Below are 70,432 nucleotides of genomic sequence, written 5' to 3' on the forward strand. Positions count from 1 at the left end.
ATGCACCCCTTCTGCTAAGGCATGGTCTTGAGCATCAGGTGGGCTGAGTGACCCTCACCTTGGCAATTACAGCAGAATGAAGTGCTATTGGCCCAAACAGAGGGAGTCCAGAGGCCAAAATTTAGGAAGCTGGGGTCACTGCACAAGTGGGCAGGAAACCTCTGGGGGCCCTCACAGCTTGCCTGTTGTATGTGAACTGCCTGCACTGAAAGACAGTGGCAGAGTCACAGGTGCTGGATTACATCACAAAGTGTGACATGCCTGCAAGGGCATGGACAGGGAAGAGTATCAGAAGTGAGGGAGGCCCCTGACCAGGGCCTAGGCACAAACTGAGCACTAGAGAGCCAGGAGAACCACAGGCTGGGGCGTGGGCCATAGCCAAAGGCAAAAGGAGGAGGGGGCAGTCACTGGGTACAGCCAGCTGGAGAACACCTAGAGAGTTGGAGCCAGGAAACCTTGGAGCAGCAACATTTTTCACGGTCACATCTTACAGGCCTGAGGTGCAAAAACAGGAGTGGGGGGGTGAAGTGCACAAGGTAGTTGCTGGCATACCTGGGCCTAAGTGTTCTCCATGAACTGCAGACCACACCTGGGGTATAGAGGGCAGAAGGCTGGTGGCAGGGACTATTTAACTGGCTTCTTGTAGGTTTATTTCCTTGGAGACAGGGATAGCCCTAAAGAGTGAACATAATGGCTCTTTCTTGAATGCAGCTGGGCTGATGCTATTGTAAGATCTTTGAATCTTTGGTGGCAGCAGAAATTGCACCCCACCTGCAGCTCCAGCCCTGAGAGGACGAGGAGGCTCACCTGTGTCCCTGGACGGAGGGACCATGACCAGTTCCTGGGAGTTCTGCTTCCTACTGATCACCATTTTGGTGGCCCTGGTGGCCAGCACAGATCCAGACAAGAATAAAGTCAAAGTGTTGAGGGAATTAAAAGTTATCAATGCCTCAAATGCCAACGTGAAGCAATGTCTGTGGTTTGCCATGCAAGAATACAACAAAGAGAGTGAGGATAAGTACATCTTCCAGGTGATCAAGACAGTACAAGCCCAGTTGCAGGTAAAGGTGTTCTCTCCCAATATGCATATTTGGTATGGTGGCACAGACTGAAGCCATACTGAAAGAATGGGGTTGCAAGAAAAACAATGATACATGAAAGTTCTAAATATGTGAGTGTTCAAGTACATACTCACTTGCATGTCGCTATAACATCACTGCACTTTCTATATATGCTTATAGTGTTGTTCTAAGTACTTTATGTGTATTTATTCATTTAGACTCTAAACTGCAAATCAAATGTCCATGATTTGCATTTGCTAGTATTGGGAGACAAATTGAGTGCCATGAATATTTTGCAATAATGCTGCTGAAGGCAACATTTCAATCTAAACACATAGCGTGCATTGTGGGGTTGAAAAGAGACATGTGGCACTATTCAATATGTAAGTAATAAAGTCCTTCCTCCTATATTCTATAATTATTTGAATCCAACATTCATTTAGTGGAAGTACAGACATTCTGATTTAGTGTTCAGAAAAATGTATCCCTCCTCACATGACTATGCATGGTCCAAATGCTAGGAAGCATTGCTTACTTGGATTCCATTGAGGGTGACTTGAAACACATGGCCTTGGGGCACCTGGGTGGCTCAGTCAGTTGAGCGTCCAGCTTCAGTTCAGGTCATGATCTCATGGTTTGTGAGTTCGAGCCCTGCGTCGGGCTCTGTGCTGACAGCTCAGAGCCTGGAGCCTACTTCCAATTCTGTGTCTCCCTCTCTCTCTGCTCCTACCCCGCTCGTGCTCTGTCTCTCTCTCTCTCAAAAATAAACATTAAAAAAAAGAAACACATGGCCTTGCCTGCCATGGTTGAGAAAAATCCCCCAAAGCTGGAATTCATCTGACTGTACCATCCTCAGTCTGTGGGTTGATGCTGTGGCTTGTAATTCCACCGTGAAACTTTTGGAAATGAATTGTAAAGATACTTACCAGAGACGTCATTGTTGGCTGAGTTTACTTCATTTTTTATATTCTCCATATGCCATGTTCACTTGCAGGAACTGAGCCAGTTTCTCTGTTGGTACTTCTGACCCTGTCTCTTTGGGACCATGTGAGCCACCAGCCTATATCTCCAGTACACTATGCTGATAGCACTCTGTTTATTGACTGGGTACACTGCATAATTCACCAGGGCACTCCTGCAGACCTTTGAAATAAAGAATGGATTCTGACTCTTGTAGCTTCCCCAGGCCCCTTAACAGTTGTCTTTCTTTGATATCCATGTAGCACATGCATTCAGCAAGTTTCTCTCAGCCACTTCTATGCTAACTGCTATAGATGGGGAGGTGAGATGGACAGAAATAATCACATTCCCAGGGAGCCAGCATTCCAGTCAGAAAGAAATAGCACTAAACCTGGAATGAAAGCTGGGGCATCTGACCTGGTGGCGTGGTACCTAGGGGTCTGGGGTCAGGGGAAGGCTTCCTTGAACAGACTCTCACCTGAGGAGCTTGTAAATATCTTACTGTACCTGCTGCATCATCACCAATTTAATGAAGATCCATGTGTGAGACCTAGGTCTCAATAGGTATTAAAACCTTCCAAGTAATCCCAATACACAGTCAAGGCTGAGAACCACCTCCCTAGGGTGTGTTTTTGAAGCTAAACCTGAGGGCAGACTAGGAGGGAATCAGGTGAAGGATGCTGGTGGGAAGTGTTTCTGTTTGGGTTTGCCACAGCAGATGCTAGTGCTAGAAGTCAAGTGCAAGTGGTTTATTTGGGAGGCCATCCTGGGAAGCACCAGGAGGTTGGAGGGGAAAGGAGGTGGGGGAAGTGGTCAGTACAGACAGAGTTACTATGCAGGTGACCACTATTGGCCTCTGGACTTGGTCTTCCTGGGGTTTCAGGAGAGGGTGCATAGCCTGCCTTGGAGCTGAGCCACACTATAAGATAGGAGCTTGGTTGCTTACGTATCAATTCCTGTCTGTCATTGGCTAAGAACTACTCTTGGCTTCTCCTGCTGGTCAGGAAGCCTCCAGGCAGGGAACCCTGGGAAGTGACAGTGTGTTTTGGGAACATCAAGGCAAGGGCCATGGGCACCACTCACAGCATCTGCTGCAGGACAGGAGCAGGGGGGGATGGTGGGAAGGTGCACAGGGGTTGGGAAGATCAATCAGGCATAGAAGGCTGCCATTGGGAAGGAGCATGGCCCACTTCAGCAACTCAAAGGAGCCAGTGTGACTGGTAGGGACCAGACCATGCAGGGTCTTGAAAGCCATGGGCAAAATCTTTTATTCTATCTTAGGAATGCTGAGATGCCAAATAAACATTAGGTCAGGGAGTTCCAGGGATCCATGTGATTAGACTGTTTTTTTTTTAAGTTTATTTATTTATTTTGAGAGAGAGTGTGTGCACAACTTGCAAGAGTGGGGGAGAGGCAGAGAGAGAGAGAGAGAGAGAGAGAGAGAGAGAGAATCCCAAGCAGGCTCTACCCTGACAGCATGGTGATTATCTTGCCTGATAATTGGATGGTCACTTAGTTCCTCTGCTTAGTTTCCTTCCCTGAAAACAATGGTAGTGACAGCCTCACTGTAGGGGGTTAGTGTGTGGGCATGTGCCAAGCCCCAAGAACAGTGTTATGCAGGGAGCAAGCACTCCGTGAGCGTTAGAAAGTGTTAGGACTTGATAAGAAGTGCTGTGGGTGTTTGGGTTTGCCTCCATGGTATTTTTGAGGTTCCCTAAGGACCAACTTCATTCTCAAACCATCAGCTCTTGATGTTATCTAACCAGCTTCTCCCATGCAGGCTAAAGTCACCTTGTTAATTCTTTGAAATGTAACTAAAATTTAATACCACCTTATTAAAGGCTGCAGATAGCAATGAAGAAAGACACTCCTTTTTTCCTCCTACTATAATCTTTTAAAACCAGATGAAAGTTGATTTAAATGGGCATGATGAGTAGCTTTAACCAGAGTCAGTCATTAATGAGTTCAGTAACTACTGATGCCTTGCTGTAGACCTACTGTTTGTCTGCTTACTAAACACTCAACAGAGAACAATATGACAAACTCCAACAAGCATGACACTTTTAAGGGTTGCTTCCTTAGATGGGGGGAAGCCCTCCAAAGCAGGAGATGTCACCAGAAAACAGACTATGAAGGGAGGTGTGGGAAAGGAATCAGGGAGGGGCATCCAGTGTGGCCACAGGGCCTGTCCTCCTATCTGTTCAGTGTAAACCTGTAACATTTTGGGCTCAAGAGAGCTGATGGTTCTGGTGACTCATCCTTCTCCCCCATCTCATGAAGCATGCCCTGGACTTTGGGACAGAAATGGAATTAGAAAGTCTTGCCTTCAAGGAGGCCCTACACTGAAAAGGAGACTTTTCCCTGAGCATACAGCTCCAGGTAGTGGTTTCCAATGTCTAACTGGTATCAGCATGCAAAGGAATCTAGGCAGTGGATGTCATAGACCTTCCTCTAAAGATATATTTGAGAGAGAAGGGGTAAGGAGTAGGAGATAGGGAGAGAGGATGAGGGGGAGAGCATTTTTTTAAAGATTTTTTTTTGGCTAAAACTTTAACAAAGTAAAATAAAAGTTTTTTTGAATAAAATTGCACAATTGCTAATTGACAGGTCACAGATCGTTTGGAATACTTTATTGATGTTGAAATTGCCCGCAGCAATTGCAGAAAGCTTTCAAATGGTACTGAAAACTGTGTCATTCAAGAGAACACCAAACTGGAAAAGGTAGGTGACTAACATTCTGTGATGGTCTTGGCTGCTCTGAGCCCTAGTAAGAAGAACTTGGGGTGCACACACCCTCTCTCTAAGGTCTGGATCACTCCCCAAGTTTTTGTCTAGAGATGGGCAACCTTGTGACTTTTAGAGCAGAGGCAACAGAGTGATGGAATGTGGTGGATCCCTCTAAGTCTTTCCCCACCCCTCATCCTAGGGACAGAATGCTGTCAGGGTCATTCTTATTGTGAAAGTTTCATCAACTCTGGCCTCCTGGTGCAGAAAAACTTTCCAACACACGTTCACTGAAAGTCTATCCTCTTTGACCAAGATGAGCAACCTAACCATTGGTGGCCCCACAGTTGCTCATCCTTGTGAAGGCACAAAAGGAAACTTGTTCATTCACTTAGCTACTCACCAAAGCTTACTTTGCACCAGGTGCTATTTTGGGTGCTGAAGATTAAGCAGTGACTAGGCCAGACAGTGTTCCCATCCTTCCAGACTTACAGTTGATTCTTGCCAGGGTCAGCCATGATTTCCAGGAAGGTCATAGAAGAGCCCAAAGATCCCCACCAACAGGCTGACCTGACTCAGGAGCTTTTAGCATTAAGCCTGTATTTCTGATCTCAGAGGTGGGGAGAGCCCCAGATTCATGCAAGAGATTGGTGAAGGCCCCAGACCTTCTGCAGGTTTGACCAAGAGGTGTGTCTTTGCCTTTGTTTACACCAGTGGTTCTTTAAGTGAGCAGGCACCAGAATCACCTGGAAGCCTCGATAAACCCAGAAGATTGGGTCTTACTTGCAGAGTTTTGGATTCAGTATGTCTTCAGTAGGTTTGGAGTGGGATCCCAACATTTACATTCTTAAGTTTCCAGCCGCTGCTGCTGCTGCTGGCTGTGGGACCATACTTGGAGAACCACTATTTCATGTAGCCATGGAACAGGAAATTGCAAGGGCCCATTAACAAAGTGTACTTCTGCTATGTCTCACTAAAGCTGACACTGTATGCTCAAACTGAACAAATCCAATCATTTCCAGTTAATAGTAGACACCTATCAGGGCAAACATTTAAACAGGGAGTATGTGGGGCGCCTGGGTGGCGCAGTCGGTTAAGCGTCCGACTTCAGCCAGGTCACGATCTCGCGGTCTGTGAGTTCGAGCCCCGCGTCGGGCTCTGGGCTGATGGCTCGGAGCCTGGAGCCTGTTTCTGATTCTGTGTCTCCCTCTCTCTCTGCCCCTCCCCCGTTCATGCTCTGTCTCTCTCTGTCCCAAAAATAAATAAAAAACGTTGAAAAAAAAAAATTTAAACAGGGAGTATGTCTTCATGCCATCTGGCTTTTATGTTGCTTTTCTTTATCTTTTACTCTTAGTAGAAGTATGGGTGATTCAAATTTATATTCTCTACAGAGCCCATTAGGATTATAGAAAAGTTGTTCCTTTTTTACCTATTTATAGAAAATCTTAGAATTAAGGAGAATTGTCCTCAAGGAGCTCACTTATTTTATCTAAAGCTTCCATGGACCATCCCAAATTTTAAGGTGCATGCTTTTAAGCACACACATTTGTCAATAATGAAAACTATTTTTTTTCTTTCCAAGTCTTTGGAATAACACTGAAGAATAGTAATGCTGGGAAGTTTTTCTTATTCCTGGCTTTGATTATGGTGCTTTCAGTATTTATATCTTATTTTAAATATTATATCAAGTGCTGATTTCTGGAATTCTTCCAATTCCTTCTGCCAAGAGTTATTTTTTTTTTAATTAAGAATGTTTCATCTATCAATTATTCTTTCAGTGTCTACCAAGTATATTGAATAATTGTTCTTCTTTGATCCATTAGTGTAATAAAATAATGAATTCACTAATAGTCATTCTTACATGTCTAGAATATGGCCTTTTTTGAAGGGGACTTTATAGCTTGGATTGTCAGTGGTTTTTTCTCCTCCATGTTGACTGACTGCAGGTTGTTCAAAGTGGTGACAATTACATAGGTAACTGATATATAAGCTTGTTCAGGGAATCTCTATCTTCATTATGTCTTCTGGACAATTGCACATGAATATGGCATGGCACACTCCTTATTCCTTTGACCCAGACAGCTTTGCTGAGCTTGGTGTCAATATGCACATTCATCTCTTTCACGTCAAATTTGTAGCTCTCTCTGAATTTTCTGGGGGCACACTTCTTGAAGGTCACTCCGTAGATGTTCTATGAACATGGATGGTGTATTCTCTGGTCACATCATTGATGCCAGAACAGTCTTTCTTCTTGCTGCCTTTCTTTGTGGGAGCTATTCTGTTAGGCCCAGTTTGGAAATGAAGAGCATGATGGATTGTCTGCCTTTGTCTTTTAGAACATGGTGGGATTTGGGGGTGGGGGGAGGAGTTAAGATGGTGAAGTAAGGGGACTGGGATTTTCCTTGTCCCTCAAACATAGCTGTATTGAGATCACATCACCTGGAACACCCAGGAAATAAATCTGCAGAGTGGCAGAAGGATCTCCACAGTTGGACAGCTTGGCAGGGTCAAGTTGTGTGTGTATGTGAGTTGGGGGAGATAAAATGGAAAACTTATGAAGGAGAGGGAACCCTTTCTGTGGAGACACAAAAGGGAGAGAGAGAGGGGTTGTGAAAGTGTGGCATTGAGTTAGCACAAGAGGAAAACCTCTTTGGGCCATAGACCAGGGAGCAAGAAGTACCGAGTGTACTAGTTCTTTTTTGCAAACAGCCTTTAGAACTGTTTCAAAACTCCAAGGTTTTGAAAGTGTGTGACTTTTTCCAGAGTGGATCCATGGCACGTGCTCCTGGGGAAGAGGGAGCTAGCCCTGGAGTACATAGTGTGGATTAACAGTCTCGGGGTGCACGGGAGAGAACAGTCTCCTTCCTGGAGTGCTTTGGCAAGAGGGTTTATTGTCTCCCTAAGGACAGAACCCCTGCAGATGCCAGCCAAAGGCCTTTCATCAGCAGGGTGGAAAGCATCTACTCCAGAGGAGGGGCGCAGGTCTGCACTATGCCAGGTCCTTTAAGACTTCAGGTTTTGAATCCCAGCTGAATGCCAAGGACAAGCTACAGGAGAATTGTGGCACAGGGCAAGCTCACTGCCCTCGCTATGTTGTGAAGGCTACCTGAACAGCAGGATTGAGACACCTGGTCTGGGAAGGAGAGATTGGGATGATGCCATTTTCCCCCCAACACCAGCAGGGTGGGACTTCGTAGAGCAGCACAGTGGCCCCCGGTGGAGGCAAGACACCAAACACTGCTTCTCTGTGTCTGGCAAATGCTGATTTATTGGGTCAAGACTGAACCAAAGCAGCTGGCCTCTCCTCCAGACCAGCAGAGCCACCAGCCCCAGGTACCAACAGGCAACTCTTTCTTTTCTCCCTTTCTTTCCTCCATCTTCTTTTTTTCTCTTGGAATCAGGCTCATAGTTTCTGATTTTTTTGTCATTTCTTATTTTATATATAAGAAAAATTTTAATATATTGTATATATAATTTTATATATTATATATAGGCTATATATAATATATATAAAATATATTATATATAAATTATATATAATACATATACATAGTACATATAATACATATATAATATTATATATAATATATATAATACATATATATGTATATATACATATATAATATTATATATATATATATATATATCTCAGTCTTTTCTATTCTTTTCCATCTTTTCTATTTTCTTCTGTCTTTTTTCTTCCCTTCTCTTTCCTTGAAATCAGTCATAGCTTTTTGATTCTCTGTTTGGTTTTCTTTTCTCCTCTTTCCTTTTTCTGTTTTTATGGGATCAGCCTCACTCTTATTATCCAGAGTTACTTCAACAAATCAAAGCACACACCCTAAAGGTCCAAACACTCCACCACTGCAAGCAAGGAGGAACTGTCCAGAGGACTGACCAGTGGGATACAGTAGCCAAAACACAACAGCAGAGTGCACACAGTATACACCAGAAACACTTCTGGAGTGCCAGGCCCTGAACAGAGTATGACCCCTTTTTCATACAGTAGTACTTTCAGGTGCAGGACACATAACAAGCTTTTAAAAAGTGCCAAAGACAGAAACTTAGCCCAAATGGCAAGACAGAGGAATTATCCCTCAAAGAAAAGTCAAGAAGAAATAACAGCCAAATTATTGCTCATATAACTGAATAAGAATTTAAAACAACAGTCATAAAACAACATATTGGCTTGAAAAAAGCATTGAACGCACCAGAGAAACCCTTGCTGCAGAGATCAGAGACCTAAGAACTAGGCAGGATGAATTAAAAAAAATGCTTTAACTTCAGATGAAAAATAAACTAGATACAGTGACAGTGAGGACTGAAGAAGAAGAAGAGAGAATAGATGAAATAGAAAATATGGAAAATAATGAAGCTGAAAAAAAGAGGGAAAGGAAATTACTAGATCATGAGGGGAGAATTAGAGAACTAAGTGATTCCATGAAGCAAAACAACATCTATATCATAGGAGTCCCAGAAGAAGAGGGAGAAAAAGAGACAAAAGGTTTGTTTGAACAAATTGTAGCTGAGAACCTCCCTAATCTGGGGAAGAAAACAGGCACCAAGTCCAAGAGACATAGAGAACTCCCTTCAAAATCAATAGAATATGGTGAGATTCAACATGCTACTTTTTTTATTTAGGAATTTTGATTATATATACATTAAGTACTCTTAAACTTCCCTAATGTTAAAAAATCAGGGGTGCTTGGCTGGCTTAATTGGTAGAGTGTGTGACTCTCGATCTTGGGTTGTGGATTTGAGGCCCTCATTGGGTGTAGAGATTACTTAAAAAAAAAAAAAGAATCATTTGCAGCATGTGGTGAACACACACACACACACACACACATTCCATGACCTCATCCCAAACCTACTGAATCAGAATTTTCAGATACAGACACTCCACATATTTCATATCACTGGGAATGTCTGAGAAACAGTGCATCAGGGACATTAAATATTTAATATGTAACTGCCTTTAATTTGCTAGTATTTTGTTTTAAGATTTTTGTTTTAGATACATTTGAGCTTTTTAGCGTTTATTTTTGAGACAGAGAGCATGAGTGAGGGAGGAGCAGAGAGAGAGAGGGAGACACAGAATCTGAAGTAGGCTCTAGGCTCTGAGCTGTCAGCACAGAGCCCACAAACCATGAGATCATGACCTGAGCTGAAGTCGGATGCCCAATTGACTGAGCCACCCAGACACCCCTCCATTATATATTTTTTAATTAAAAATTTTTTTAAATTTAAATTCAAGTTAACATACTAACTGTAGTCTTGGCTTCAGGAGTAGAACCCAGTGATTCATCTCTTACATATGACACCCAGTGTTCATTCTGAAAAGGTACCTTCCTTAAGGCCCATCACCCATTTAACCCATCTTCCCACCCAACACCCCTCCAGCAACCCTCAGCTTTTTCTCTTTATTTAAGAGCTATATTTTAGTTTCAGGATTTTTCTGGTCTGGAATAATAAGAATGAGGGCTCTCCATCTTTTGTGTGTGTGTTCTGATCAATTTAGAGATCATGGGAGCTTTTGGTTCCCAAGATTTGGTATAATTTGTCTATAAAGCCATCTTGGTTTGGTATTTTTTGTCTGGGTTTCTGGGGGAAAAGGCCTCTTTAGTCCTTCTTTGCATGTGTCCAATATTCAGCAGATACCAAGCTTCCCTTCTCTGACTCCTAACAGCTCATTGGGAGTACCTCAATGCTTCCAGGTATTTAGGATGCTCTTTGCTGTTTTTCCAGTATTTCTATATATGTATGATCTCTATCTATCATCTATCTATCTATCTATCTATCTATCATCTATCTATCTATCTTCTATCTATCATCTGTAATCTGTCTATATATCTACTTATCTATCCATCCACCCATTGATCTATCACACACACATAGAATATTCATTTGTTATTTCAATAGTATTTTGAAATGGAGAGAAGAGGGGCACCTGGGTGGCTCAGTCGGTTAAGCGTCTGACTCCGGCTCAGGTCATGATCTCATGGTTTGTGAGTTCGAGCCCCGCGTCAGGCTCTGTGCTGGCACCTCAGAGCCTGGATTCTGTTTCAGATTCTGTGTCTCCCTCTCTCTCTGGCCCTTCCTCTCTCTCTCTCTCTCTCTCAAAAGTAAATAAACATTAAAAAAATTTGAAATGGAGAGAAGAGCTCTTTGGAATAAAAGATGGTAGGTGCTAGAAACCCTTTAAACTGGTCTTGTTATTAGACAAAAGGCTTGTTATTAGAACAAAAGACATTATTTAATTAAGATAATATATGTTAGTTTATATCTGACATAAAATTGCTTTATTTACATTGTGGAAAATATTAAAGGGAATTAAAATCAATTTTATATCTTATCTCCCAGAAAAACACCATGATTGTTAGTATTTGCTGTGTATCCATGGTTGGTTTGGGAACAGAGACCCTTCTAGGTATCTGCTGTTGGTTAGAAACATCTAGCAGATTCCTGGGAGCATTCCTTGATGGCTGGTGACCTATCCTCTAGCATATTCCTAAGCTAACACCTAGCAACAGGACACTTTTTTTTCTTTTTGGCATTACTGATTTTGTTGTGGTTGTGGTCTTTTTCAGAAAGTAATGTGTAGTTTTTTGGTCGGAGCACTCCCCTGGAATGGTGAATTCACGGTGATGAAGAAGCAGTGTGTGGATGCTTAGGGGGTTCTGGAACTCGCCCCTACCACCATCTCTACCTTTCTCTGTAAAGAGAAAAATGGCATGCACTGGTATTACCATTGTGGTTTCCTCATGCATGCCTCTATGCTTGTTTTGTTTCCTAGTTTCCTAGTTTCTTATTAGGTGATGACAAAAGAGGGATATGTCCAATTCTTTTTTTTTTTTTTTTTTTTTTTTTTGCCTCAAGAGAGGCCCCTTGACTTTGGCCAGCTTGGTGGCTCACCACCTGGAATAAGTTTGTCCCTGACTACAAAGTTTGGAGTGAAGCATGATTCCATTCTCACTGCAAATCTGAGGAGGGTCCCTTTTTGATTAGGTAACAACTCCTTCCAGAGGTCTTAAGCCAGTGGGTGTTAACTCAGCAGATTCCTTCTGGATACCTCCTTTAACCTGAGGCTCCTTTCTCCTGAGGGTCCTGAGCCCACAGGTCACCTGGGTTGGGAGAAACCCTTTGGAGGAACAGTCTTTCCCTTCAGGGTCTCTGTGAAGTAGGGAATGTGTGTTTTTTCTCATGTAAATGTCAACAGTGGTCATACAGAGAGAGGGGGAGGGCAATAATGCCTTCATAATAAGCTGCATTGTTGTTGTTGTTGTTGTTGTTGTGTGTGTGTAGAGATAGAGACTGAGAAAGAGGGAGGGAGGGAAAGAGAGAGAGAGAGATGATTGGGAATGTGGAGAAGGAAATAGGAAAACAGGGATGATAGCAGGAGATGAAATTCTCTTGAAGAAAATCATCATTAAAAATAAGTCTGTCTAGGGGTTCATGGGTAGGCTCAGTTGGTTAAGCATCTAACTCTTGATTTCAGCTCAGGGTATGATCTCACAATTGTGAGATTGAACTCTGCATCAGGCTCTGTGCTGCGCATGGAGCCTGCTTGGGATTCTCTCTCTCCCTCTGCTCCTCACCTGCTTGTGCTCCCTTTCTCAGAATAAATAAATAAACTTAAACAAGTCTGTCCAGTGGGGAATTATTTAATGGGTACTGAGCTTTGCAAGATGGAAGGGTTGTGGAGATTAGTTACAGAATAGGGTGAATATACTTAATACTACTGAACTGCACATTTAAAAAGGGTTAAGATGGTTGGGGCACCTGGGTGGCTGCTCAGTTGGTTAAGCATCTGACTCTTGATTTCTGCTCAGTCTATGATCTCAGAGTTCATGAGATTGAAAGCCCCACATGCAGCCCCACATAGGGTTCTGCGCTGATAGCACTGAGCCTGTTTGAGATTCTCTCTCTTCCTCTCTGCCCCTCCTCTGCTTGTGCTCTCTCTCTCAACTCTCTTTCTCTCAAAACAAATAAACTTTAAAAAAATGGTTAATATGGTAGATTTTATGTGTACTTACCATGATTAAAATTTTTAAAAAATAAGTGTATATGGATGTTTTAACTGTGGTGTTGGGTGTGATTCCAGAGGCCAACTAAATTTCAAATGTGCACATGCACCGGCCAGGCTTCACATCACAGGGCCTGGCAGGTGGTAGGGATTGCAGTATTTCTGCCCCAGAGTGAAAGAGGCCATGAAACTCAAAGCCCATTCCTTTTGTCTCTAGTCCCTGTGTTTTACCTAATGGATGTTTCATATGTGACAAAACATACCATTTGGAGTGGCAGGGGACTCACCTTGCAAAGACCTTGCTCTTCCTCTGGCTGTCTCGGCTCTTCCCTCATCAGCCCCCCATGGTTCTCTTCCAGGCACACCCACCTCCATGCCCACTTTTCTGTGAGGAAGTGCTGCCCTGCTTTCTCTTCCCCTTCTCAATATCCTTATTAGGGTTTGGATCTTAAACATATTTTTACATTACTTGGATTTACTTATTACAGGACCTACTTATTATAGGACCGTACTTATCCTGATTAAAAAGGGTTCTTTCCTTTAGGCCAGGAGATCTCTATCAAAAATCCCTCCCACCCCCACCCCTCCACCTTGGATACACTGATGGAACAACCCATATGAGAGCAGCAGACCCAGCACCCAGTTTTAGGGGGCTTGCAGGACGGGTCAGCTTACAGCTTTGTGGGTCTCTGCTGTTTGTGGAACAGTGTAAGTACATGTAAGTATCTTAGGAAAGACAGTTTTTGGAACAACATTGTGGAATTGTCTTTTCTTATGGGCAGGTGGGCGAGAAGCACAGGGAATCAGACATCTGGAGTAGGCAGGACCAGAGACGTGCTTTGTGTGCACATGTGCTTATGTGCAGGGGTCTATTTCTAAGTATATTTTAACTAACATTAAAGTTTTATTTAATTTAACCTCATCTCTTTTCAACCTATCTCTCCAAATCTCTTTTATTTCCTCTCTTTGAACATTAAATAAAATGCAAGGCTTTCCTTTGCTGGATTTCGTGTCCTTTTTGCTAAGATGTTATTATTGTGCTCTCTCTCTCTCTCTCCAACACACACACACACACACACGTTCACTTCCCCTGTGGAGGAGAAGAGGAGTCCCCCAAGCTAGTGCCTGAAGTCTCCACTAGGTTCTACTAAAACTCCACCTGTGGGGCCTGGACCCCAAGCTCTGTCTGTCTGGGTCTGGGACACAGGAGCACTAGGGCCATGCGAGGCCATGGACATCTGGGAAATGGGGCTTAACCAGAAAAGCCACATGGCCTTGGATGCTGCCCAGGCTCAGCACTGATTTTGGCAGTGGGGGGGGGTGTCCCATGCCCATTCTTGCAGGGTGACCAGTCATGGGCATTCTGTGTGTGAGAGCAAGGAATGAATGCATTTAGTCCAATCCTGGGCTGGGTGATTGACACCCCACAAGCTAGTGGGAAATGAGGTCAGAGGCAGGGGCCTGCCAGGACCAGAAGTGAGTGCTCTGGGGACACATGGACAGCAGTGGAAGGGAGCTCAGGGCCTCAGACCTAGGAAAAGGCCAAGTGGGCCATGTGGAGAGTGCAGCCTGGTCTTGCTCTCCATCTCAGAAGATGTGAGCGTTGTCCCAGATCTGTCACTTTCTATTGTAGTACCTTTACCACTGAACCTACTCTTGGTCTGTACACCATGATCTGGGAGAGCATCTGGACTGCCTGGCTCCCAAGGCCTGCTGGAATGGAAGCAAAGTCATTTGCCATGTGAGCCTTCTATGCAGTTGGTACATCTAGATACAGTAGATGTATTTCTAGTGTCTCCAGAGGAGTCAGGGACAGTTGATCAAGACCCAGGGACAGATGGCAGCTGGTGAGAGTGTGGGAAGTGTGGAGGGGCAACATCTCCATTTCCATGCTCTGTGGTGGGGGCTTCATGGGGGTGGGCCTCCTGGCCAAGCTCTGGAAATGGACCCAAGGCTCAGAGAAGAGGCTGGACCTCTTCCCCTCCCCCAGTGCCATGTTCTTTACTCCTTGCTCTTCTCTCGTTCTCTGTTAAAAAAAAAATTACCTGAAACTTAGAATAAGCTACAGAGAAGTCAGCACGTGCTTTCCATGCCATTTTAAACATTGTTCGGTGGGTCTAATGGGGATTATTGAGTTATCCAGGGAATGTAACTCTGTTTTATGTTCTGTTCATTATTGAGTAAAGACCAGACTCTGAAGTTATATGTTTACTTGTGGGTCTTTTTGTCCCTGAGAGGTGCAAATGATTACTGTCTAATAGAAAAGTTCACCCCACTGGTTATGGTTTTATTGCTCTCTGAGAAATAAGCTCATTTTGTAACTAACCTAGGAATTCCCCCTTGACATTCTATATTTGTGAGTAAGTGGATCAGGTTTGTAATCTTCTGAAAATTATGTTTTGACACTTCCATGTGACCCTCCCAAAGTTCTCCACATGCCAGACATTGGGTATGTCCCATAGCATTCAGGACCTGCTGCCCTCCCTCTTTGAGTTCCATCCCTCACCAGGTTGACTCAGGGAGACTCTGAAATAGGCCTCCTCACACACCTACCACTTGCCATGGAGGGGAGTAGTGGTCAAGACCACAGTGATAAATAAAAATATTAGTGAGTCAAAAACTGTCCTGATGGATGTAAACACTGGCCCCTTGTTCAGTGGCTTAGAAGCTGTCAGCTGGGAGTTCAGAGAAAATGACACCAAGAATGTCATATTTGACCCTTGCTAAATACCTCCTCCTATCCAGGTAGTTAGGTAAGGTTTCACATTGCCTTTATTGCCCCCCCCCCCCCCATTGCAGATAGGGACTTTTGGTTTATGAACTTAGGATGCCAGGAGGCAAGAAAATGAGCAGCCTGCTCTTGGAGCAATAGACTTTCCTGTTTTCCGGTTCCAAACTTTTCAGAGTTTTTGTTTGTTTGTTTGTTTCTAACACACATCTGGATTCCCCAGAAACAGAGACATTATGAGTGAACACCAGAGAGCACTGACTGCAAGTCCCATTGGCCTGAAGAGCCATATTTCTTCCCTGCTAACCTGATTCCTAGGGATTTGTCACCTGCACCAACGGTGTAGCTAGACTACCCAGGTGCAGCTGGCAAAACCCCAAATATGACAAAGACTCAGGAACTAGGCCTTGTGCCAGAGATAGGGTGACAAAAACCTCAGGGCCCCATAAAAGCCATTTCTTATTGTCAAATTAGCCACTGACTTTGATTTTGAAAGAGAACCACACTAGTGTATCCCTGTAAGCTGCTGGAAAGCCAGCATTTGCTGAAGCATGGGTCCAGAAAACCACATGTCCAGAGTAGAGATCTGACCAGAGCATGTACATTGAAAATTGCCTTCACACACACATCATTTTAAAAATAGAATTAAATAAAACAGAAAGGATGGTGCAGGGATGTTCTAGTAAACTAGTAAGTGTCGTTGAGGTAGTTTTCATGAGGGAGAATTTAATGACCCAGAATCTGGCTCCCACTGCAAAAAGAACACATTGCCTTCTTAAAAAGAAGATGAAAAAAGATTAATTAGCTTTTGTGGAAAAAAAAGAAGGGAGAAAAACAAGTTTCCTATGGCAAATGTCAAACTTGTAAAAAAGTGTTTTTTGTTTTTTTTTTTTTGGGAAGATACTGATCTATGCACTGAAAACAAATCAGGGTAAATACATAGTTTATAAGTTTTAGCAGTAAGTCTTAGCAGAATAGAAAAATAGGTAGCATTTACAAACCCATAAGTGGGAAATCCAGAGGAATGCCAACAATACACCCAAACCAAACCCAGGAGATAAAGCATAATAAAGAGGAGCACCAAACTAAGAAAATCAAAATGTGGTTGGAATTTGTAAATTGATAAAATGGAGACTTGAATTTTGTAAGAGTATGTTAAAAACAAGAAAACAGGCCCTTATATAACTATAGTTATATAGCCCTTAACTATGGTTTGGGCTCTCCCAGAAATGGAATCTTAAAATGGTCATCAGAAATCTTCTGATCAGCACTAGTAATGCAATCTGACTGCCATCCTCTAATAGAAAGTGGTCTGGTGATAACCAGCCTGTTTGTTTTTGCCCACTGTAACCTCCTTGTTCCTGCTCCTCCCTGCCTATAAAAGTCTTTCATTTTGTACAGTTCCTCTGAGTTCTTTTCTATCTGCTGGATTGGATGCTGCTCGACTCATGAATCACTGAATAAAGCCAATAAGATGTTTAAACTTTACTCAGCTGAATTTTATTTTCTAACAACTGTCACACCTGTAGGATATTCATAAGAGACACATCTACCACAAACTAATCCCAGCATGTTGAAGATTTGTTGATGGGCAAAGAAACCAAAAGAACTAGTAATTAAAGAACAAAGGAGAGAAAATATTAATATCAGGGATAGTAAAATTTAGGCAAAGAGCATTAAGTGGGATGAAGAAGAATTCTTCCCCTGTAAAATTTATTCTAAGATACCAAGAAAATACAAATACACTGTCACTGATGGACACCCAAGTCGAATAGTACAGAAATAATGAAATCACAAATAGAATAGAAGATTGAGAAATCTCTTTCAATATGTTAGCACATCAAGTAGGGGGAAAATATGAAAAAACTAGATGATATAAATAAAATAATGAGGCCCTTTTGTTTCTGAGGGACATAAAAATTTGGACTTTGCTCTACTCTCTGAGGGAAGAGGAAGGAGAGAGAGAGAAGCCCAGGACTGTGGGGCTTGAGAAAATGGCCAGGAGACCCCAGATGGCACCCGTTCAGGTTGAGGGATAGAAAAGATGGCTCTACTGCTGACTGTGGGTGTTTTGTTCTCCCTGTCGGTTGTCCTTGGAAAATAGCACTTCCATCAAGTGTGCCCAAGGCTCCTGATTTCATGGCAGGGCCTGAAGGTGGCATGTTCCCAGCAACTCCCAGTCTCCCTCTCCATCACCTCCTAGCTCAGCCAGTGCCAATATGTGACTGTTATCATGACACCAACCCCTACCCTTGAGTATTCAAAGGGCCATCAAGGGCACTTGTGCATAACTGGGACCATTTCTCTTCTTATTTAATGCATTTTCTTCACTTTCAAGAGTAGATAATTAGATATTGATTTCTGTAGAGCAAAGGGACATGACAAAAGTCCTCTTTTGCCCTGTTTGCCAGCCTTCCAATGGATGTGCTGGGGGTGGGTCACCTCACTGCCATCAACCTCATCCAGGCCAGTGAGAGGGGCCCTTCAGTCCTCCCCAAGGAATCAGACATCTCCTATGGGCCTATCGGTATGGCTCATCAGGAAGGAGAGGACACTTTCAGTGCCTGGATGGCCCCTCTGTGGGCCTGGTGACATTATTGGTGGTGGGGATAGGACAGCCCCCGCTTTTGTACTTCCAATCCTGCCCAGAGCCATTTTATTCTCTCCCAGGAGGCCCTGCTCACTCCACACCATGACCCAGGAAGTGTTCCCACCCTGGGGTTGGTACCCCCTTGGCAGGGACTTTTCACACACCTTTGTTTTTACTCTTGACCAGGGCTGTTCCCCAGTGACTGACAGCCTTCCAGATCACTGGCTGCATCCCTGGGGGCCTGGCCTGGGCCATAGAGGGATGAGAGCCTAGGAGCCACAGGAGTTGGAAAACAGAGGCAACTGGGAAATGGGGCATGAAAAGAGGACTTGGTGGTCTGGGTTACTACCCTTGGCTGTGGAACCAGGCTTGGTGGTAGGAGGTGGAGGGTGGGTGGAGGCTGCTCCTTTCCCCACAAATGTTTTACCATCTGTGCAGGCAGGCAGTGCCTGGCTACATGGTGACTAGTGCTAGCCAATAGTCTTCTTTCTCAGACATGAGGATATGTGAGCACAAGGAAAATGAGTTTTCAAAGTCATAGCCAGGCCACAGGAGCCTCACTGGTCATGGAAACGAGGTCAAAAATAGGGTTGGCTTTGTTGTCCCCTCATGGATACCAGCATCTCTGAGCCCCAGGCTGCTGAAACCCATAGGGGCAGGGGTACAGTAAGGAGCCAGCTCAGAAGACAGGAGTTCTTGTCCCAAGTTGTCCATTTTAAGGCCTTCACCACATAAGTTGGTCTCAGTTGGCTCACCTTCAACTTGGGAGAATGATATGCCTGCCTGTCTCAGCAGGGTGGTTGACAACTAGGAGAGGGAGTGGGAATGCAGGTACTAGGTCAGCTTCAGTGCACTTCACGTGGTGGCAGGGCTGAGCGTCCCCTGTCTGGCTGTGGGTCTGTTAGGACATTTACATTTGTGGGTCATCAGTAGTCACCACTCAGATCAGGGCAGTGGCCTTGGGGACAGATGATAGAAGTGGCAAGATCTGAGTCCTTGCCTCTGTTGCCTCCTCCCGCTTACTCTAGGCTTTGTCCCACCAAAGAGTTGAAAAATGTTAGTTCTATGCTCTCCTTTATTCCTGAGCTGACATAGAGCTTGATTGTCGCAACTTCGAAGTAGGCCAGGGACAAAAGAGAGACTGCAATGCTCTTGGCCAAAGAACAGAGAGTCCTTGGATTGGCAATAGGGAGGGCTTGAGTTTGGGAGGTTTCCAGCTTTTGTTTAGATACAAGGGCACATCTGTAGTATGCACCCTCTTATCCATGTGAATGGGGATATGAATTTGTGAGCCACTCTTAGAAAAAGAATTGCCAGAGGGTAATGATCTCATTCCCCGCCCCGCACAGCCTCCCATCTTGGAGACTGTAGTGATGGCCCCCCAGAGCTTCCTGACACAGTGGGCTTACCCCAAGGCATGCGCATGCGTTCAGGTGCCCAGTTTGCTCTGATCTGTTCTGTTGGGAACTCATGGCCTACACCTGACCCCTTTTGCAGTGTGCATACAAAAGAAACTCCTTCAGCGCTCACTCACTCAGCCTCTCCTTTCCACTGGAAAAAGAGAAGGGATGTAGGACTGTTCTCATTGCCAAGATGGGGAGCTTGACCTATGGTGGAACTAGCTTCAATTTGCTTCGTGTTACAGCAAGTTTCACCAATACTAGAAGGCCCTGAGCCAGGCTACAGGTGAGAGAATTGTTCTAAAGTCCCTGGACTTCCTCCTGCCAAAAAGAGATTTTATTTGAAATGAGGGTGATTTCTGCAGAATCCTTCCCAATTCAGGCACCCTTGTAACAAAGCTTAAAGGCACTGCTATAAGAAGAATCAAGTCAGACTATCATAGCTGGAATTATAAGACATAGCTAGAATTATAAGTCAGCTGCTCCAAAGAGAGAGCAGAATGCCAGGAAGGATAGGCAACTTTTCCAAAATGGGATGAGATCCCAGGTGTCCTGACTCCAGGGCTGGTATGTCCTGTGTTTTGCTGGATTGGCAACATCCCTGGCTATTACTGCTTCAGTAGCTCAGCATCTGCCTTGGCAAATGGCCAGTAAACAATGGACAACCTGAAGGAATGGATGATAGGACCACTTTACTTCCCAGGCTCATTTGCTTCTCAAAGTCATTAATCCAAATGTAACAGGGCTCCCTTGAGGCAGAATTTGAAGGCTTAGTTACACAACCTGTTACAAGGGGTCTCTCTCTGGGAAATGGCTAGCATCCATGCCCCTGGGAAGATCCTCAGTTGTACAGGTGAAGAAGACTTAAGGGTGGTCAAAGCAGAGGGAAAGAGGCCTGGAGAGAGAGAGAGACAGAGAGAGAGAGAGAGAGAGAGAGAGACAGAGAGAGAGAAATAAACAACAAAATTCAGTAATGTTACCTGGTCCTATAGCCTGGGTGGTTCCAGAATTTCTGCAAAGAATGGGTTCACCCATAGCAATCTGGGTGGAAGAGGAGTTGGAGGACTTGTCTAGATCTGCTTTCCCACAGTTTATGTAGGAATGAGAAAGGTACAATTGTTCATATCAAGTGGAGAAAATACTGATCGATATAACCATGGAAAAAGGGGCACCAAGACCCTTGGCTTCCACCATAGCCCACCATACTTCTTACTGGACATTTTATAAATGAAAAATATAATAGATGAAATTAAAAAGAAAAAAAAACACTGAATGTATGGGCTCACTATAAGAATGGAGGGCACGGAGAAAATTATACTAAGCTTTAAATAGAATAATAGAGGGGTGCCTAGGTGGCTCAGTCGGTTAAGCTTCAGACTTCAGTTCAGGTCATGATCTCTTGGTTTGTGAGTTTGAGCTCCATGTCAGGCTCTGTGCTGACAGCTCAGAGCCTGGAGTCTGCTTGGGATTCTGTCTGTCTGTCTGTCTCTCTTTGCCTGCTCATCCTCTGTCTCTCTATGTCTCAAAAATAAATAAAAAACATTAAAAAAAAAAGAATAATAGATACCTGAACAACAGAGAGAATATAGGCAAAAAAAAAAAAAAAAAAAGAACAGAGCTCAGGGACCTGTATGACCACAAAAAGGTCTCAAATTTGTTTCATCAGAGTCTTAGAAAGGGGGAAAGAGGGCATAAATGAAAAAAAACTTTAAAATAAAATGGCTGAAAATTTCCTAAATTTAGCTAGAGGCATAACTGTACAAATTCTAGAAACTGAGCAAATCACAAACAGAATAACTCCAACAAAATCTACACAAAAATTGTAACTTAAACTTCTAAAAACTACAGATAAATAAAACAAATCTTTAAACCAGTCAGAGAAAAATGACATTCTAACTATAGAGGAAAACCAATTTGAGGGGCAGCTTATTTCTCATTGGAAACCTTGGAGCAAGAAAGAACTGGTATAAATTTTTTCCATCAAAGCATGTAAACCCAGTATCCTATATACGGTAAAAGAAAATACTTTAGGAATGAAGGGGTAATCAAGGCATTCTCAGATGAATGAAAACAAAGAAAATTTGTTGCCAGGAGACATACACTAAAATTATCACTGAAGAAAGTTCTCTAAACAGAAAAGAAACAGAAGAAGAGAAACCCTTAGGACATCACAAAAGAAAAAAGAACACAGGAAACAAAAATGTAGGTAAATAAATAGGCTTTTCTTCTACTCTTGAGTTTTCTAATTATATTTGATGGTTGAAGTGAAATCATAACATTGTCTGAAGTGGTTCTAAATATATGTAGAGGAGATACTTAAGATAACATATTAAGTGGGAAGTTAATAAGATATAGAGAAATGTAAAGGTTCCTATACTTCACTTGAACTGGTAAAATGATGGAGCCAGCAACAGTGATAATTATGTGTGTGTGTGTGTGTGTGTGTGTGTGTGTGTGTGTGTATAATTACTTCCAGTAACCACTAAAGAAACTGTCACTTCTTTCGAGATATCACCCCAAAACAAGGCAAATACAAATGAGATTTGAAAACATTTGTCAAGTAATTCATAGGAAGGAAGAATCAATGAAACGGAAAAGAGAGAGAGAGAGGGAGAGAAAGGACAACAGAAAATAAAATAACAGACCTAAGTTTTAACATACTAATAATTACATTAAATTAAATTTAAATAGTCTAAATACACAAATTAAAAGATGGAGACTGGCAGAGTGGATTTCAAAGCATCACTCCAAATGACCTATCAGACAAAGGGTTAGTATCCAAAATCTATCAAGAACTTATCAAACTCAACACCCCAAAAACAAATGATCCAGTGAAGAAATGAGCAAAAGACGTGAATAGACACTTCTCCAAAGAAGACATCCAGATGGCCAGCCGACACATGAAAAAATGCTCAACATCACTCATCATCAGGGAAATACAAATCAAAGCCACAATGAAATATCATCCCACACCTTTCAGAATGGCTAACATTATTCAGACAACAGATGTTGGTGAGGATGCAGAGAGAGAAGATCTCTTTTGGACTGCTGGTGGGAATGTAAACTGGTGCAGCCACTCTGGAAAACAGAATGGAGGTTCCTCAAAAAACTAAAAATAGAACTACCCTACGACCCAGCAATTGCACTACTAGGTATTTATCGAAGGGGTACAGGTATGCTGTTTCAAAGGGGCACATGCATCCCAATGTTTATAGCAGCACTATCAACAATAGCCAAAGTATGGAAAGAGGCCAAATGTCCACAAATGGTTGAATAGATAAAGAAGATGTGGTATATATACACAATGGGGTATTACTCAGCAATCAAAAAGAATGAAATCTTGCCATTTGCAACTATGTGGATGGAACTAGAGGGTATTATGCTAAGCGAAATTAGTCAGTTAGAGAAAGACAAATATCATAAGACTTCACTCATATGAGGACTTTAAGACACAGAACAGATGAACATAAGGGAAGGGAAGCAAAAATAATATGAAAACAGGGAGGGGGACAAAACATAAGAGAGTCTTAAATATGGAGAACAGAGGGTTACTGGAAGGGTTGTGGGAGGGGACATGGACTAAATGGGTAAGGGACATACTCCTGAAATCATTGTTGCACTGTATGTTAACTTACTTGGATGTAAATTAAAAAAAAGAAATTAAATTTAAAAAAAGAAAAAAAAGTAAAAACATCACTCAACTATATGCTGTCCAAAAGAAACTCACTTTGAGTCTAATCATGTAGGAAAGTTGAAAGTAAAGGATGGATAAAATATGTGAGGCAAACATTAAGCAAAGGAAAACAGGACTGGCTATATAAATATCAGAGAAAGTAGACTTCTGAGAAAAAAAAATTAAAAGAGACAGAGAGGGACATAATGTAATGATAAAAAAGTCAAGAAGGTATAACAATCCTAAATGTGCATGCACCACACAACAGAGGTTCAAAATATGTGAAACAAAACTAATAGAACTGAGTAAGAGAAATACCTAATTCCATAATTACAGTTAAAGACTTCAGTTGTCTTTAACTTTGTCAACAATAGATGGAACAAATGATAGAAAAACTATACATAAAATCAGCAAGGATACAGAAGAAACTGACAATTTCCCTGACCAACAGGAATAATCAACATTCATAAACAGCTGACTACACATTCTTTTCAAGTGTCCACAGAACATGTACTGAGATGGACCACATTATGGGCCATAACACACACTTTATAAATTAAAAAAAAAAACACAACAACTTATAAAAAAATCTTATGGGGCACCTGGGTGGCTCATTCGGTTAAATGCCTGACTCTTAATTTCACCTCAGGTCCTCAGATCTCACCGTTTGTGAGTTCGATCCCCACATCAGGCTCTGTGTTGACAGTGCCAAGACTGCTCCAGATTCTGTCTTCCTCTCTCTCTGCCTTTCCTCCACTTGGTCTCTATCTCTCTCTCAAAAACAAATTAACAAAAAAGTCTTAAAATCAAACAGAATATGTTTTCTGATCACATGGAATCAAACTAAAAATCAATAACAGGAAGATCACAGGAAAATCTCCAAACACTTGGAGACTAAACAGCACAGTTCCAAATAATTCATGGTCCAAAGAAGAAGTTTCAATGGAAATAAAAAATACATTGAACTGAATTAAAATGAAAATACAACATATTTAAATTGTGAGACACAGCAAAAACTGCTGAGAGGGAAAATTATAGCACTAAATGCATGTATTAGAAAAAAAGAAAACTCACCAATCAATAATGAAAATTCTCACCTAAAGAACCTAGAAAAAGAAGAGCAAAATAAATCCAATACAAGCAAAAGGGAGGGAATAATGAAAAAAATCAATGAAATTAAAAACAAAACAAAACAAAAAACCAATGAAACAGAGTTGCTTGTTTGAAAAGATCAATAAAATTGACTAACTTCTAGCAAGACTGTCTAAAAAGTGAGAAAAGTCACAAATTACTGATAACACAGGGGAAGACAGTATCACTACAGACCCAGTTATAAAAAGAATAAGGGAATGAACAACTTTATTTACATACATTTGACAACTTAGATGAAATGAACCAATTCCTCAAAAAACACAAACTACCAGAACTCAACCAAAAGATATATAGATGGCAAATAAGGTCATGCAATGTGTTCAACATTACTAGCCATTAGGGAAATTGTAATTAAAGTTCAATGAGATACCACTATACATTATCAGAATGGCTGGAGAAAAAAGAGTGACACTGCCAAATACTGCTGAGAAGGCAAAGCCCCTCTGGAAAACTGTTTAGCAGTTTCTTTAAAAATTGTGGGGCACCTGGGTGGCTCAGTCGGTTGAGCATTTGACTCTTGATTTCTGCTCAGATAATGATTCCAAGGTGGTGGGACCCATATTCCAGGGTGGTGGGACTCGAGATGTATTGGGCTTCACGCTGAGTGTAGAGCCTGCTTAAGGTTCTCTGTTCATCTGCCCACCCCCTTCTCCCTCTGTCTCTAAAATCATAACAAAAAAATTAGATATGCAATTACCATAAGACCCAACAATTTCACTCCTGGCATTTACCCCAGAAAATGAACTTGTATCCACACAAAGATCTGAATATGAATGTTTATGGCAACTTTATTCATAATAGCCCCAAACTGGAAACCATTCAGACACTTTTCAGTGAATGGCACACCCTTACTATGAATACTGAAGAATAAAAAGGAATAAACTATTGACACAGGTAACCACCTAGAGGAATTTCCAGAGAATTATGATGAGTGAAAAAAATCCCAAAGATTGTATATTGCCTGTTTCCATCATATAATATTCTTAAAGTGACAAAATTACAGAAATAAGGAACAGATTAATGGTTTCCAGGGATTGAGGTGGGGATGGAAGCATGATGAAGTGGTGAAGCTATACAGGCGTCCTTGTGGTGATGGAAATGTTCTGTATTTTGACTGCCTCACTGTCAATATCCTGGTTGTGATGTTGGAGTATAGTTTTGTAAGATGCTACCATTGGAGGAAACTGGGTAAAGGATACACAGAATCTGTGATTATTTCTTACAACTGCAAGTGAACTGGAGTTATCTCAAAATAAATAAGTTTAAGTTTTAAGAAGTTTTTTAAAAAAGTCCTGAGAACTTGGTATTCACTTCTCTCTCCTAACAAAGAACAAGCTCAATAGATTGACAAACCAACAACCCTTCATGGATTCAGAAGAGATTGGAAGATACAGGACAAACTGCTGCCCCCAATATTGGAGAGACCCAGAGGCAAGTACAGGGGGTTATGGTTTACCAGAACAGACACTAGCAGAAACTGCTGCTGGAGCCAGTGTCAGAGAAGGCAAGCTTAAACTTCAGTTGACAAACTGCTAGAGGCTCAGTGAGCACAGCTCTGAGAAAAACTCCAGGGAAGCCCAGGCATTGCAGTTATGAGACGGGTGTCCACACAATATTGTGAGATTGACCACTGGCAATTCAACCTGATTCCCACAGTAAATAGAGAAAATCCCCCTCCTGTTTGAGGCAGGAGGAAGGAAAAGGAACCATTTGAAATACCCCAGAGTCCTCAGTTCTTTTTTTTTTAATAAAAAATAAATTGTAAGTAGTTAATATACAATGCAATATTATTTTCAGAAGTAGAATTCAACGATTCATCACTTACATAAAACACTCAGTGCTCATCACAAGGGCCCTCATTAATACCCATCACCCATCTAGCCCATCTCCCACACACCTCCCTCCACCAACCTTCAGTTTATTCTCTATTGTTAAGAGTATCTTGTAGTGTGTTTCCCTATCTTCTCTTCCTCCCCTTCCCATCTGTTCATCTGTTTTGTTTCTTAAATTTCACATATGAGTGAAATCATATATTTGTCTTTCTCTGATTGACTTACTTCACTTACATAATACATTCTAATTCATCCACATCATGGCAAATGGCAAGATTTCATTTTATTTGATGGCTGAGTAATATTCCATTGTGTATATATATCTATATCTATATCTATATCTATATCTATATCTATATCTATATCTATCTATATCTATCTATCTATCTATCTATCTATATCTATATATCTATATATCTATATATCTATATATCTATATATCTATATATCTATATATCTATATATATCACATCTTTATCCACTCAGTCAATGGACACCTGGGCTCTCTTCATAGTTTGGCTATTGTTGATAATGCTGCTACAAACGTTGGAGTGCATGTATCCCTTCAAATCTGTATTTGGGAATCCTTTGGGTAAATACCTAATAGTACAATTGTCAGATCATAGGATAGTGCTATTTTTAGTTTTTTGAAGAACACCCATAATGTTTTCCAGAGTGGCTGCACGAGTTTGCATTTCCACCAGCAGTGCAAGAGGTTTCCCCTTTCTCAGCATCCTCACTAACACCTGTGGTTTCTTTTGTTGTTAATTTTATTTATTTTTATTTAAAATTTTAATGATTTTTTAAAACCTTATTTATTGTGCAAAATATCATGGTAAATAATGCAAAAGTATGGCTCAGTGAACAAATTTTTACAAATCCAGCACCTGTGTAACCAACACCTATGGTTAGAAATAGAATATTGCTACCTAATTGCCTAGTGGTTTTGAATTTCACATAAATAGAATTATTCACTATATAGTTTTTTTTTAAATATCTGGCTTCTTTTGTTTATTTTGTCTGTACATTCATTCATGTTATAATGTATGGCATGTTTCAGTACTATTCCATTGTTTCCATATACCCACTGTACTTTTCCACTTTCCTTTTGGTGGAAATTTGGATTGATTCCAGCTTTTGGCTCTTTTTTTTTTTTTTTTTTTACATTTTAAAAAATCTGCATTTAATTTTTATTTTAATTTACATCCAAGTTAGTTAGCATATAGTGCAACAATGATTTCAGTAGATTTCTTAATGCTCTTTACCCATTTAGCCCACCCCCGCCCCGCACAACCCCTCCAGCAACCCTCTGTTTTTTCTCCATATTTAAGAGTCTTTTGTGTTTTGTCCCCCTCCCTGTTTTTATATTATTTTTGCTTCCCTTCTCTTATGTTCATCTGTTTTGTATCTTAAATTCCACATATTAGTGAAGTCATATGATATTTGTCTTTCTCTAACTGACTAATTTCGCTTAGCATAATACCCTCTAGTTCCATCCACATAGTTGTAAATGGCAAGATTTCATTCTTTTTGATTGCCGAGTAATACTCTATTGTATGTATATGTGTATATATACATATATATGTGTATATATATGTATACACACACACACACACATATATATCACATCTTCTTTATCTGTTCATTATTGATGGACATTTGGCCTCTTTCCATACTTTGGCTATTGTTGATAGTGCTGCTATAAACATTGGGATGCATGTGCCCCTTTGAAACAGCATACCTGTACCCCTTCGATAAATACCTAGTAGTGCAATTGCTGGGTCATAGGGTAGTTCTATTTTTAGTTTTTTGAGGAACCTCCATTCTGTTTTCCAGAGTGGCTGCACCAGTTTACATTCCCACCAGCAGTCCAAAAGAGATCTTCTCTCTCTGCATCCTCACCAACATCTGTTGTTGTCTGAGTAGTTAATGTTAGCCATTCTGACAGGTGTGAGATGGTATTTCATTGTGGTTTTGATTTGTATTTCCCTGATGATGAGTGATGTTGAGCATTTTTTCATGTGTCGGCTGGCCATCTGGATGTCTTCTTTGGAGAAGTGTCTATTCATGTCTTTTGCTCATTTCTTCACTGGATCATTTGTTTTTGGGGTGTTGAGTTTGATAAGTTCTTGATAGATTTTGGATACTAACCCTTTATCTGATGTGTTGTTTGAAAATATTTTCTCCCATTCCGTTGGTTGCCTTTTGGTTTTGCTGATTGTTTCCTTCACTGTGCAGAAGCTTTTTATTTTGATCAGGTCTCAATAGTTCATTTTTGCTTTTGTTTCCCTTGCCTTTGGAGACGTGTTGAGTAAGAAGTTGCTGCGGGCAAGGCTAAAGAAGTTTTTACCTGCTTTCTCCTCTAGGATTTTGATGGCTTCCTGTCTTATGTTTAGGTCTTTCATCTATTTTGAGTTTATTTTTGTGTATGGTGTAAGAAAGTGGTCTAGGTTCATTTTTCTGTATGTCGCTCTCCAGTTTTCCCAACACCACTTGCTGAAGAGGCTGTCTTTATTCCATTCAATATTATTTCCTGCTTTGTCAAAGATTAGTTGGTAATACGATTGCGGATCCATTTCTGGGTTCTCTATTCTGTTCCGTCCATCTGAGTGTCTGTTCTTGTGCCAGTACCATACTGTCTTGATTACAACTTTATAATACAGCTTGAAGTCCGGGATTGTGATGCCTCCTGCTTTGGTTTTCTTTTTCAAAATTGCTTGGGCTATTCGGGGTCTTTTGCAGTTTCATACAAATTTTAGGATTGTTTGTTCTAGTTCTGTGAAGAATGCTAGTGTTGTTAATTTTAGCCATTCTGACAGGTGCGAGGTGGTGTCTCATTGTGGTTTTGATTTGTATTTCCCTGATGATGTGATGTTGAGTATTTTTTCATGTGTCTGTTAGTCATGTGGATGTCTTCTTTGGAAAAATGTCTATTCATGGCTTCTACCCATTTCTTAACTGGGTTGTTTTTTGGGTGTCAAGTTTGATAAATTCTTTACAGGTTTTAGATACAAACCCTTTATCAGATGTATAGTTTGCAAATATCTTCTCCCGTTATGTAGACTACCTTTTAGTTTTGTTGATTGTTTCCTTTGCTGTGCAGAAGCTTTTTATCTTGATGAAGTCCCAAAAGCTCATGTTTGCTTTCATTTCCCTGCCTTCTATGACATGTCTAGTAAGAAGTTGCTCTGGCTGAGGTCAGAGAGGTTGCTGCCTGTGTTGTCCTGTAGGATTTTGATGGTTTCCTGTCTCATATTTAGGTCTTTCACCAATTTTAAGTTCCTTTTTGTTTTGATATAAGAAAGTGGTACAGTTTCATTTTTATGCATGTCACTGTCCATTTTTCTCAACATCACTTGTTGAAGAGACTGTCTTTTTTCCATTGGATGTTCTTTCCTGCTTTATCAAAGAAGAGTTGACCATATAGTTTTTTGGGTCCATTTATGGGTTTTTTATTCTGCTCTATTGATCTATGTGTCTATTTTTGTGCCATGCCATATGTCTTGATGATTACAGCTTTGTAAGACAGCTTGGAATCTGGAATTGTGATACCTTCAGTTTTATTTTTCTTTTTCAGGATTTCTTTGTTTATTCAGTGTCTTTTCTGGTTCCATACAAATTTTAGGATTGTTCTATATAGCTCTGCAAAGAATGCTGTTGGTGTTTTGATAGAGGTTGCATTAAATATGTATATTACTTTGGGTAGTATAGTCATTTTAACAATGTTTGTTCTTCTGATCCATGAGAATGGAATGTTTTACCAATTTTTTGTGTCTTCTTCACTTTCTTTCATAGTCTTTCAATAGTTTTCAGCATATAGATCTTTTGTGTCTTTGGCTAGGTTTATTCCTAGGTATCTTATTGCTTTTAGTGCAGTTGTAAATGGGATTGGTTCCTTGATTTATTTATTTTTCTGCTTTGTTATTGGTGTATATAAATGCAACAGATTTCTGCATGTTGATCTTATATTCTGAGACTTTGCTGAATTCATGTATTCATTCTAGAAACTTTTTGGTGGAGTCTTTCAGGTTTGCGACATAATGTATTATGTCATATGCAAATAGTGGAAGTTTGACTTCTTCCTTGTTGATTTGTATGCCATTTAATTTTTTGTTGTTGTCCTATTGCTGAGGCTAAGACTTCCAGTACTATGTTAAATAGCAGTGGTAAGAATGGATGTGATTGTCTTATTCCTGACCTTAGGGGAAAGGCTCTCAGTTTTTCCCCATTGAGGATGATATTAACTGTGGGTCTTTTGTAGATGGCCTTTTTGGTGTTGAGTTATGTTCCATCTGTCCCTGCTTTGTTGAGAGTTTTTATCAAGAATGGGTGCTGTATTTTGTCAAATGCCTTTCTGCATTTATTGACAAGATCATATGGTTCTTATTCTTTCTTTTATTAATGTGGTGCATCATGTACATTGATTTGTGAATATTGAATCAGCCCTACAGCCCAGGGTGAATCATACTTGATCATGGTGAATAATTATTTTAATGTATTGTTGAATTCAATATGCTAGTATCTTGTTGAGAATTTTTACATCCAGATTCATCAAGGATATAGACACAACCAATATCTACAGGCCTATGCCAATATCCCTGATAAGCTCTCTGTCCTTAACCAGGCATTCCCTCAGGGGAAACAAGTTAACCAGGGCTTGGCCTGCTGGGGATATTGTCAGATCCTCATTGACACTGGGAAGGGAACTATACATCTTCTAGCTGGCTTTAGCCATGCTGTCCCCACCTATGTGGGGTGACAACAGGGGAGCCATTTGTGAAGTTCACAGATGAAAGGCACAGGATCACTGAAAAACAGATTTAACCCTGGGACTATAGAGCATTTCCCTCCCCCACACCCACCACTACACTCTTGAAGGCATGTTTACTATAGTTCACTTTACCCAAGACATTGAGTCCGGCTACCAAGAAAAAGTTGGAGTGACATCTCTAAGAGGCAACATGGGAGACCCTGCATCCATCATTCCACAAAGGGCATCAATTAGACAGCTCTCTGTGAACAAAAACACCTCTGGGATCCACTTAAGAAACTTCAACGTCCTGAAACCTGCCAGTACCACACAGGAAGGGTAGGAACACAGCTCTTTCTTACCTGCATCATCTCACACCCATAGCCTGTATGGTTCAGCTGGAAAGGGTTCCCTTTGCTGAGAAAGAACCGTTTAAAAGGCGCAAAGAAACACATGTAATGACTTCTTAAGTATATGAGAAAATGCTGAGTGCAATCCAGGATACAGCAGCTGTCAAAAGGCCAGCATGAGCTATGCTTAAAAATCAATGTTATCTTCAATATTATCAATATTATCACAACACGAATTTAATTATTTAATAATTTATTCAATTATTATAAAAAGTAATAATGATTTCCACAGCACCTGTTAGACTTGGTTAGGATGGTGGGTGAGCAGAATTAAGTAAAGCCTTTCTAAGTTGTTTGAATAGAGGCTAGCATTATTGATAACCTAGTGACAAAACAAAAGGCATATGAAAAATTACATTTCTTTCCTTCTTTTTTTTTTGGAGGGGCTTAAAAGAACACTTATTTTTACCATGTAGTTCTGGGGCCAGAAGTCCAAAATGGATTGGCAAGGCTGTATCTCTTCTGGAGGCTCTGGGGGAGAATTCATTTGTTTGTCTTTTCCATTTTCTGGAGGTCACCTGCATTTGGCTCTTGGTTGTCTCTCCAATCTCCAAATTCAGCAATGCAGCATCCTTGCACCAACATTTTCTTCTTTCACATCTGTCTCTGTCACATCCTCACTCGTTCTCTTGCCTCCCACTTTCCCTCATAAGCAGTCTTGTGTTTACGTTGCACCTGCCTGATAATCTTGGATAATTGTCCCTTTCAAGATCTTCATGAGTTATATTTCTTAATACATAAAACTAATAGAAAAGAATTAAAATGAAAAATTTCTAATTACGTTCATGATTAAAGAAAATAAAATAGCTGTGTAAGGATTAAAAGTGTATCCATTAGAGATCATAAAAATGTGAGTGGATTAAATTCCTTCTTCAAAAGCAGATAATTTCATATTTTTTAATGTCCAGAAATATAACATTTACAAGAGATAACTGTCAATATAAATAACAAAGAAAGATTGTAGGTGAATAGATGGATGAAAATAGGACACAGGAACTAGAATAGATGCTGGTTTAGAAAGTTTTAGAAAATGCAGTGAGGAAGAACTGGTGCAAATACTAGCAAATAGGTTAAAGAAATCTCTTTTTCTATGACTGTTTTTCTGGAGAATCTAAGAGAGTCTGGTGAAAAATATACGCAGTCACTGGACCTGTATAAGTTATCTGAGCAGGTGTGCACCCTACCATCCATGCTTTATGGAAGCCCAGCCCTGACTGTCATGTTTAGAACAGTGTGACTATGCAGGAGACCTTAGAAAATATCTCTTGACAATACTTAATGTCATAAAAGATGACTCATCCTGAAAATGTAGTTAATTCTGAACTTAAATGCACCCCAAATTATATATATGCTTCAAAATAGAGACAGCAGAAGTCAGAAGAACCACCAGATGGCACAGACACATCTCCAATGATAGTGGGTGTCTGTGCAGGTACCTGTCCCAGCAAGTGAGAACACGCAGCCCTGAACCAGAAAGGCCAAAAAGGGAGGCACCCAGGTAGAGCCTGCCACCCTCCTGGAGTGGGTTTGTGGGACCAGGAACCATTTTTCAGGAGGTTCCAGCCCATTGTTGAGGATTGACTGTGGGTTAAAGATAGCAGGTGAAGGAGCAGGAACAGAGCCCAGCCTCCCCTTCCTCAGGAAGGGGATGAGGAACATCCAAAGCCTTGGAAGGTACAAGACACATGTCTGTATTTTGGTCTCTGTCTTGGTTTTTGAGAGCTCCCAGGCCTCACTGAATCCCTAACCTTGACTCAGAACTGTCCTCTTGTTCCTACTTGCTTTCCATTTGGTTCACACTTTCCTCCCTGTTTCTCTTTTCCTCTTCTCTCATTTTCTTTTCCACTTCCTTCTCATCTCTCCACTGGCCTTGATGTGGGAACAAGGTATATGTCAATCACTAAGTCCATGTACAGAAGCTTATCTTCCTGGTTTTGGGAATTTAATGAGTTACATACACTGCTAATGTTCTCTCTCTCTCTCTCTCTCTCTCTCTCTCTCTCTCCCTCTCTCTTTCTCTCTCTGTCACACACACACACACACACACACACACACGAGATTTTTCTACAGTGCTTGAGGGAGTTTCTGCTTATTACATTTGCATGCATGGTGACTATGTGATTTTTCAAGAAAATATTTAAGCAATAAATTGGATGTGTGCAAAGAGATATGCACAGAATGATCATTATGCTGCTAATAATACTAGCAATGATTCAGATGACATGTGTTCAGAATAGAGGCTAGACTAAATCAATCATGGGACATTATTCAGCCATCACATGTGGAAAGGTCTTGTTTATGTGATGGGGAAAGAGGGAGATGGCAACAGACAACAGACCAATGAACAAATGAATAACATTATTTCCAGTATTCATAAGTGCTAATAGAATGGGTTAGTGGGTTAGAGATTGATTGGCAAGGGGGTAGGAAGGGTGAGGACTACCCGAAACCGGTGTGTCATGCAGATACCTGACATTCCATTTGCCCCACATTCAACTGTCATGTTTCCTGCCCAAACCTTCTCCAGTCTCCACCTTAGCTCATGACACACCATCTGCTGCATAAGCCACTTATTATCTAGGGTCATGTTTGACTTTTGATTCTTCTTTTTCCAGGCCTGGTTAGCTCAACCAGCTCATAACTCCAGGCATTACTTGCCCCTTTGTTTGCTTATACTCCAGCAGCAGCCATCTCCTACCAACTGCAATATCCCAACAACCTTTTCACTGAGAATCAAACCTCTGCCACTGTTGTTTTATTTCAATCAATCATCTCTCATCATACAGAGAATATTTTAAAAATTAGAAATCACCTGGATCAAAGCAAGAATTCCTAAGTCTCTTAATGCAGCATCTTGAGAATTCACCAATATTTGAAGGGTCCTTGTCTAAGAACTTGTCTCTAAATTATCAAGCTCTGAAAGAGAATCTTTACTATGAAGCTGGCAAAATCCTTGCCATTTCCTTGGTTCATGGCGGTCCTTCACCTGGTTTCTTTTCTAAAACCTTGTTTAACTGCCTTGCTTATGGACCAGAAAATACCCAACCAATTTTAGACGATGTTTCAGACTTTGACGTGGCGCAAATGATAATCAGGGTAAATACTGCAACAACTGTGGCTGACTTAAACTCAATAGTAAACGAATGCTATAACTATCTCTAGCTTATTGGATGTCTAAGACTTATAACATCAATAAGTGACAAATACATGTTGGCAAAAGATATACTAGTTTACCATGTAATTAAGAGAGTCCAAGCACCCTTTGAAAGTTTTAAGCAGGGTCTGAAAACTCTTGGTGTTTTGGAGAAAATTCAGACTTACCCAGAAGCACTTTATAGCATCTTCTGTCATAAACCTGAGAATCTTTCTGCAGAAATCCTTAGTGATCTTTTTACAGTCCTCACATTATCCAACGTACAGTCTTTGGGGTTTTGGAACAGTTATTTACAGGCCGTTGAGGATGGTAAATCTGCAGTAACAATGGAATACATTCTTATTTTTGCAACTGGTTGCAATTCCATTCCACCTGCTGGATTTAAACCCACTCCTTCAACTGAGTGTCTTCATATGAATTTTCCTGTTGGAAACAAGTGTAATAAATGTTTAGCTCTTCCAATCATGGACTTTGCCATAAAAAACACTCTAAGACTAGAAAAGGAAGAAAGTACTCACTACATTGGACATTAAATGTTTTGAACAAAGGCATCCTTCTTTAAAAGCTGCTATTGATACTTTTTGTTTCAGAAATCTGTCCATCATCATTTTTGAGCAAACTTGTCAACTTCTTGGCCCAATAAAATTTATGATATGAACATTAAAAAAAATAGAAATCATACCATGGCAGTCCTCTATAACGCCATATTTAAGCATCTATTGTTTTGTTTTTCAAGTTTTTGGATCATCCAACAGGCAAAGCACAGTTGTGGGAAGAGGGACAAATTAGGATTTGAACAACATATGGTGGGACAGAGGGATAAAGGAGGTAATTGAATAGATGGGGCTGCTAACACCCTTATCCTATGGAGATAGGTTCAAAAGAAGTTCCTGGAAGTTGACGAATCAAAAGAGGTTTGATTATATTTTTAAACTTATACAAGTAACAAGTAGAATATCTATCGATTGATCCATCAATCAGTCCATCCATCAATCGATCCGTCCATCAGTCCATCAATTGATTGATCAATTGATCCATTGATCCATCCATCCATTCATCCATCCATCCATCCATCCATTCATCCATCCATCCATCCAATGAGCAGAAGGGGAAAGATAAAGAGCTAGCATGTGCACCAAACCCTCATCTTTTGTATCAAGACTCACAATATCTTTTATGAGTCATGTGGAATGGAACTGAGAGGTTAAGAGTGGATTAGGTACTTGCTTTTCTGCATCTTAAGGTCTTCTCTACATTTATTTTTACTATGGAGCTTTGAAATTTTTATAGAAGTTATTCCACTTTATTATTAGTTCTATTTTATTATTAAGAGCTAGAGCATTATGGAAATAATTAACTTAGAATATGATGTTCCTGTGTATTCCCATACATCAGGCACTGGCCTGTGAATGGTTCAAAACCCTAAAATTTCCTTTTCTTTTTTTTTGAGCTTGACAAATCATGATGTATTCATAACAAATCCAGACCTTTCTCTGCTTAATGTTTTACACCTTGCTTATTTATATAGAGCAGATATCATTCCTTGTTAATACATGCCCATGCTTTGATTGATTTTTTTATATCTCATTTCATAGATATTACATATATTTTGGTTTATTAAGTTTTTATCATAATTACAGTGTAGTTAACATATAGTGTTATATTGGTATCAGGTGTATTATATAGTGATTCAACAATTTCATACATCACTCAGTGCTCATCACAAGTTCACTCCTTCATCTCCATCATCTGTTTCACCCATCCCTCCACCCACCTCCCCTCTGGTAACTATCAGTTTGTTCTCTGTGGTTAAGAGTCTATTTCTTGATTTCTCTCTCTCTCTCTCATTCATTCTTTCTTTTTTTTTTTCCTTTGCTTGTTTGTTTTGTTTCTTAAATTCCACATATAAGTGAAATTATATGGTATTTGTCTTTCTTTGACAGACTTATTTCACTAAGCATTATACTCTAGCTCCACCCATGTTCTTGCAAATTACAAGATTTTATTCTTTTTTTATGGATGTATTATATATATATATATATATATATATATATATATATATATGTATATATATCTCACATCTTCTTTATCCAGTCATATATATATACATATACACACGTATATATATGTATATGTATATATATACCTATATCGCACATCACATCTTTATCCAGTCATTTATTGATGGACACCTGGGTTACTTCCATAATTTTGCTATTGTAAATAATGCTGCAATAAATATAGGGGTGCGCATATTCTCTTGAATTAGTATTTTTGTATTCTTTGGGTCAATACCTAGTAGTGTGATTACTAGATTTTAGGGTAGTTCTATTTTTAATTTTTTGAGGAATTTCCACACTGTTTTCCACAGTGCCTGCAGAATATTAAACATTTTATTTAATAGTCTACTATAGATACATATTTGGGCTGTTTTCCTCATGTCTTTTTTTTTTTTTTTGATTAGAAACTGTAATACAGTGAATAATTTTCAATTTTGTGCTGATAGTAAAGTATTTCTGTGAGACAATGTCCCAGATTGTGGAACACTGTGCTGAATAATATGTAACTTTTAAATGTTTAACAGTTATTGCTAAATCACTGTTAACAAAGACTGTTTGATTCCTACTCTGTCAGTGCAGATGAAGGTGCTTTATCAACAGGGCATTGTCATTGTGTTTAATTTTCCCCCCATGTAAGGGAGAATAGTGACATTTCATTGCTGGGTTAACTTGAATTTTTATTGTTGAAGTTAAACTTATTTCCACATGAGTATCACAGACATATATATTTCCTTTCTGTGATTTGTGTGTTCATGACTTTTTTTCTGAGTTTCCTATTGGATTCTTGTCTTAAAAAATTACTCCTAAAAGCACTTTGATATTATGGAAATTAAAATTTACTGAGTCACATTTGTCAAATTCTTAGCACTTGTCTTACTTCCTTCCCACTAAGATGACTATAATCAAAAAGACAATAACCAGTTTTGGCAAGGATGCACGGAAATTAGAAACCTTATATGCTGCTGATGGGAATGTAAAATGGTGCACCCACTTTGGAAAACCATCCAATAGTTCATCAAAAAATTAAATATAGAGTTACAATGCAACCCAATAATTCCATTCTTAGGTATATACTCAAGTGTCCATACAAAAGCTTAGAATAAAGATTCATAACAGTATTATTCATAATAACCAAAAATTGGTGTCAAAAGGAAATTCAATGAATAAGTTTGAAGGTCTAATTGGATTTACTAAATGATTCATGAGTTAGGCATTACCTGTCTAGAAAGTAGAAGGGAACTCTGCTGAGTTAAACAAACAAACAAATAAACAAGTGTTTTTAAAGGTAGAGGGCAATAGAAGAAGAAGAAGAAGAAGAAGAAGAAGAAGAAGAAGAAGAAAGAGGAGGAGGAGGAAGAGGAGGAGGAGAAGAGGCACAAGAAGAAGGGAGAGGGAGATGAAGAAGGGGTAGAGGAGGATGAGGGGTAGGAGAAGAAGAAAGGAATTTATTTGCAAGGAATAAGTTTAAGCAAAGTCGCCCTTCTAAGGAAAAAAAAAAGGGGCCTATCAGTTAATTTCCTAGTGCTGACCAGGAAATTCCATGTTGACTGGTTAGATTCCATCTCTATGTGGTTGAAACTGTAGTTAGGTTAGGTATTAAGTCTTGGTTTACTTACTTGGGGCCTTAACCTAAGTGATGATATTTGGACCTGTGGTTTTCTTTTTAACAGTAGAAACAATCAAAATGTGCACTAATTGGTGAATAGATCAATGAAATGTGGTGTACACATACAAGAGAATATTACTTGGCAATAAAAAGAAATGAAGTAGCAAGACATGCTATAACATGGATGACTTGAAAAAATGCTAAGTAAAAGAAGCCATGACCAGTAAAAGGTCAGGTATCATATGATTCCATTTATATGAAATGTCCAGAATAGGTAAATCAATAGAGAAAGAGATTAATGGTTGTCTAGGGCTAAAGGGGGTCAAGAGGCTTGGGTGACAGCTTAGTAGTGCTGGGTTTCTTTTTGGGGTAATGGAAATGTAAACTTGATTGTGGGTTTGGACATTAAACTCTGTGAATATGCTACAAACCACTGAATTGTTTACATACATGGATGCATGGTATGGGAATTAGATTTAGATAAAGTTGTTTAGAAGACTAACCTACACATGAGTAGTGAGCCCAGATGCATCCCAGTTGCACTTCGAACACAAGGGACACTTTGAGTGACAAGCACCCAGCTGGGCCTTTCTTCAAATCCTGATGCTGAAGTCATGAGCAAAATGACCTGTGGGTCCACACGCATCACAGCATCATCCACTCTCCCACCCCACAGCCCCTCTTACCTTATGAATACCACCTTCTTCAGAAGATATGGGGTCACAAATGCCTGGGTTCCTGTCCAGACCTATGGCACAGATGTCAGGTATAATGTGGATCAACAGAGGTGGCTACAGAGAGGCCTCACCACAGGCCAGTTGTTTTCTAACAATTGATGTGTGGCCAAGGGGAGAAATGGATTCCTTTTGAGTATATTGTCTGCTTGAATTCTTGGTTCACTTTGAGCCAAGCCAATGGGGAAATTGTCTTTTACTTTTGGATTTTAAAGAGCTTTTTCCATAAAAGAGAATTTAGTCCTTTGCCAAATATGAAACATCTTCCAAATAACTTAGTCTGTGTTCCCATTAATCTCTTGACTCTGTGTACATATGTGTATGCGCAACAAAATGTGTGGCCAAATGAGTCGCTCTTTACCATTTTGGTGTCTGGGTTTTATGCATGCTTAGAAAGGTCTCCTCGAATAGAGCACACAGTTGTGTTTGTGTTAACACCTGTTAGCCAGGTGACTCAAGTTTTATGTGCCTAAGATTTCCTGTTTGGAGTTTTAGCTTATATATCTCAGGTATGACCCTCATTATGCTGATTTATATTTTGTTCTGGAAACACAAATATTAATTCCCAGGTTTCTGAATTCTTGGGAGCTCCCTCATTGTCATTGTAAGCTCTAACTACAGAGTGGGATGGAGGGTGCTCCTCAGCGGAGCCTGGCTTGGGGCCTGAGAATCACTACCAGAAGAGGGAACCCCAACAAGGGGGAGGGAGGCAGAATGGGGAATGCTTATCCGGGACAAGATTAATGATGGAAATATAGCTAATGGGTCTGCTCATTTGTTCATCCTATAGAGGTATGTTATGTGAGCACTGCCATTGCCAAATGATGCCTTCTACTTGGTGTTTCTGGGGCAGCTCCTGGCAAGCCATAGGTACCACTTCTTCAAGGGCCTCTTGGTCCCAGATTCCCTAAGACTGGCAGTGTGGTGCCTCATCCTGCCTCTAGGACTATGGAGTCATATAACAGAATCCTGACAGAAATGGCCATGGAGGTGCTTTAATTCCCAAGGGGTCAATTCCAAAGCCCAGGAATTTAGAAAGCAAGGAGGTATGGAACAGGCAAGATTTCTGCACTAGGGGCAGATACTGGTGGCTCTTACTGACCTTGTGGGCCTCTGAGAGCTGAGTGACCAATCAGAGGTGCCCCACACTTGAACAGCATCAGAGGGGCTGGGCTTACCTCACAAAGGGGTCATAGATGTGACCACCTGGCCAGGGAGTGCAACCAGAGGGCAGAAGCACCCTTGAGCTCAGGTCTGACTGACACCCTGACCAGAGGCATGAACTGAATGTGTTGGGGCTGGAGAGTGGCTCACGAAGGGAGCTGCTTAGAGCTCAAGTCCTCAGGAAGGAGAAAGATACCACCTGTGGGTGAGGACAGCCAGCTTAAGCCTCAGCAAGCAGGAAAGTGGTGAAGAGCTTAGTTCTAAGGTACATCTGGGGTGTAGCTGGTGGGGAAGGACTGTGATGCCTGGGTGGCCTCCAAGTGTGCCCTGGGCAATTCATTCAGATATCATGGAGCAGAGAAACTCATAGGCCAAAGTTGGCTGCTTGAGCAAGTCCCATGTGTATCAAGTCAGTGCAAACCATCAGGTGAAAGGCTAGGAAAGGAAAGGGAGCAGATTAACACACTTCACATATGGAAGCAAGCAGGGGAGATGGAAAGGCCATCTTGCCAGGACCTTGGGCAACTCTCTGCTGCCTCAGGCTCCCCACTGATGGGGTTATGGTGTCCACAGTGGGGGTTTGATCAAAGTTGCACAGCAGGTCAGAAGCACACCCTGGCACTGAGGAGACACACAGGCAGGTCTGCCTGTCACAGCCAGACATCCTGAGGATTTGGTTGGTGGTTCCTAGGGTGAGGACACATGGGGCCAGGATAGCATCATTGTTGTGTGGTTGACATAAGACATCATAAATATTCTGTGTTCCATGGAACTCATGTGTAGTTAGTGTCTGATGGATATCAGGTGTCTTTTCGTTCTGCCATCACATTCTTTGTTCAACTTAGGCAAGATGTACTTACTGCTTGTCTGTGATGAACACAACTTGTGGATTCTGCCTTTGTTTCTGCTGGGGGAGGAAAAATTTCCTGTCTCCTTCAAGATTCTTCTAACCAGACTAAGAACCAAATTGACATGCAACAAATTGACAGGAGAAAAATAAAATTTAATTTCATATACATGGGGAACCCACACAGATATGGAAATTCCAAAGACAGGCAAACTGAGGTATGCATGTGATTCTGAATTAAGGAAAAAGGGGCAGGGTCTGGAACTTCAAGGGGAAGGGATGTAATCCTCAGGAAGAATGAAAAAGAATAGATGTTTGGTAAACAAATCTTTGTTGGGCCCACAGAAACAATGGAACACAGAGTGGGCTTTGATCCAACAGGCCTTGCTAGGTTCCTTCCTGTCTACCATACCTTGTTCACAGCATAATATAGTTGTTTGTGGTGGTAGCTCTCTTTCTGGAGCAGGCCCTCTATCTAAATTCTTTTTGGGCAATTGAGGGAGGGAAGGAAGTAAAGAACTTTTCCTGAATCTACTAGATTTTGATTGTTTTTTACTTTTAATTTTTAGTTTTTTAAAGTTTATTTATTTAGGGGTACCTGGGTGGCTCAGTGGGTTAAACGTCCAACTTTGGCTCAGGTCATGATCTCACAGTTTGTGGGTTTGAGCCCCACATTGGGCTCTGTGCTGAAAGCTCAGAGCCTGGAGCCTGCTTCAGATTCTGTGTCTCTCTCTTGCTTCGCCTCTCCCTCTCTAGTGCTCTCTCTCTCTCAAAAATGAATAAACATTAATAAAATAAAAAAATAAAAAAGTAAAGTTTATTTATTTATTTTGAGAGAGAGAGAGAGAGAGAGAGAGAGAGAGAGAGAGAGAGAGAGAGAGAGCTCAAGCAGGGAAAGGGCAGAGAGAGAGGGAGAGAAAGAGAGAGGGAGAGAGAGAATCCTAAGCAGGCTCTGCACTGTCAGCGTGAAGCCTTAACATGGGGCTTGATCATGAGCCATGAGATCATGACTGGAGCCAAAATCAAGAGTTGGAGCCACCTGGGAGCCCTGGTTTTGATTGTTTTTTAAATCAAAATAATCTTCATGCTAAAGTGGCTCGTTTTGAGGTGGTCTGATCTTGACCCCTACATCTCTCAAGCGATTTGTTTCTTCATTACCTATATTTAACACATTAACTGTTGTGCCTCTGTCTCATGAACTACATCCTGATTCACCTTCTGTAGTAGAATGGAATCTCCTCAAAAACAAATTTACACTACAAGCTGTGATCTACACATTCTCATCTGTTAGACTGAGGTAAGTATGAAGGTATGTGTCAGGCAGGCAAAAGTTATGACAGTCAAACAGCCTGAGGCATTTACTTGAACTCTCTGAGTCCCACTTTATTCCTGTGTAAAAAGGGGCTACTCGTTATGTGGCCCCAAAGGGGATGGTTCAGTAAGAGAAACATGTAACACCCTTATTATGAGGCCTGGCAAGACTCAATAATACTCCATAAATAGATCTCAGTGTGACTGATAGTGAGCCTGACTGGAAACAGGGGAGATGCAGGGGGTACTTTTGAGGCAGGACAAAGGCTCTGGCTGAGGATTTTCATACATGCTCCTGGAGAGGAAATAATAAGATGAGTTTTGAGACCAATGTTCTCCCTGTGGCAGTGTGTCTGTTGCAGGTCCTTATCCCATTCTGTGCATAGAAACCTGATACAGGAAGGCACCTGCAGTGGATGTGTTGGGACCTCACAGACAAGGAGGCAGGAATCTCCTGGTAGGGAAGGGAAAGGTTGTGAGTGCATGGAGGCATGCATCCTTCCAGAAAGAAACAGCCAAAATGGGAAAATACTCTGAATTGTGATTGTGATTTCTCACTCCTCTTCTCTTTGGGAAAGGAGAAAGAGAAGCCCAGAAGACACAAAGATAACAGAAGTTATCCCTGTTTCACTCCTAGCAGTGCCAGGAAGATCTAGGGGTGCAGAAGCAGCAGGGCCAGCTCAGCCCAGTCCAGCCCTGGAAGGAAAAAAGGAACAAGGTGTGTGCCCCCTTGGCTGAGGTGCCATGGCCAGACTCTGCCAGAGCCTGCTGCTCCTGGTGGCCACTGTGGCCCTTGTATCCAGAAGTGTTCATGCCTGGGGCAGGCCAAAGGTGGTGAGGAAATTCCAAGACATCCCTGAAACCTACGTCTATGTGCAACAAGCACTGTGGTTCGCCATGAAAGAATTTAATAAGACCAGCAAAGACAAGTACAGCTACAAGGTGGTGAAGGTCCTGAAATCCCAGGAGCAGGTCAGTGAGCATTTTCTTCTTGCTCTTTCTCTCCAAGATGCAGTCATGGGGGTACCATTATCCATGGAGGGCCACAGAGACCAGGGAGTGGAAAAGAGCTGAGAAACGTCTTTAGCCAAATATATATTAATTTTATTTTAGGGTTTTTTGGAGGAAAATTAATTAGGATTCATCCTTTATTATTCCAGGATGAAACATAAAATATCCATTAAAATAACAAAATTGATTACAGTCATATCAGAAAGCATAGGTAAGAACCCAAGAAGGGCTCTTGAAGAGCCCAGTTTGGGATAGTTTGGGCTGGTATCATCAAAATGAGTAATTACAGGCATGGATTGTAACAGTGAAAAAGCAAAGAGTGCACGTCCAGCTTTTGCTGAAAAAAAGGAACCAGGACAGAGAAGGGAAGGCTCTTCTTTACAGGAAAATGCCTACCTCTAGATGTAAAAGACTATGTAAGTAGCAAATCATAATGGCAACAACTACTTCAGGCAAACATCATCAATGAATCCTACATCCACTTAGTGGGACAGTGTGGAGGACAAATTGCTGGAGGGATTCTTTCATTAATTATAAGAGAGAAAATATACCCTTACAATTAGGAAATCTGGTGAATGCCTGGCTCACCCAATGCTCATCACCAACACTGGGACAAATTGACATCATGTGTCCCTGATGTGATGTCATGGAAAGGACACAACCTTATCTTTCTATGGTGTTCTTGTCTAAAATCCATCCCCTGAAAGAAGAGAAGGAAAAACAAAACAAAATAAAATAAAATAAAATAAACAAAACAAAACAAAACAAAACAAAACAAAACAAAATAAAATAAAGACAGAGAGGGAGGCAAACCATAAGAGACTCTTAACTATAGAGAACAAACTGAGGGTTGCTAGAGGGGATATGGGTGGGGGTACAGGCTAAACAGGTGATGGGGATTAAGGAGTGATGTTGTGATAAGCACTGGGTGTTATATGTAAGTGATGAATCACTAAATTCTACTCCTGAAGCCAATACTACACTATATGTTAACTACTTGAACTTAAATAAAATCTTGGGAGAAAAAAAATCCATCCCCTGAAAGTAATACGAAGGAACAGTTAGACAAATCCATATTATAGAGCATTATGTAAGACCTCTTAAAAATATCAGTGTCATGAAAGACAAGGAGAAAAAGCAGGAAAACTGCTTGATTAAAGGAGATGTAAGAAACAGGACAACTAAATTCAATGCGTGGTCTTGTCTTATCTCTTGAATAATTAAAAAAAACATATAAAAGATGTTATTGGACTAGTTGGAGGAATTGGAATATGGACTGTATCATAAAGAGAGTACCAATGCTGTCTCCTGAGAACGATGATTGGACTGTGGTTTGGGAAAACCCCAGAGAGTAATCAGTAGGCACACAGAAGGAAAGGGGGTTCAGCCAGTCTGGCTGGACTTTAAGAAAGGGAAGAGAGAGTGGCTAATGGGGTATGGGGGCTACCCTGCAACATCAAAGTGACATGTAGTACAGGGATGCATTTTTTGCTTTTCTTCCTTTTTTGCTAGCTCTGTCCCCTCTTGCCCCTCTTCCTTCTAACCTTTGCTGTATATCCCTCCAGGTCACCAGGAACCTACTCAGGTTACTCTTTTCTTAACAGGGTCAGGAGAGAAGGCTCATTTGGCAGCTTCATCCTCTATGAGGCTGGGACATTTGACCCCTTGTCCATCCTCAACACACACACAGACTTTGACTCTCTTCCTCACCACTGGGTGGCCAAAGTAAAGCCTCATAAATATCAATTGTCTTTGGGTCTCATTTATAGTTAGTGCCTGTCCTTAATGAAGTTCCCACCTTGTCCAAAACTATACTTTCATGGACTTCTCTTTATCTGTGCTTTTTCACTTCCACAAATAAATGGTTCTGCTTAACAGGCAGGTATTTAACCAAATATACTGCAAATTCTCATGTCCTCCAAATTATAAATTATTTTGTACTGTGTGCTATTTTTTTCCCCATGAATGTACATTTTATTTCTCAGCTCATGGTAACTCTTGAATGCAGGTAAGAATTCAAAAGAATCAAATTGAAACGGATTCAAAAAGACGCTAGAACAGAGGTATTTGAAATTCCTTGGAGCACCTGGGTGGCTCAGTCAGTTAAGTGTCTGACTTCACCTCAGGTCATGATCTCACAATTTGTCAGTTCGAGCCCCTCATTGGGCTTTGTGCTGACAGCTCAGAGCCTGGAGCCTGCTTCAGATTCTGTCTCCCTCTCTCCCTCCCCCTCCCCCACTTGCTCTCTCTCTCTCTCTGTCTCTCAAAAATAAATAAATGTTAAACAAAACAAAAGCAAAAAGAAAAGTGCTTGGTGATAATTCAGATTAAACTTAGTAACACACACACACAGGTTCTATATAAAGAAAAGAGCTTTATTTTACTGGATGATTTAACTTAAATGTACAAAGATCTATATCAGGAGTTAGACAATTATAGCCTCCAGCCAAGTCTGGCTTGCTGCTTATTTTGTATGCCCCATGAACTAAGAATGGTTAAAAGAAATAAAAATAGTATTTTGTGATATGAAAATTACATAAAATTTAAATTTCTGTGTCTATAAATAAATTTTTATTGAGCATTGTCACCTGAATTATTTGAGTGCTGTCTAAGGCTACTTTTGCACTGCAATGAGAAGACTGTGTGTTCTGAGCCTAAAATATTCACCCTCCAGTTCTTAAAGAAGTTTGCAACCATTTGCTCTAGTTCACAGTTGACTAAGGCTCTGCTGTAGATTTTGTGTGAGGTGAATGATGGTAAAAATGAGCACCATGGGTCCAATTATATGCTAATTTGTTTCAAGAAATACAGTGCAGTACTGTAAATATATTTTCTCTTCCTTATGACTTTTTTAAATAGAATTTTGTTTACTCTAGCTTACTTTATTGCAAGGATACAGTATAGAATATATATGACACACAAAATATGTGTTAATTGATTGTTTATGTTATTGTTAAGGCTTCTATTAGTAGTTAAGTTATTGAGGAGTCAAAATTTCCACTTGGATTTTTGACTGTGCCTACAACCCCCACGTTGTTCAAGGGTAAACTCTGGTTGGTTTTCCTTTTCTTTCTCTCTTTTGTTTTAAAGCTTATTTAAGAGAGAGAGAGAGAGAGACAGAGACAGAGACAGAGACAGAGAGGGAGAGAGAAAATCCCAAGCAGGCTCTTTTCTGTCACTGCCAAGACCAATGTGGGATTCCATATTAATAACCACGAGATCATGACCAAAGCCAAAATCGAGTCAGAAGCTTTTTTTTTAATATGAAATTTAATGTCAAATTGGTTTCCTTACAACACCCAGTGCTCCTCCCAACAGATGCCCTCCTCAATGCCCATCACCCACCCTCCTCTCCCTCCCACTCCCCATCAACTCTCAGTTTATTCTCAGTTTTTAAGAGTCTCTTATGGTTTGGCTCTCTCCCTCTGTAACTTTATTTTTCCTTCCCCTCGCCCATGGTCTTCTGTTAAGTTTCTCAGGATCCACATAAGAGTGAAGACATATGGTATCTGTCTTTCTCTGTATGACTTATTTCACTTAGCCTAACACTCTCCAGTTCCATCCCTGTTGCTACAAATGGCCATATATCATTCTTTCTCATTGCCAAGTAGTATTCCATTGTGTATATAAACCACAATTTCTTTATCCATTCGTCAGCTGATGGACATTTAGGCTCTTTCCATAATTTGGCTATTGTTGAAAGTGCTGCTATAAACATTGGGGTACAAGTGCCCCAATGCATCAGCACTCCTGTATCCCTTAGGTAAATTCCTAGCAGTGCTATTGCTGGGTCATAGGGTAGATCTATTTTTAATTTTTTGAGGACTCTCCACACTGTTTTCTGGAGTGGCTGCACCAGTTTGCATTCCCACCAACAGTGCAAGAGGGTTCTCATTTCTCCACATCCTCTCCAGCATCTAGAGTCTCCTGATTTGTTCATTTTAGCCAGAGAGTCAGAAACTTAACTACCCAGCAGCCCTGGGGCCTGGTTGCTTTTCATATGCTCATTCAAATCTCACAACTCATTACATAGAAACTACTTTCTTCCACTTTAAAAAGGAAACGGGCACTGAAGTGTTTAGTAATTTGCTCAGGGACACACAGCTAGTATGTAGAAAAGCCAAGATTTAAACCCAGGATATCTGCTAGGAATGAGCACATGTTACTGATTAAGTGATATGAATGAAGTGTGAGTAGTAGGACACCGTAGCCGGAGGGTCAGGGGGCCTGTCTATGGCAGGGCTGCCTCAGCAGCCAGGACCCCCATTCCCCTCCCTTTTCTGGGCAACTAGGGGTCAAGATAGGGCTGGTGGTCAGTTGGTGGCTATTGAGTACGATTCAGAGCAGTTTGTTTTTGTAATAATTTTAATTTGGAAGTATTACTCAGATATAAAGCAGTGTTTCTTAAGTGGGCGTGGATTTTGCTTGGTAGGGAATTTTTGGCAGTATCTGGAGGCATCTTTGGTCATCACAACCAGAGGGGGCTGCTGCTGACATCTAGTGGGCAGAGACCAGGGATGCTGCTAAGCACCCTACAGTTCCCAGGACAGCCCCCACCACAAAGATCGATCCAGTCCCAAAAGCTGATTGTATTGACATTAAGAAACTTGTTATCCCATCATAAAAACAAACTCTAGGAGTATGTTTGGATGTTGCTGAGTTAAAAAATGGAAATGAAGACTCAATTTCTGACTCATCATTTCCTGAGGGCAGTTGGCTCTGTCCTTACAAACATTTTATATACACATATATACATAACTGAAAAAATGTAAAGTATATATGATATTCAAGAATCCATACTTAGAATTCTGCCCTCCACAACCATTTTGTTTTAATGTCTGGGCAACTTTTTTGAATGTCCAAAATGCTTACTGTATTTTCTGAATTGTCTCTGATTCTTCTAGGGTCAATTATTCTGTTTAACTTAGTCATTCTCTTTAATACTTTCTCTCCCTTAAGTCTTGTAAAATCTTACCTTGTTCTCACTTTTAAATAATGAAAGTCTCCATTTGCCATTGTGCATTTCAATTTCCCCATGGGTCCCTCTGGAATACAAGGACTGGTGGGTGGTTCTGCACAGGTAAAGAAGAGGACCTGAAGTCAGAGACTTAGGAGAGTGTATCACAAGGGGTTGTTAAAAATACCGAGGAGAGAAGCTAGAGAAAGAAGCAATACCTCCAAGTAAATTTGAGTTCTGAGATGTCTTGTCTTCTTCCCCCAATATCTATTGACTAAGTATGAAGATATTTTAAACTCTGCTGTTTATTTACCTGGCTCCAATAAGCAAACCATTACCTTTCTGGGGAAAGCATTTTTGGGGGGATAGTTTTCTTGCCTTATCTTGGGGACAGTTGTCATTATTTAACATTCAACATGGTGATGAGAGACAGAAGGAGAGGGATCAAGGGAAGAACCCCTGCCCCTCCAGTTATCCCAAAATTTCTGGCAAGGAAACTGTAGGAGGGAGGCAGCAGGGAGACAGTCTTTGCTGTAAGTAGTCAACGACATGCTCGTTTATCAGAGATGACAGTTGATATCATGTATTCGTTTATGATCTCTAATTTTTAAATTGCTCCTTGACAGGTCACAGAGAGTTTGGATTACTTTCTTGAAGTCAAAATTGCCCGAACAATGTGCAAGAAAATTTCAGGAGAAAATGAAAACTGCTTATTACAACAGGACCCCCAAATGCAAAAGGTATATGCCTCAAGTGGGGACAGTCCTTAGTTAGGTCTGTGTACCAGACTGAGAACATCAATAGGACCAATCCTGCTTTGATTTTCTAGTTTCCTTTCTAAACCATATTCTAAATCATATTCAGGATCCAGGATGGCCAGATTCTAGACACAGAGATTGTTTCTATCGTTTTTATTGGTGTTTGTTTGTTTATTTTTTTGTTTTGTTTTTTGCTGATACCACCTTCCCCTAACCCCCACCAGCACACATATAGACACCTAGTGGCTTAAAGCAACACCTGTTCATTATTTCTCACTATTGTGCAAGCTGGGCTAGGTTCAGGTGGACAGATGTAAATTTCCTTTTCACTTTTTCAAATTTGTTTTGGTTATCTTTTCATAGAAGATCCATTTTTTCTTTTTCATAATTGAAGCTGCATAAAGAAGTATGTATATTTCTGTGTCTTCACAGAAGACACCTATTTAGTATATACTTAAAGTTGGCATGACACATGGCTAAGCAAAAATAATGGCAGACTAGTGGTTCCTGAAAATTGCCCAAATGTGCAAATAAAACACATCTTCATATTCCAATGAATAGTAGGTATTCTAATGAATACCAAATGCAAGTCGATGGCTACATCTAGAAAGTTGGCTATTATTATAAATTATTAGAACTTCTTTTCAATTAAGTAATATTTTTATTTTTTAAGGTTTTTAAAGTTTATTTATTTATTTTGAGAAATAGAGAAAGACAGTGTGAACAGGACAGGGGCAGAGAGAGAGAGAGAGAGAGAGAGAGAGGTGTTCTTAACCAGTTTTTTAAAAAAATATATTTAATCTGTGTATGTAGAGTTTTGCGTGTTTTTCAAAAGGTACACAAATTTTGGAACTTTCTCTTGTTCTTTTATTTCCCACTCAACAATATGTTTTGAGATTTGTTATGTTAGTACAATCTAATATTATTTATGCCAAATGATTTCTTGGGTCATTTAATGTATATAGAAATTGGCTAAAATTATTTGTATTAGTGCATATTAAGCTCTTATATGACTGTATTACATTGTATGTAACTATCTTGCTATTTTACATACCTGTGGTTGTCTTAAATTTTCACTTTTAACAAGTGAAGCAGTGACTGTTGAGACAGGTGCTGACTGAGCAGGTTTGGGACTTTCCCCCGGGGCAGGGGGGGCTCGGGAGTGGGGCCACCATACTGCCACACATGCAGCTTAAGCGTTCGTGGGCTACCACATGTGACTTACAAACTGTTTTACTCTCCAAAGTGGCTGAACCAGCATACCTTTCATCAGTGGTGTGTGTTGTTGTTCATGTTCCCTCAGCACTTGGGGTCGAGTCTTAAATGTTTTCATTCTGATGTATGAGAAAGGTGATCTTGTCACCTTTTCACATTGTCACTTCCTGATTTCTAGTAAGGTTGAGATGTTTTAATATCCCTAGTAATCATTAAGATTTTCTTTTTAATATCTTTTTTTTTTCTGGAGCAATCTGTGGGTCCCTGTCAGGAACCACAGCCAACCCATTGGAACCCTCTGACCTCAACTCCTCATGCCTCCCACTTCCTGCCTCTGTCTCTCCTTGGCTGAACCCAACTGGAAGCCAGAGGGTGACCATTGATGTGGTCTCTATAGGTCAGAGGGCAAGAGTGCCCACTGACACAGCTCTTGGAGGGCAAAGGCACCCTTGGCACAGACAGTAGAGGTCATAGGGTAAAGGTGCCCATTGACACAGCCCATAGAAGTCATTGGGCTTTCGAGACATGCCAGGTAGAAATAGGAGTGCAGACATGGAGAGACACATGGAGAAGAGCCAGCATGGGGGCAGGGATGGAGACAGCAAGATCAGTAGGAGTCTGTGATGTTGGTTAGGATGCTAGAGGTACTGGGTTCTGGATGTCTGTGAAAGGCTTGGTTCTAATTTCTGATGGATTGGCCATGGAGACTGAGAGAAGAATTGAGGATGACTTCAAGTCTTGTGGGGTTTAGAGACAGTTTGTTTGCTTGGTTTCCTCTTATGATCTCATCCTCTACATGGAGCTTCTGCTGCTCAGAAGACTTCATCACCTTGATTGCATCCACTTCTTATCACATGGAGAATCCTCTCTGTCTCTGTCCTTGCACAGGGTCCTTTCTCATTTCATAGAACTCTTATAGATTTGACCTAAACACTTCCTTCAATTATTTGTTGGGATTTAGAAATGAAGAAAAGGCAAACATCTGAGCTCTTTAGAATATAAATTTAAAACTTGATATGATTTTAAATAGTTATTGGCCTGATTCATTTCATGTAGAAAATTTGGAACCTTCAAAAATATTAAATTACTTAAAATCAACTATAAATACCCTTATGTAGAGTTTACCACTGTCAATATATTGTTATTTATATTAACTTTCCTATATTTTATATTTGTATTTTTGTGCAGTTGGGATCATACTCTCTACTGTATTATAATCTAGATTTTTACTTAATAATAAGTTCTAAGAATTTCTAAAACTGTAAAATTATGTGAGAGCATCATATAGTGAAACTGTGATTTCATTTAATGGTTTTACACATTTTTCTAAGCCAATTCCTGAGAATTGGTTAAGTTTTCCTAATTTTTAGCTATTATGAACAGTGCTTTAATTAATATCCTTTATTTCTATTTGAATGTATATCTGGTTATTGTTTCCATGCAGGTAAAGTTCCTGGAAGTTGAACTACTCATTTAGTAATTTTTCGCTTCTTAAAGATTTTTGATATACATTGTTTAAATGTCCTCTAGAATTGATCCTGATATTTTGTTTTCAATTTCTCTTCTTTCTGATTGTTTCCTGTCTACTTTGGCTGATCCAGAAATTAATCAATTAGTTAACTCTCTGATAAATCCACTCTCTCCCCTTCCTACCACAGCTGGGAACCAGCTGAACCCATCCCAGATGCCACTCTAGCTGGGATGCATCCCTGGATTGGCTTTAGTTCTCCAATGGTCTGTCTGGATTGCTGGTAGCTTGGTCCTATTTTATTCCTCAAGCTGATTTTTTATCAGTACTTGTATATCAGTATTTGTATCTTATATAACTTCAATTCTATTGGATGTTGCCATTCATGTTTCCATTGATATAGTGGAGGCATTCCTAGTTTATATTTTTATTCTAACTGAATAAAGATTTTAGTTGAACTCATCCCACACCAGGAACCTGAAGTTCTGCTCTTCTGCAGGCCCTGGGAAGAGCTCTGTGTGTCCCCTTAGCTCCCTGGCTGCAGTCTTTGCTTCTCATCTCTGGCCTGATTTTGACCAGCCTAACCAAGGGATACAAGACTCTATACTATTCTTGTTGGGTTGTAGCTCCTGGGTAGGATTCACTGGGCTTTCCATGCAACATGGAGTCTCAGTGGGCTGCAGGGAAGTCAGGGTGGCTAGATGAGCAACAGATCTGGAGATGAGGATTTCTGAGAATAATCAGTTTCTGGGGTCCAGCTATTCTGGGGTCCAGCTATCCATGATGGCTCAGACATCCGTGATGGCTTCCGATCACATGGAGATGAATTGGCAGTGGTCCTTCCTGGTGAATGAGGCTGGTTCCTCTGCCAGACAGCCTCAGGTTCAACAGTTCCAGAGACTGTGGAGGCATGACTGGCTCAGGCAGCCTTTAGCCACCCTGAAGCCAAATCCTGGTACCTGGAAATAGAAACATATGTTTATTTGTTTGCTTTTTATTTTTCTTTCTTATAAGCTGATTATTCTTTTTGTCTTTTTTAGATGTTTTATTGCACCTTTATTGTTGCAACCAAACCTTGGAAATTTGAGTTCACTATGCTGAAGAAACAATGCAAAGAGGTATAATTATCTTCTAGCATATTCAGCTGCTCTCACTTCCATTTTAAAGAAGCAAAGACACTTGCAAAACATTTAAATAAACTGACCCATTGACTTCATTTTTGTGACTTTTTTGCTTTTTTATCAGCTCTTTAGGGGCTGATACTGAGAACATAATGCCTTTTTACAGTCTTGATCAGCTTGTTCTAATTGACTCTGTCATCTACTAGCAGGACAATCTGCTACCAATAAACGGAAGAATGTATGAACCTGTTTCCAATATCTCATTGAACTCTGAGGACAAATTACTTTTCACTGACAGTTGTTTCTGGCGAACTAACTGGAGGACAGCTGTTTCTGGAGAACTAACTAAGCTCAACTGTTTTGAGCTTGTGGGTTATTTCATCAAGGTTCTGAGGGTCTGACTTATTTTGGAGTGTTCCTTCCATGGATTTCCACAAAAATCTCCATGCCTAGGACTCCAGGGAAGATACAGTCCAATGGTTTAGAAACAGTTTTAGACAACCAATCCAACTGGAAGATAGTTGGGTCATTTTTAGATTTGCAATGTACTTTTGGTTTTGACGTGAAGCAGAAAAAATGCAAGGGGATTGATGTTTCATGGATAGTAAGCTGTTTTGTGTATGTGTGTGTGCACAGTTTTATGTGTTAGTTATCTAATGCTGCATGTCTAATCACCCTGCCCCTAGTGGCTTAAGAAATTTAAGTCTCTCAGGGTGTCAGTGGGTCAGGGATCTGAGGGAGACTTGGTGGGGTGTTTCCAGGTGTCACTGTCTCTCTTGAGTGAGTGTCTGAGTATCTACACTCAGTCATTGACTACACTGCCCTCACATGAGGGTTAATTTGGCTCTGGAGAATCCACTTCTCAGGTGGCTCACACTCATGACTACAAGTTGACGTTGGCCATTGACAGGAGATCTCTGTTCTCCTCCATGTCAGTCTCTCCACAGGGCTGCTATGTGCTTCATATGGCTTCCTCCAGATAGAATGTTCTGAGAGACCAAGATGGAAGCCAAAGGGCATTGAGCCCTTTGTGATCCAGCTTCAGATGTCACACACGATCACCTCTTCCTTGTACTATTTGCCACCCAGATTAGTTCTGGTTCAGTGTTGGGGGGACTCTACAAGGGTGTGAGACCAGGAGATGAGGATCAGTGGAGGCCATGTTGGAGGTTGGCTACCACTGTGTGTGTGTTTGTGCACAAGTGTGTGTGTGTGTGTGTGTGTGTGTGTGTGTGTGTGTGTGTGTAGATGTGGGCTAAGATAATGAAGATAGTTAACATGACCAGAAAGCGGCACTTTCTGAAACCTGGATGTGGAAACTGCAGCACTAATGTGCAGGTCAAGGCCAGCCAGGGCAGTGTCAGTAGTAGCACAGGAGCTACTTAGATGACACATGTCATCTTAGACATATGAGAGACAGTGAAGATCAGAGGCCACCTGGCTGACAGGTAAACACTACCCACACTGAGCCTCTTTGTCTGAAGGCTTTCTCTCCACCTGTGGGAGGTGGCTGGAGTGCTGTGGAGGGAATGCCTCAGCCTTTGTACCCCTGGAAGAAAACACTGAGGCATATTCTATCCAGTCTCCGAGAGGTAAAAAGACAAAAGCCCTAGTTGCCCACATTGTTAATCTGCTCACTGTTGTATGCTGCTTCCCATTCCTACTTCCCCATTGTCTTCTGGTATTTTCTACAATTACCTCCAAATAAACAACTTGCACTTGAATTTCTGTCTTAAGGTCAGATTCTGGAGGAAACAACCTCATAGTGGAGTTCAGATCCACTGTGAGGGACAGCGTGGGACCACCTGAGCTATGTCTGGGGGAAGCCAGGCAACAGGACACAGTTTGTCTGCACCTTCTCACCTCAGCCAGCAGTGGTGTCCTGGGGAAGGCACACCCTGGCCTCCATCCTCCTCCACATGGTCATGGAGCTCTGGGGACACAGTCAGAGTGGGTCTCATCACATTGCTCCCCCTACCTTGGGATGAGGATCCCTATACCTGCAGCACTATATCTTGTACTTCTCTGCCCACCTCTGCACTTAAGCCCGCAACCACTGTGAGTGAACAGCCTGAACTGCCAGCACACTTTCTCTCTTGCTCTATAACTGGAGTTAGCCAGCCCCACTTGTTCCCATGAGCAGCCCCTGGCACATGACTTTCTCCCCTAGCCCTGACAATAAGGTTCCATACATGGAAAGACCTAACACATTCACACACCCTTGACTGTTTGCATCTTATCCATAATACCTGAAACATCTGGGGCAAATCAGACTGTACTAACCACAGTCAAGTCATCTGGATAATATTAGTGGGATACTGCTTTGGGTTTAACTCTCCAAAACTACCTGGGCCCTTCTGATGCACTGAGTTAGTAAGAATGAAGAATCAGGATCAAGACAGTTACATTGACTGAGATTTCTGAGTTTTTATTTCGACAGTTGGCAGGGGTATATGTGAGCATGAAGAGAACTGGAATGTGTGGATGTACAGGCTCTGAGACACTTGAGTGTCTGAATATTGGCTCATTCCCTTCCAAGATTCGAAGGCTCATTAAGGCTAAGCCTGGGCCACTGGTGTGTGTGGGGAGGCAGCTGCCAAAGAGAAATTGCATCCTTCTCTCACACTTCTCTGGAAATTGTGCTCTTTAGAAGACACATGGAAGCCAGAAGCATAGGCTTTGCCACCATGTCCTAGTTTTCCCTTTGATCATGAGAAATTTTGAAAAAAAGAGAGTCAAAAATGTACCTTGAAGCAGGGCATGCTCCTTTCCTGGGCTAGACAAGGGCCAGGGAGAAATCCATGTGTGAATCTCATGTAAGGTATTGAGATCTGAGGGGTGTCAGCATCAGGGACTGGAGTAGATATCTGGAATGTACAGAGTCATGCTAAGGCTCACGCATATGGCAAGGACTGCAGGCTGCTGGGATATATTCTTATGTACATCACCTGCCAGCTCCCCCTCCCCCAGGTTCCAACCCCCCTTATCCTTTTGGCCCCAATGGGCGAAGCCTGGGCATCCTCCAAGGCCTCCTCAAGCTTTCCACTTTGTTGTTACTTTGTGTTCAGTCCTGTATTTACTTGAGGCTATATCATGACCCTGACACCCTGGAAAAGTTGAGGAAAGTGTCAATGTCCCTGGTAGTTGGTGAAGTGGCCACAGAGCAGAACACTATTAATATGTGAAGAGCATTTGATAGCCACTACAGCTATTTTCAAGCCTTCAGGTCTTGACCCAGAGACTGAGGCTGACAGGTCAACCAACAGCTAGGGTGGTGGAGTCAACACTTGACTCACGTTTCAGGAGAAGAAGAAGCCCTCCTAAGAAGCCTTAGTCCTCCAGACTAAGCCATGGACTGGGCCTCTTTTCCTTTCTGGTAATTGAGACCTGGCCAGGCAGCTGAATTATGTTTCTAGCAACTTGCTGCCTCTGTCTCTGCCTCTGGCAGGGCTTTGCCTAAGGACCTACCTATGGCAACAGTGAGTATGCAGAAACCCATTTCCCTGTACCTTTAACACACAGACTCTGGAAAAGAAGCAGGCAGGACCACCCCAAACCAATAAGGATGGACAGGGTAAGGGAGAGGGGTGTTCCCACAAGAACTAGTCTCTCAGTCCTACACTTATTAAAAAGCTGGAACACCTGAAACATGTACTCACCCTCAGGGCCTTGGGCACAGTAGAAACTGTGAGAAAATCCCTACTTTCTGTAGATTCCCATGGGAGAAGGAGGGGCGGAACGATTAACGAAGCCCCACAAATGTGATCTGGTACAAAATTTAGTGAGACCCTGCCAGGAACCACAACTTGATGCCTTACCTTGTTGGCTCCACTCCCCCAGTTCCAGGAGGTGGGATGAGCTCACAAAGGGCCTGGACAGTTACCTCTCCCATTCCCACCACAGGAGACTGTCTCCTAGAGCTACATGATGGTACTTCAGTAGAATTAGTGGAATTGACTGTGGAAAATATGTTGGGATCACAGTGGATAAAGAGGCCCCTTTATGCTTCCCTCTGTGGATTGAGGCACAACTCAGAACAGACCAATGTGGGAGCAGGCAGGAGGGTGGTGGGTGGGAGGATCTTCAGAAAAATCTACTCAAGTCTGGGACTAGGTGGGGGTGCTGTGGGACAAGAGCACAGCTGTGTCCATGCTGAGTGATGCTCAGCCAGCAGCAAGGATGCCCACTGCCAGGCTCTCCCCCGTCTCTGTCTGGAATAATAGGAAGCCCATCCAGGTCTCTATGGAGGATAAGCCCTGAAGACATCTAATACCACATGTCTGCTGAATCCCCAGTGAGACCCTGTGAGGCAGGCTGGAGAATGTAGATAATTCATTTGGGAGATGATCACAAGGGCACACACAAAAAAAAAAGGGAGGCAGAAGAGGGAGAAGTCAATGTGGCTGTTGTTATGGGTCACTGAGCAGCCATGGGTTTTGTCCTGCAGGAAAGTGTGATACCCTGTGGATCTTGCCTCTGACAGCCTCTCTGAGGCTGGGATATTGGGCCCTTCCACACTACAGCCCCACCTGGGGATGGAATGTTGCCTTACTTCTCCCCACTGAGGTGTGCCTGCTCTGCTTCTGGAGTGCCACTTGCACAGAGGAAGCCTTGAGCAGAAATTGAGGGAGACAAGGACATTGGGGTGAAGCAGGGAATGTCAGCCACCGGGTAGTCCAACTGCATGGGCACTGAAGGGATGACTGGTTAGGTGGTGCTGCCACAGCTTGAGAACCAAATGTGGCCCCTGCCTGTGTGTAAATACAGTCTGACTGGAATACAACACCCTTATTTGTGTTCATATTGTCTATGGTACTTTCAAGGCGACACTGGGGAGTTGAGAACAAGACCATTGGACCCTCAAAGGACAAAAGTTTGCCAAATTTTCTTCTAGAAGATTCACAAGACAGGTGCCACATTTGTCCTGAGGGCCAAGGGCCTGTCTGGGTTCATCTTTTACTTTGGGTTGCCTTCAGAGTCATGGTCATTGCACATCTGGAGATGTAGGTCATCCCCCATGAGCCCAGAACAGCAGCTCAGAAGCACTTGTGCTTCTAGATTGTGCCACCTGGAACTGGCCCAGAGGTCGTAGAGGGAAGAAAACTCACACACTTGGGACCATGAGGTTTCCCTGATGGATGATTCCTTCACTTGCTCATCCCCTCCTTCTGGAACCCTGACACACAAAGCTTCTTGAAATGCTGATTTTTAATAATCTATTCTATATGAAAAAAATGGACAATGAGGAATTTCCATAATGGCTGGAAGTGAGATCCAGGCACTTGCTAGAAAACAAACAGAGCTGGTGTTGCACAGCCACTGAAGAGACACCTATAAGGAGCAACTGGATCCAGAACAGCCACAGTCAGGCAGGGTATAGCAGCACTCAATGGAAGCCCTCGAAGCAAACATTGTACAGGTGTTTGAAGGTGGTTTCCCAGGGTATAGTGGCAATGGTGAAGAAGCTGTTGAAAGTCTGAGGGATCAAGCACAGGTGGAAGGTGAATGGAGAGTGGTGGAAAACAGAGACTCTAGCTCTCAACACAGCACACATCCCAACCACACCTCCTGAGATGAGCAGCTGGGGATGCAGGCTGTGGACCTCAGGTGCATCTCTGCCTGAGCCCTGTCTGTTTTGTGCCTGGGGCCTTGTCCTGACCTCAAGGGCTCCTGTACCATGTTCTCATCCTTAGACAAGTGGACGTCAGGGGAACACTCAGGTGGATGCAGTGTGACCCAGGCCCCTAGTAGAGCATTAGGGTGCTCTCTCCCAGGGGATGCTATGTCAGAGTAGCCCCTTGTACCAGGTGGTCATGTCCCCGAGCTGGGGTTCACCTTGAACTTTTCCCCTGGAGCAGCAGCTGATAGATCAGTGGGATGCAGGTCAGGGCATGGGAGGGAGGAGTGTGGGATTCTCCTCAACCCTCACACCCTCATGCACTCGGCAGAGACAAGAGAACCTCAGAAATAGCCACAACAGGCCAGGTGATGTAGCCCATCCTGACATGCCCCTCTCCTGAAGGCAGGAGAGGGAGATGGATAAAGCTCAGAGAAGGGACTTCCTGTCTCAGCCCCAGGAGACATGGACCCTTGTGGCCAGGAGCAACCTGACCCCACTATGGCCCGTGGGACAGGTGCTAGAATGAGGTGAGTGGACAGAGTCAGTTATGACATTGGCTAGGGGCCTACCAGTGGACCCTGGGCCTGGCCTGCCTGGCTCATTCCTACTGCAGCACCAGCCATGAGTGTGACAGGGCCGGTTTCTCCCTCACTCCTTTGTGTCCCAAGGAATGGCACTGTTATCTACTCCCCCTCCCCCCCTGCCCCAAGCTGTAACGTCAGCTATGTAACACAAGGGGTCTTCTGTGTGTCTTACATTGTTCAGCTCTGGGCTTTCTTGGAAGGGACAGTTGTCAATGTCATCATCAAATTTCCCACATTTGGTTCTGCAAAGCTCCAGCTCCATGGAGAAGGCCAGGCTCTCTTCTATCTGTGGTACATGGAGACATTAGATGCCAACCCACCATGGTTCTGTTGAGCAGCTGCTAGTGTAGATCCATGCAGTGTAGGGAGAGCTCAAACACTCCCCCACTAGGGAGATGCCTCTGGGGCTGGGTCAACTTGCTGGGGGTAAGGCCAAGCTTGGGGAATTCACAGCAAAGAGGCCTGTGATTGGTATTCAGGCCAGGGGGAGACGCCATCTGAGTCATACACCATTAATACATCACACCCTGGAGCTCCAAGTCCCTAGATGCCCCTGGGAGACCCGGCCTGACATCCAGTATGCTTCTGAAGCTGCAGCAGCACTCCTGGGGCACAGGTGCCCAGTGCCCAGTGTCTAGGTTGGTGTTGGCTCTGTAGAGTTTGTTGAGTAACATCAGTCCCAGAGTGGGAGACTCATCTACAGCCCCATTGTCACACCTGCCACCTGCCAAACAATAGGAAAAGGCCCTGCAGTGCTGATGGAATACTCCCATGTAGGCGTGCACACACCCACACATGAACATGGCTTCTGGATACTTCTTGTCTTATTACAAAGTGCTGCTGGAATTCTCTCTACTCCTCTCCACTCTATTCTGCTTCATTCCATCCCATACCCTCCCTCCACCTTCCATTTTCCACAATACCCAAACTCAGTGCAAGTGCAGATCTGGGAAACCCACAGCAGAGGTGTAGCCTGAGAGAGCTTGGGTGGCAGACCCAGCCGGGAGCTGGCACTGCAGCGTGTGTGAGTGTGTATGTCTGTGAATGAGTGTGTGTGTGCACATTGGGGGCCCAGGACTTTCCTCTATCTCTCTCTGGACCTCTTCCCTGAGGGCCAGAGGGAAGGGCAGTAGGAGCTCCACCCTGCATGAGCTCCAGCCTCTGTGGACGCTGCAGTGGCTCCCTGTGGCTCAGCCTAGAATCATACATTCCTGGGAGGTCCATCCAGGTCTCTGTAGAGGATGAGCCCTGAAGATGTCTGCTGTAGAGGATGAGCCCTGTAGCATACATGTCTGCTGTAAGTCCCCAGGGAGACCCTGCAATGAAGACTTTCTGGGGCAAGTAGTGCATTTAGGAAGTGATGACGGGGGACACAGAGAGGAAGGGAAGCAGAGGAGGGAGAAAGTTAATGTGGCTGTTTTATGAGTCACTGAGCAGCCACGAGTTTTGTCCTGCTGAAGTGTGTGAGAACCCTGTGGTTCTCATCTCTGGATGCCAGTCTGAGGTTGGGACCCTAAGCCCTTCCCCACTGAAGCTTTTCCTGGGGGTGAAGTGCTGTCCATAGTCCTTATCTTTCCCCACTGAGATGTGTGTCCTCTGCTGGTGAAGTGCCACTGGTACAGAGAAAGCCTTGCTAACCAAAGCTAGGGGTGGAAGAAGATATTGATGTGGAGTATGGAGTGTCAAGTCCTGGGGTCACCAGCTGCACTGGCACTAGAGGAAAATCTGTGTGGGGGTGGGAGGCATCCATGGCCTTGAGGACCGAATCCGATCCTTGCCTGTGTGTGTGTAGATACAGTCTCACTGAAAGACAACATTGTAATATGTGTTCACATTCTCTATGGAGCTTTAAAAGCAACATTGAGACAATGATAATAAGACTAATGACTTACTAAAGCAGAGGTCCTAGAGGGAAGAGAACTCACACACTTGGGACTATGATGTTTCCCTGCTGGATGATTTCTTCACTTGCTCGTCCCATCCTTCTGGAACCATGCCACACAAAGCTTCTTGGAATGCTAATGTTTAATGATTTTTCTATATGAAGTAATGAGGAATTTTCACAATGCCCCAATAGGAGATACCAGATATTTACAAATAAAGAGAACAAAACTTGGACCTACTCAACCACTGAAAGGCCACCCACAGGACATCACTGGTGTCCCAGAGGAGAGCAGCCAGAGCTAGATGGGCTGGAGTCTCATTTGTGGAAGCCATCCAAGCAGGTCTTGTTCCAGAGTTCAAACAGTGTTAACCAGGGCTCACTGGCGATGGTGAAAAAGCAGGTGATGATCTGAGGGTCAAGCACAGGGATGGAAGGTGAGTGGAGAGTGGTTAGAAATAGTAGCTTCAGCATTAAACACAGCACACATCCCAATCACACATCACAGGATGAGCAGCTGTGGGGCAGGCTGTGGCCCTCAGGTGCTTCCCCTTGCCTGTTCTGGACCTGGGCCCTTGTCCTGATCTCAGGGACTCCTGTGTCATTTTCTCATCTTTAGGCCAGTGGTCTCCAGGGGACCTTTAGGCTGACCCAGTGTAACCCAGACCCTTAGTAGAGCATTGGGGTGCTCTCTCCCAAGGGGTGCTAGCTCAGAAGAGCCCATCACTCCAGGTGAGGTATATCCCAGAGCTGGGGTTCACCTTGACCATTTCCCCTGGAGCTGCAGCTGATAAGTCAGTGGAACCTGGTCAAGGCATGGGAAGGAGGGTCATGGGTCCCTCCTCAATCCCCATGCCATTGATTCTTTTCTCAGTGGGACCTGAGAAAGCCATTTTGGCAAAGGTCATGTTGCCCATCTCAATATGCTCCCCATGAATTATTTAGAAAAAGGAGGTCAATAAAGACCAGAGAAGGGATATCCTATGGCCTTCCCAGGAGACCTGAATCCTCGTGACCAGGAGCAATCTGATACCACTGTGGCTTTGGGGACAGGCAGCTAGCATGGGGTGAGTATTCAGAATCAGTTCCCAGATTGGCTAGGGACCTACAAGTGGATCTTGGGGCTGGCTTTCCCAGCTGGCTCCAACTGCAGCACCAGCCATGGGTGTGACAAGGCCTGAAGCTCCCTCACTCCTCTGTGTCTCAAGGAATGGCACTGTCATCTTCACCACCTCCCCTCAGCTCCATGCTGCATCCTCAGCTGTGTAACCCAAAGGACCTGCTGTGTGTCTTACATTGTTCTTCTCTGAACTTGCTTGAAAGGGACAGTTGGCAATGTCTTCATCAAATTTCCCACATCTTGTTCTTCTAAGCTGAAGCTCAAAAGAGAATGCCAATGTGCTGTCCTCCTTGAACTGTTACAGACATGGACATTAACATGAGAACCCACCTCATGGTACCCTTGAGCAACTGCTACTGTAGATCCATGCAGTGTAGAGACAGCCCCAAACACTCCTCCACTAAGGAGCTTCCTTTGGGGCTGTGTCAGCTTGCTGGGGGTAAGGCCAAGCTTGGGGAATTCAGAGCAAAGAGGCCTGTGGTTGATATTCAGGCCAGGGGGAAATGCCAGCTGAGTCATTCAGCATTAATACATCACACCCACTGCCCCATGTCCCCAAATACCCCAAGGAGACCGAGCCTGACGTCCAGCATGCTTCTAAAGCTACAACAGCACCCCTTGGGCACAGGTGCCCAGGGCCTGGCAGGGTGTTGTCTCTGTAAGAGTTTGCTGAGTAACAGCCCCAGAGTGGGAGGCGCATCTACAGCCCCATTGTCACACCTGTCACCTGCCTGGCAATAGGAAAATGCCCTGCAATGCTGCCGGAACACTCACATGTACAGACACATGTGTGAGCACACACGCACACACACACACACACATAACACACACACACACACACGCACATGAACATGGCTTCTGGATACCTCTTGTTCTAATACAAAGTACATTCTGATTTTTTTTTATCTCTTCTCCACTCTATTATGCTTCATTCCATCCCATAACCCCCACTCCACTCTCCATTTCCCCCAACTCCCAAACTGAGTGCAAGTGCAGATCTAGGAAACCCACAGTAGAGAGAGCCCAGCCTGAGAGAGCTTGGGTGGCAGACCCAGCTGGAAGCTGGCATTGCAGTGTCCACAGAGGGTGGAGCTCATGCAGGGTGGAGCTCCCACTGCCCTTCCCTCAGGCTCTCAGGGCAGAGGTCCAGAGGGAGAGAGAGGAAGGTCCTGGGCTCCCAATGTACACACACAATTCTCTCACAGACATACATACTTACATACACTTGCTGTATGTTCACACTCACAGACATACCACACACTAACCCACACTCACTCACACTCATACCTACACACACAAAAAGTCACACACTCACTCAAAAATTAATACTAACACACATATACACTTGCACTCAAATTCACTGAGACACTCACACCCACACTTACACACCCCAAACCCCTTCATACACACAACCAGACCTGTTCCTGTTAGAGCCCCTGTGAAAATGGCATTCTTGGCTGCATTCTGTAGACTCTCCATTATAAGAACAGTACTCCAGGATTGAGAACCATGGTCTAGGAAGAGTATGGGAGGAGTGCAGAGAAGAGGCCCTGAGGTCACAGTGGCTGCTCTGGATGAGGAAGAATCCTTTCTCCCTGGATCCTCCATCCCCACTCCCTCCTCTCTTGGTGTCTGTTGTCTGTTCCTGTTTGCATATGTTTTCTTAGAATATTTCTTCATTATGTCTCCTCTGCATTTCTCAATCTGTCTCCTTCTCCTCCTTTCTGTCTTGGTCTTTGCCTTACTCAGGATCATTTCATAGGACTACCATTCCATAGTCCATATTTTGATCATCAATAAGTAACTTCTAAAAATGATGAAGAGGAAAACATCTTACATGTGGTATACATTGAGCTGGGTGTTTGCATTTTTAAATTGTTTCTTTCATAAAACTGTAACTAACTGTGGTGTTTGTATTTTTGCTGTATTACGGACTTCAGATGGTGAACAATATCCCTAGATAGGACCCCTGACTGCACCTCTGATACTGACTTCATAGCAAGTGCTGGTAATTAAGCCAGAAGATGTGGTACATACCTGCTCTCTCCTGGGCTTTAAGATGCGCACCAGCCTGTAGGCATTTGTATCGTTGCTCTGCAGGTTGAATATGTGTATGGCATATTCCACAGTTGCAAGTAAGTAGCTCATCGTAGATTTTTCATCTTCACTCTCTACTTCTTCCAGGAACTCAGAACCTAAGAGAAGCAGCAGCATGGCCCAGGGCAGAGCCCACCGGCACCGCCAGTTTGGAATGACTACAGATACTTGGACACCCATGGCCTTTGTCCTTCTAGCTCAGGCTCCCACTGAGCCTCCTTGGGCATTGGTCCAGTATATCAGCTTCAGAGCAACTCCTCCCTCTGGATCTCCTCTCTGCTATCATACCCTGTCCCTTCCCACATGTCACCCTGACTCCCCCATCCCAAGCTGCATAATTGCCTCCTGTCTAGAGAGGGGGGCAAGCTCAGGCAGGGTGGTTTGAAAAGAACCAGCAGTGAGAGGGAGGGGTCCCCTGTAGCTGATTTCCAGACAACCTCTCCCTCAGCACCTCACTGGAGAGGGACTTCATTTGTATGCCCCAGAATCACAGGCTGAAACAAGGACACAACAGCAAGAGGTAGAAGTGGAAGGTGATCCCAGGGCAAAACAGTAGAACAAGAGCCACTGAAACAAGGACAGAGCCAAAAGGTTGAGTTAGTTGCCAAGAGTTAGCTTTGGGGGAGACAGAAGGCATCCTGTCCAGAGAAAATGGGTATCCTGTGAAGGAAAGACCATGGAGGTCTTGATGGGTCCATGTGTCTGTGTCCCTCCTCAGCTTCTCAGCCCACCTTGAGCAGGAGACCAGATAAGGCTCATTGACTCCTGGGATTATGCCAGGCTATGGGAGTTTGAGATCCCAGAAGCAGGAGGTTCCAGCTGAGCTCACTGCATCTCCCTTTGCACTTCTCTGCCATGTGCTCAGCCTGGGGGCCTGGCTGGATGATGTAAGAGTCCTCTCTCCAAAGGTGTTGCAGCAGGGTGACCCTTGACACACCCTGGGCCTATAGATCCCTTTGTAGGAATTTGCTTTAGGGGAGGGAGGGTGGAGTAAGAGACAGACCCAGAGCAAAGCCAGTGAGCTTCGAGATAGCTGAGCTGTGACCAGTAGGTGAGCATAGGTGCCCTCTAGTGGCCTTGGTTCTCAGGGTTCAGTGGACACAATCTCTTGTGTGCAGTCTGGGTTCTAGAGAAAGACCCTCACAGCCTCCATCTGGAATAGCAAATGAGGCCCTGGAAGAACTAAAGAACACATCTTTCCAAACAAGGCTTCAGCTCTGGGCCTGTGAAAGGCTTCAGCACATGTCTGCAGCTACTTGTGAACTCAGGGGGACCAGAATGCCCTGAAGGCCTGTGGACACCCAGGACCCTGGACCTTTTCCTCACTCAGGATTCTGACCCAGTCAAGTCTGGCAAGGCTGGAGAGTTTGCATCTTCACCTGCTCCTGGGGGATGCTGCTGGTCCTGGTCCTGGACCACATTTTGGGGAGCACAGTTCTGAGTGAGTCCCTGGAGAGGATGCCGCTGAATCACAATAAGTCACCCAAGTGTAGGGCATGGGCCCAAGCTGAGGCTGGTTTGTAGAGGCTGCAGTGGATCAGGGAAGGGGTTGCCACTCCTTGCCTGCTGTAAGATTTCAGACCCCCAGGCCTCAGTGACCATATGGCCCTATGGATGGAAAAAAGGCTGCTTTGAAGCTGGCAGCCTGTTCTCATGCATAGAGGCCCTCAGAGCTGGCGTCCTTCCCAGGAGGCCTCTCAAAACTCATTCTCACATTAAACAATGCCCATGAATTGACTGATTCATTTTTTTTTCTATAGTCAGCTATTGTGATAAGTGTTGTGCCAAATATTTCTTTTTTATGTAGTAAAACCTTGGTTTGCGAGCATAATTCATTTTGGAGTGATGCTTGTAATAGAAAGCACTTGTATATCACAGTGAATTTCAAGAACCATTGGCTCAGTTGTGATCATGTGATGTTTGGCATCACATAGTACTTGTATGACAAGACATCACTTGTTTATCAAGTTAAAATTTATTAGAAATGTTTGCTCAGGTTGCAGAACACTTGCAGAACAAGTTACTCGGAATCCAAGGTTTTACTGTTTTTATTTTTATACCTGATTATTCTTTCTTTGTAAGCAAATTTTCCAGATGTTCAATTGCTTATTTTATATTGTTTAACTTATTCAGAATTTTGAATACACATTTTGTAAATGTCCCCTGTAATTGTTCTTGAAAAAAATTTTTCCCAAGTCATATTGATGATGATTCTATCTACATTGGCTTCTCCAGACAGTAAGCAATTGCTTTACCCTCTGATAAGTCCAAATCTCAATCACTGACCTTTCTAGGAATACTCTGTACCTGTTTATCCATCCTGGAAGCCCCTCCAGCCTTGATATAGGTTGCTTGGTGCTATTTTCCCCTTCAGAGTTACCCTACACCTTTATATTTTTTAAAACTGCAATATACCTGATGCTGCCATATATGTTTCCATGTCATGGAGGTATTCTTATTTTCCTCAGAGATGTGGAGAGCTTTGGTGAGTCTCACACACATGGCAGGGACTTCAGACAGCTGGAATAGGTCCTTATGTACATTACCAGACAGTCCATCATCCCCTGCTCTAGCATTCTTCCTCCTTTCTTTGTTACCTAAGGGGGAAGGCTAGGCAGCTATTCACCACTTCATTGCTACTTTGTGTGCAGTCCTGTATTTATTTTACCTAGGATGTGTCCAGACTCTGACACCGTGGGAATGCCGAGAGTAGTGTCCAGTGTCCCCTGGCTGGTGCAGAAGAGACCACAGAGCTGAGCTTTTGATAACCAACATAGGTATGCTCTTCTAATGTCCCACATGATTCCCGACTACAGGCCTGGGAATTCATTCCTGAGAATGTTTGTCAGAAATCTTGGCTTTCAGGTGGTTCCAGGGAATGGAAATTGCCCCTACCAACACATAGTGTCAGGTGTTCATGTCCAGATATGTCTTGCCTTCCAAGGTTGCCCAGTGTTCTGGCTGTTATCATTGTGCGGGACCAATTTCTAGCCCCTGTTGGTGAAGCTTGGGAACAAAGCCTGTCCCCACAGCCTATGAGTCCAGGGCACAGAGCCAGGCTGTTGCGTTGGCAGATGCCCACAGCCGGTGAGGCATCACTGGAGGTGGCATTAGCTCTGACCCTTACATGGGCAAGTGTATAGTCTAAAACAGCATTTCCTTCAGATTATTGCTTTCACGCACTGTCCACTTCCAGCAAATGTGAGGCAGGCCTCCCAGTTTGCTAAATTAGTAATGCCCCTCTGCAGTGAGCTCCCTGAGTGTTCCTGCCTGAGCTGGGGCCATTTCCATCAAGCGTTGGGCTCCAGTGATTTTTAGGCAAATTCCCCACAGTCAGGGTTGCATATTTCCCCTCTCTTAGGATATGTCTGTATAAATGCCCATTCTTAGGTCATTCAAACATTGTCATTCTCTGTTTTAAGATGATTATTTCTACGGCATTGATTTCAAAATGATCAGTGAGGATCATCTCTCTGCTGGTAAGATATTCCATTCTAGAACATCTCTGTAGAATAATCTCATGACAAAAAGAGTCAAGGGCATAAAAGTGGTTCTGTCCACCATCTCATTATTGACACGGAAACAACAATATCCCAAGGAAGTATTTAAAATCTAGTCTTAAGTGCTTGTTCCAAGACTGAGGTATGGTGTGTGTGTGTGGCATGGGGACTGTAGCTGCAGGGTGATTCGTTGCTCAGATGGTACTAGGATTTAAAAGGTTCACAATGAAATCAAGGTGGCCTGTCTCAAGTCTTTCCTGCCGTTGCCCCAATAGACTCATTGACCATCATATTAGACTCATTGACCATCATATTACAATGTGGTTAATAACAATTCTTGTCTTTAGCTCACAAAAGAGTTTGACTGTTGTAGAAGAAACAAAAAGAGGACACATTGATATTTCAGTTTGGCTTTTGAACAGTGGAGACCCTCTTTCTTGCTGGATTAAGGATGGGAGGATGAGACTCAGGTTGTCCCTAGATCTCATCTCAGCATGCTGCGGAGGCTGAGGCACAGGATCGGATCATGCAAGGACATCAGGCAATAGAAGGAGTACCCAAGGGAAAAAAGTCAATTGTTGTGGGCTCCAAAGAAGCAACTTTCCTAACTAGTGGGGAGAGGGGGCTTTGCATTTTAGTTTCAACCAGGTCTGTGTGTCTATCTATCTATCTATCTATCATCATCATTATATATCTCTATCTATCTATCATCTATCTATCATCTGTCAATTATCTATCTTTCACGTCATTTTATACACACACACACACACACACACACACACACACACACATTCTTTTTCTTGGTTAAATCAACCTTAATTATCATTTCAATGTCTGTGGGTCAGAAATTCAAGTGTGACTTAGCTGGTACATCTTGCCCAGAGTTTCATGATGCTATGGTTGAGATGAGATGACAGCAGGGGTTGTTGTCACCTAAAGACTTGACTGGGCTGGATGATCTACTTCTAAGAGATCTGTCCCTATGACTGTTGGTTGGAGGCCACACTTCCTAACCAGTTGTGTTAGGAATACTCATGGGCCTTTTTTTTTTCTTTTTTGACATAAAAAGAAAATTTTTTATTTACTTTTTTCATTTTTTCAAAATTTATATCCAAGTTAGTTAGCATATAGTGCAATAATTATTTCAGGAGTAGAGTCCAGTGGTTCCTCCCCTACATATAACCCCAGTGCTCGTCCCAACAGTTAACTGTCCTCCTTAATGCCCCTTGACCATTTATCCCATTCCCCCACCCAAAACTCCTCCAGCAACTCTCAGTTTGTTCTCTGTGTTTATGAGTCTCTTATGTTTTGTCCTCCTCCATGTTTTTATATTATTTTTGCTTCCCTTCCCTTATGTTCATCTGTTTTGTATCTTAAATTCCACATATGAGTGAAGTCATATGACATTTGTCCTTCTCTGATTTCGCTTAGCATAAGTGAAATGCTCTAGTTCCATTCACATTGATGCAAATGACAAGATTTCATTCTTTTTGATTGCTGAGTAATATTCCATTGTATATATATGCCACATCTTTTTTTAATTTTATTTTTAATTTTTAAAAATTTATATCATAATTAGTTCGCACATAGTGAAACAATGATTTCAGGAGTAGATTACTTAATGCCCCTTACCCATTTAGCCCATCCCCCCTCCCACAACCCCTCCAGCAACCCTGTTTGTTCTCCATATTTATGAGTCTCTTCTGTTTTGTCCCCTCCCTGTTTTTATATTATTTTTGTTTTCCTTCCCTTATGTTCATCTGTTTTGTCTCTTAAAGTCCTCATATGAGTGAAATCATATGATTTTTGTCTTTCTCTGACTAATTTCACTTAGCGTAATACCCTCCAGTTCCATCCACGTAGTTGCAAATGGCAAGATTTCATTCTTTTTGTTTGCCGAGTAATACTTCATTGTGTGTGTGTGTGTGTGTGTGTGTGTGTATACACACACACACACATCTTCTTTACCCATTCATCAATTGATGGACATTTGGGCTCTTTTCATACTTTGGCTATTGTTGATAGTGCTGCTATAAACATGGGGGTGCATGTGTCCCTTCAAAACATTACACCTGTATCCCGTGGATAAATGCCTAGTAGTGCAATTGCTGGGTCTTGAGATAGTTCTATTTTTAGTTTTTTGAGGAACTTCCATACTGTTTTCCAGAGTGGCTGCACCAGCTTGCATTGCCACCAACAATGCCAAAGAGATCCTCTTTCTCTGCATCCTCGCCAACATCTGTTGTTGCCTCAGTTGTTAATGTTAGCCATTCTGACAGGTGTAAGGTGGTATCTCATGTGGTTTTGATTTGTATTTCCCTGATGATGAGTGATATTGTGCATTTTTTCATGTGTCGGTTGGCCATCTGGATGTCTTCCTTGAAGAAGTGTCTATTCATGTCTTTTGCCCATTTCTTCACTAGATTATTTGTTTTTTGGGTGTTGAGTTTGATAAGTTCCTTATAGATTTTGCATACTAACCCTTTATCTGATATGTCATTTGAAAATATCTTCTCCCATTCTGTCGGTTGCTTTTTAGTTTTGCTGATTGGTTCCTTCACTGTGCAGAAGCTTTTTATTTTGATGAGGTCCCACTAGTTCATTTTGCTTTTGTTTCCCTTGCTTACGGAGACGTGTTGAATAAGAAGTTGCTGTGGGCAAGATCAAAGAGGTTTTTGCTTGCTTTCTCCTCAAGGATTTTGATTGCTTCCTGCTTTCATTGAGGTATTTCATCCATTTTGAGTTTATTTTTGTGTATGGTATAAGAAAGTGGTCCAGGTTCATTCTTCTGCATGTCGCTGTCCAGTTTTCCCAGCACCACTTGCTGAAAAGACTGTCATTGTTCCATTGGATATTCTTTCCTGCATTGTCAGAGATTTGTTCATCATACGTTTGTGGGTTCATTTCTGGGTTGTCTATT

General features: G+C 42.3%; 3 protein-coding genes and 1 long non-coding RNA gene across 13 annotated transcripts; 2 read left to right on the forward strand and 2 right to left on the reverse strand.

Moving 5' to 3' along the window:
- The first annotated feature begins 271 nt into the window (after nt 1-271).
- LOC122214983 (cystatin-8-like) lies at nt 272-11,509 on the forward strand. Of its 2 annotated transcripts, none has more exons than XM_042930184.1 (4): nt 272-500; nt 712-1,061; nt 4,629-4,742; nt 11,333-11,509. In XM_042930184.1, the coding sequence occupies exons 2-4, from the start codon at nt 831-833 to the stop codon at nt 11,414-11,416; spliced, it is 429 nt and encodes a 142-aa protein (XP_042786118.1). In that variant the 5' UTR covers nt 272-500; nt 712-830; the 3' UTR covers nt 11,417-11,509. The 2 variants fall into 2 exon arrangements, with proteins under 2 accessions (XP_042786118.1, XP_042786119.1); XM_042930185.1 differs by having other exon boundaries at nt 758-1,061.
- Nucleotides 11,510-14,622: 3,113 nt separating this feature from the next.
- On the reverse strand, nt 14,623-39,973 carry LOC122214984. Of its 3 annotated transcripts, none has more exons than XR_006200178.1 (4): nt 39,960-39,973; nt 38,810-38,871; nt 34,625-34,880; nt 14,623-14,794 (listed from the first exon to the last, which is right to left on the reverse strand). It is a non-coding gene; the product is annotated as an uncharacterized LOC122214984 (long non-coding RNA). The 3 variants fall into 3 exon arrangements; XR_006200177.1 differs by lacking the exon at nt 14,623-14,794 and adding an exon at nt 31,695-32,032; XR_006200176.1 differs by lacking the exon at nt 14,623-14,794 and adding an exon at nt 32,911-33,172.
- A 96-nt stretch (nt 39,974-40,069) lies between these two features.
- Nucleotides 40,070-52,804, forward strand: LOC122215879 (cystatin-13-like). Of its 4 annotated transcripts, XM_042931780.1 has the most exons (5): nt 40,070-40,286; nt 42,093-42,165; nt 42,817-43,151; nt 48,774-48,887; nt 52,629-52,804. In XM_042931780.1, exons 3-5 carry the CDS (start codon nt 42,924-42,926, stop codon nt 52,710-52,712), a joined length of 426 nt encoding a protein of 141 aa, XP_042787714.1. In that variant the 5' UTR covers nt 40,070-40,286; nt 42,093-42,165; nt 42,817-42,923; the 3' UTR covers nt 52,713-52,804. The 4 variants fall into 4 exon arrangements, with proteins under 4 accessions (XP_042787714.1, XP_042787715.1, XP_042787713.1 ...); XM_042931781.1 differs by lacking the exon at nt 42,093-42,165 and having other exon boundaries at nt 42,758-43,151; XM_042931779.1 differs by lacking the exon at nt 42,093-42,165.
- Nucleotides 52,805-57,898: 5,094 nt separating this feature from the next.
- Nucleotides 57,899-64,270, reverse strand: LOC122215880 (cystatin-9-like). Of its 4 annotated transcripts, none has more exons than XR_006200594.1 (4): nt 63,953-64,251; nt 62,091-62,210; nt 61,037-61,206; nt 58,099-58,185 (listed from the first exon to the last, which is right to left on the reverse strand). XR_006200594.1 is itself a non-coding variant. In XM_042931785.1 (3 exons), the coding sequence occupies exons 1-3, from the start codon at nt 64,190-64,192 to the stop codon at nt 58,096-58,098; spliced, it is 444 nt and encodes a 147-aa protein (XP_042787719.1). In that variant the 5' UTR covers nt 64,193-64,270; the 3' UTR covers nt 57,899-58,095. The 4 variants fall into 4 exon arrangements, 2 of the variants coding, with proteins under 2 accessions (XP_042787719.1, XP_042787718.1); XR_006200595.1 differs by lacking the exon at nt 58,099-58,185 and adding an exon at nt 59,112-59,199; XM_042931785.1 differs by lacking the exons at nt 61,037-61,206; nt 62,091-62,210 and adding an exon at nt 59,086-59,199 and having other exon boundaries at nt 57,899-58,185; nt 63,953-64,270.
- Between the last annotated feature and the right edge of the window lie 6,162 nt (nt 64,271-70,432).

This window comes from Panthera leo, chromosome A3 (assembly GCF_018350215.1).
Source record: "Panthera leo isolate Ple1 chromosome A3, P.leo_Ple1_pat1.1, whole genome shotgun sequence".
NCBI lineage: Eukaryota > Metazoa > Chordata > Mammalia > Carnivora > Felidae > Panthera > Panthera leo.

What these genes read in the sequence shown, in the direction of transcription:
- LOC122214983 (XM_042930184.1), top strand. Translation starts at nt 831, where the DNA reads ATGACCAGTTCCTGGGAGTTCTGCTTCCTACTGATCACCATTTTGGTG. An exon ending in CAGTACAAGCCCAGTTGCAG is followed by an intron (nt 1,062 to 4,628) that starts GTAAAGGTGTTC and finishes GCTAATTGACAG; the next exon opens with GTCACAGATCGTTTGGAATA. An exon ending in AGAACACCAAACTGGAAAAG is followed by an intron (nt 4,743 to 11,332) that starts GTAGGTGACTAA and finishes GGTCTTTTTCAG; the next exon opens with AAAGTAATGTGTAGTTTTTT.
- LOC122215880 (XM_042931784.1), bottom strand. Translation starts at nt 64,192, where the DNA reads ATGGGTGTCCAAGTATCTGTAGTCATTCCAAACTGGCGGTGCCGGTGG. An exon ending in TAAAGCCCAGGAGAGAGCAG is followed by an intron (nt 62,211 to 63,952) that starts GTATGTACCACA and finishes TGTCTGTAACAG; the next exon opens with TTCAAGGAGGACAGCACATT. An exon ending in CAAGTTCAGAGAAGAACAAT is followed by an intron (nt 61,207 to 62,090) that starts GTAAGACACACA and finishes CTTGACCCTCAG; the next exon opens with ATCATCACCTGCTTTTTCAC.
- LOC122215879 (XM_042931780.1), top strand. Translation starts at nt 42,924, where the DNA reads ATGGCCAGACTCTGCCAGAGCCTGCTGCTCCTGGTGGCCACTGTGGCC. An exon ending in TCCTGAAATCCCAGGAGCAG is followed by an intron (nt 43,152 to 48,773) that starts GTCAGTGAGCAT and finishes GCTCCTTGACAG; the next exon opens with GTCACAGAGAGTTTGGATTA. An exon ending in AGGACCCCCAAATGCAAAAG is followed by an intron (nt 48,888 to 52,628) that starts GTATATGCCTCA and finishes TGTCTTTTTTAG; the next exon opens with ATGTTTTATTGCACCTTTAT.